The sequence below is a fragment of the Dendrobates tinctorius genome, unplaced genomic scaffold, assembly GCF_039654945.1.
Source record: "Dendrobates tinctorius isolate UK_male_01 unplaced genomic scaffold, ASM3965494v1 ptg000134l, whole genome shotgun sequence".
Taxonomy (NCBI): domain Eukaryota; kingdom Metazoa; phylum Chordata; class Amphibia; order Anura; family Dendrobatidae; genus Dendrobates; species Dendrobates tinctorius.
In genome coordinates this window covers 6,083,520-6,155,608 of record NW_027361802.1, presented here as the reverse complement: position 1 = coordinate 6,155,608, position 72,089 = coordinate 6,083,520, and the positions used below count along the sequence as shown (strand labels likewise).

Genomic DNA, 72,089 nt, shown 5'->3' with positions numbered 1-72,089 from the left:
CACCATATTCCACACCTGCCTGCCGTTAATCTATTTGTACCACAAAGAGCCCAACACTGCTTCACCTGGATTTAATGGCTGAGCGATGACAGTGACAGTAAGCTGAGCCTGAGAACTACTGCCTGTGATTGGTAGTAACCTCAATGATGCCACCATAGGACAATGAAGCTGCGCTCCCAAGCTCAGCTCAGTGTCTCCTGGATTCACAACTAAGTGGTCGCATCATGCCACCACTCAGGTATGCAATCAAGATGTAGGAGAGTTGGAGCACTTTGTGGGACATACAGTATGGATTATCATCGGACAGGTTTGAAATATGGTGTTTTTTTATTTTCAAGTTTACAGTAATAAATAGATGAAAGCGTTTGGAGAGTGTTTCTTTCAAATAAAGGAGTCTTTGTTTTTATTTTAAATAAAGGACTCTTCTCTTTGTCTGTGTTTTTATTGCATTTGATTATGGGGTTAGTAATGGGGGTGTCTTATAGACGCCTTTCCATTACTAAGCTTGATGTCATCTGATATTACAAACTAACATCAACCCCACAATATTACCCCACTTGCCACCACACCAAGGCAAATGGGAAGAGCCAGACAAAGCACCAGAAATGATGCATCTAATAGATGCACCTTTTCTGGGGCAGCTGTGGGCTGCTATTTTTAAGCTGAGGAGGGCCAATATCCATGGCCTCTTCCCAGTCGGCGAATACCAGCCTCCAGCTGTTTGCTTTAGCTTGGCTGGTTGTCAAAAACCAGATCGGAGCCCCAGGCCGATGGCATGATACGACCTCTCAGCGAGCCAGCCCCACTCAGAGGACACTGAAGCAGGAGCATGATTGCTCTCCTGCAGTATGTAGCACTGATGTGAGAAAGGTCACCGTAGTTCATGGGTGACGAACCCCGGTTACCTCACTGACATCTCCGCTTGCTGTGTGAGAACTTTCTCATTATGGTAGTCATGACGTCAGTGAGGTGAGCGGGGTTCATCCGCTGTGAACTCAGTTGACTTTTCACACATCAGCGCTACACAATACAGGAGCACAATCATGCTTCTCTCTCAGTGTGTTCTGACTGGCTTGCTAAGCAGTCACATAATGCCAGTGCTCAACAAACCACCCAGATGTACACACATGGTCAAAATTGAAAAACCCACAATGGTGACAAAATTAACTTGAATCTGACAAAAGTAATAGTAAATTAAACATCTATGAAAATGAACAAATGAAAGTCAGACATTGCTTTTCAACCATGCTTCCACAGAATTTAAAAAACATAAAACTCATGAAATAGGTCTGAGCAGGAATGATGGTACCCCTGAAAATAATATCACAAAAGGGACTTGTTAATCAAGGTGTGTCCACAAATTAGCATCACAGGTGTCTACAATCTTGGAATCAGTGAGTGGGCCTGTATAGAGGGCTACAGATACTCACTGTGCTGTTTGGTGACATGGTGTGCTTCAGATTCAAGTTATTTCTGTGACCATTGTGGGTTTTTCTGTCATTAAACCAGGGGTACCAACAATTTTGACCACGTGTGTATTATATAACTGATGTTATTGCCTTGCTCTGAACTCTGATACATGTAAATAAACCTGTGCATGCTTTGCTGGCTGTTTAATGGGAGGAAACCCATGTTGCAATAGTGATCGAATAATCTGTCAAAGGTCACCAGGGCTATCTTATAGTAATTGCCCTACTAAAGCCCCCGTTACACACTGCGATATCGCTAGCAATATCGCTGTAAAGTCACCAATTTTGTGACGTTGCAGCGATATTGTTAGCGATATCACTATGTCTGATACTTACCTCCGACCGGCTCCCCCGCTGGTTATCGCTGATCGCGCGAGAAGCTCCTGGATCATTCCTCGTCGGCCACTTCCTGCTGGGCTTCCTGTGGCGCCGACGAGCGACGCGTGGAGCCGGGCGGGAGGACGCAGGATCGCCGCGTCTGACAGGTAAGTAGCGATCCCCGACCACTGCTATGTCGCTGGTGAGATCTGCCTGTGTGGCAGCTCACTAGCGACCACCTAGCGATGCACCAGCGATCCTGACCGCATCATATCGCTGGTCGGGATCGCTGGTGAGTCGCTAGGTGTAACGGTACCCTAAGTGACTTTGCAGATTACTATGTAAATACACAATACACCATCATAAACACATATGTATGACAGTATATCACAGTTGGAAAAAAATTCAAGTGTATCCCTGAATATGACAAATGAAAGGAAAGTGAAAAAAAATATGTCACACAAAAGTTTATGGCAGGTGTTGGAAAAATGCTGCATAGTTATTCTTTCAAAAAGAGATAATCATGTATACTTTCAAAGAGATGTCTCAGTAGGTACAAGCTATTCTAGAGTGGGACACTGACCATATACAGCCAATGTAATTGACCCCTTCATGACAGGAGCATTTTTCATTTTTGCGTTTTGGTTTTTTGCTCCCCTTCTTCCCAGAGCCATAATTTATATACTTTTCAGTCTACATGGCCATGTGAGGGCTTGTTTTTTGTGGGACAAGTTCTATTTTCAACTAAATCATTTGTTTTAACATATCATGTACTGGAAGATGGGAAAAAAATTGCAAAAAAGTGCAATCCCACACTTGTTTTTTGGGTTTTTCTTTTATCATGTTCACTAAATGCTAAAACTGACCTGCCATTATGATTCTCCAGGTCATTACGAGTTCATAGACATCAAACATGTCTAGATTCTTTTTTATCTAAGTGGTGAAAAAAATTCCAAACTTTGTTAAAAAAAAGTGCCATATTCCGAGACCCATAGCATCTCCATTATTCATGACCTTGGGTTGCACGAAGGTTTATTTTTTGCGTGCCAAGCTAAAGTTTTTAATGATTCCATTTTGGTGCAGAAACAATCTTTTGATCGCTCATTATTGCATTTTAATGCAATATTGCGGCGACCAAAAAACCCCGTAATTTTGGAGCTTCTACTTTTTTCTCGCTACGCCATTTAGCGATCAGGTTAATCCTTTTTTTATTGATAGATCAGGCAATTCTGAACGTGATGATACCACATATGTGTATTTTGGATTTTTTCTTGTTTTATTTTGAATGAGGCTAAAGGGGGTGATTTGAACTTTTTTATTTTTTTAATATTTTTTATAACTTTTTTTACTTTTGGCATGGTTCAATAGTCTCAATGGGAGGCTAGAAGCTGCAATAACCCCATCAGCTCTGCTACATACAGGCAATGATCAGATCACCTGTATGTAGCAGAATTCCTGACTTGCTATGAGCGCCGACCACATTGGCGATGCTCATAGCAATCCGGCAGTGACAACCTTAGAGGTGTGCTCTGGTTGTCGTGCCAACCCATCCGTGACCAACGATCACCGATGGGAGGTTATTCGGCGTGATTGCCGGAAGCGCATGTTAAATGCAGCTGTCAGAGTTTGGCAGCAGCATTTACCGTGTTAATAGCCGCGGGTGGATCGCGATTCTACCCGCGGCTGTTCTGGGCACATGTCAGCTATTCCCAGCTGTCATGCTGGGAAAGATGAGGGCTCACCACTGGAGCCCACATCAAAGGGAGGGAGTCCCACATCGGAGTAAATTTACGCCTGATTTCGGAAAGGGGTTTAGAACTATCTTTAGAGTAAAAAGAACAAGAAGTCCTGGAAGTAATTTCAAGGTCCACATATAGGCCTAAATATAACAAAATCAAGTCTGCCTGGGATTATAAGAAAAGACAGAAGATATTTCCCCAAGCCTATATCAACAGGAGATGTGTGGTTAGTTCTTCATCATTTATAACAATTATGGAGGAATCCGATTAGCTTCAAAGATTTTCTGCAGCAGGAAAAGGACCCCCCCAAAAAAAAAAAATCAAATAAGGTTCAGGAAGTGCAAAGCCATAAAATAGATAGCCTTTATTGAAGTAACAATACCATAAAATACATTAAAAGGAGATGTGTGTCCATGTCCAATATACTAACACAGGGTACATATGCAAATATTCTTGTGTACTAATAATAGCCTTTATTTTTATATAGCGCTAACATATTCCACAGCACTTTATAGTTTACACATATTATCATCACTGTCCCCGATGGGGCTCACAATCTAAATTCCCAATCAGTATGTCTTTAGAATGTGGGAGGAAACCGGAGTACCCGGAGGAAACCCACGCAAACACGGGGAGAACATACAAACTCCTTGTAGATGTTGTCCTTGGTGGGACTCGAACCCAGGATGCCAGAGCTGCAATGCTATCCACTGAGCCACCATGCTGCCCTAAATAAGTATAGGACATAGAAAAAAGGCATATACAAAAAAGATCAAACAGTGTTTGCATTATAATACAGTATATAAACACAGTGTCCAAACCAGTGGCTAATGGCAAATGTGTATATGCCTAATGTATACTCTGCACAGACAGCACTAAATGTTGCAAATTGCATCTACACAGGAGTTACAGATTAAAATTGTGTCTAAATGAATATATATGGCTTCAACAATACCAAGAAAATGCCAAATAATGTTTAAATGTGGCATATAGTGGCCGTTAAAAATAAATGGCACATGAAATCCTGCACAGAGCTGCTGAAAAATATAGCATTCAGATGTAACAACTATAAGGAAATCAAAATACATTCCTTATGAAGCTAATATAGCATAACATATCAGGCACTATGGTGCAGTCGCAACCTGAAACATCTAGGTCACTGAGACCGCTATAGCAAAGAGAGTATAACCAACAGAGTATACAGAGAAAAAAAGCATACAACCTTGTGAAGTATGGCTCCCCGATGCGCGTTTCGCGTTAGCTTCATCTCGGGGGGTTAGAATATCGACCCCGACTGCACAGCTAATGTCATTAAGAAATAACTTCATCATAAAGAAAAACATGGAGTCCTGGAAGTGAGTGATGATATGGCCCCAGAGTCTAGTTGGGCTTAAATAGAGAGACAGAAGGATTTGTGCAAGGTTATAGCTACAGATTTTTTATTCATATCTAAAATGTTTGGTATTTCCTACCTTAAACTGAGTGCAAGTGTACCTATAAGTGAACTAATGCTATTTTGAAAGTAATGTCACTTGTTAAGCGTTGGGTTCCTGCTGCTGCACAGCGAGAATCCCGAGCCCTGCTCCCGGCGGTCTCCCATTCCCCCAGCCACAGAGGAGGTTGCTCAGAAAACTCGTCGGTCCCGGCGCTCTGCCCAGACCACCTCCATGGGTTTGCTTGCTGCTACCACCTCTGGCACAGCTATGGCAATGCAGGCTGCTCAGCAGCGAGATTCTCCAGGGACTAAGTCCTCATGTCGGGCCACTGAGCATGCCTGTGGAGTGATCTCCCATTGGAGATCGAAGGTCACATGCTCAGGTCCTGCTCCTGTTCGGATTGGCCCATCTGAGAAGCCAGGAAGGTCCCGGATGCTCGCGGCTATAAAAGGTTCGCATGGCCGCTTGGCCATGTGCTAGGATACACTGTATTTTCAGACTATGAGGAGTGAGTGATGTATGCACGCATGAATGTCTCTGGTGACTGACTCATTATGAAACCCCTACCCTTGGTATGCATGTGTTGTGCAGCCTAGCCTGCTAGCGACCAGGCTTAGGTGTAGGTAGGGCAGAGTCGGAGTCAGGCATTAGTCCCCATCAGTGACTCGGCACACCACAGTGCACGTGCTCCACACTCCGTAGCCAGCGTCTATAGCGGCATTTGCGGCAGCGACGCTGTGCGCTCAGAGAGCTTAGAGGGACTCTAACCCCGTGTCCTTGGGGTAGAGTTCTGAGGCCGCTTTCTGTGCGCCTTTTGGCCGGGCTCTGTGAGCCAAACAGACTCCGGTATTAGCGTTCAGCGGCTGTGCGGCTCTGTGAGTCAACAGAGTTCGCTCCTGTTCACACTGGGTGACGTAACCCACGTGTGACTGTTTTTACGCCGCTCTATTCTTCCGCCATTACCTAGCACCAGTGTACCACCTCTGCACGGTGGACGCCGGGCTGCGAACGCACCTACTATTATTTATAATTTGGTGCGTTCCGCCAGCCCTAACATCACTTGAGTTTGCTGAATTTATTCAACTGAAACTAAATACTACTTGAATTTAAAAAAAATATGTATTCTTCAGAACACAGATTGTTTTGTAACTCACTTTGTGTATGTTCAGCAAGATGGTGGCTGGCTGACTGCCATTTTTCTGAACTGTTGAGGACTAGCAAAAGCTTAAAAAATTAACTAAAACCTCACTGCTCACATTCCGGCAACCTTCCCTGCACTTTCTCCCCCATAGGATCTTCACTGCTTGTTCTTACTGCGAAAGCACACTCAAACCAAGGGCCTTTTCACATTAGACTGGTACTTCTGGTGACAATAAGGCCACTATATTTGTGCATTATTAGGTCAGAGTGATTTTGTGATGTCAGGATGTGTGCTGTAACCTGACTGCAGGCACTTAGGGTTAGGACTCCTGCAGCCAGATCATAATAAGTGACATTCAATTTGTGCAGAATAAAATTGCTGCAAATTGAGTTTCACTATAGCAGATATAGCAACTCAGATCTCTAGAAGTCAAACTAAATATTGAGTTGATTTATGCTACTCTTGTGTTCATTCACTTTGCATCTTTTTGAACTATAAGCATTCTTACTTTGTAGCATTTGTCCACACCTGCCTAAAACTTTTACACAGTACAGTATGTATACTCCTTTGTTTTGTTTTCAGTGTTGTTAGAAGTCCTGGAAGTGATTATATGGTCCCCACAGAGCCCTGATCTCAGTATCATTGATGCTGCCTGGGATTACAGGAAGAGGCAAAAGACTTTGCTCAAGTCTACATCTACAGAAAATCTGTGGTTACTTCTCCAACATGTTTAAAACAATCTCTCTGCAGAGTTCCATTGAAAACTGTGTGCAAAATGGTCACACAAAATATTGATTTAACTTAGATTTCTATTTTGTGTATTCACTTTGTGTTTTTTCATTGTTAAAAATTATTTATTTGCATTTCTATAAATATTTTATGAACATTATATGTACATTTAAAAAGATCATTAATGGCTTAAATTCCAAACAGCATTTATTGATAGATCTATTTGTCTTAGGTAGTACCGTATTTTTCAGATTATAAGATGCTTTGAATTATAAGACGCACTCCAAATTTTGAGGAGAAAAATAAGAAAAAAATATTTTTTAATAAAATGGTGGTGCTTCTTATGATCCATGCGTTTTATTGCTTACCCTGGGTGGTGGCTGCGGTAAAGCGGGGTCCCAGGGTTCCTGCTGGAGGAGGCAGGAGTGGGGTGATGATGCAGGCTGAAGGCAGGGATGAGGGGGGCTCTGAGAGGAGACTTAATAACCGTCTACAAATATCTAAAGGGCTGTCACATTGTAGAAGGATCAACTTTATTCTCATTTGCACAAGGAAAGACTAGAAGCAATGGGATGAAACTGAATGGGAGGAGACACAGATTAGATATTAGAAAAAACTTTTTGACAGTTAGAGTGATCAATGAGTCGAACAGGCTGCCACGAGAAGTGGTGAGTTCTCCTTCAGTGGAAGTCTTCAAACAGAGGCTGGACTGAGACATCTGACTGGGATGATTTAGCGAATCCTGCTTTGAGCAGGGGGTTGGACCAGATGGCCCAGGAAGTCCCTTCCAACTCTACGATTCTATGATTCTATGATGTGCGGCACGCTGCTGCAGGGGTTTTGTGCTGCTGTGATGTCTTGAGCTGCTGCGGGGGTCTTGTGCTGTTGCGGAGTCCATTGCTGCTGCCGTGTGTCTCCAGGTGCCCGGCAGTTGCTGGCCGGTGCTGTGGGTGTCTTCGGTGCCCAGCGGTGCTGTCTGGGTGTCCGGCACTTGCCCAGGGCTCTGCCAACTTTTTGCGACAGGCCAGAGCCAGAGCCCCGGCACTTCCACTGTTCCCTGTGCGGTGGACTGGACTCCGGGAATATGGCCACCACCAGGGGCAGTGCATGCGCAGATGGTGATCTCGGGACCAAGATCTCAAGAGATGAGATCTCATCGCTGAAATGCGATGCATTGCCATAACTGCTCATTGCCTATATGTAGCAGAGCCAATCGAGTTGTGGATGTTTATAGCCTCCCATGGAGGCTATTGAAGCATGCCAAATATTAAAAAAAGTTTTAAAAAATATGAAAAAAATAAAAAAAATAAAAATTTAAATCACCCCCTTTCACCCCATTCAAAATAAAACAATAAAAAAAACCACACATACACATATGTGTGCCTCATCTGGAATGCTGTGTCCAGTTCTGGGTCCCACATTTTAAAAAAGACATTGAAAAACTGGAGCAAGTTCAGAGAAGAGCGACCAGGATGGTTAGTGGTATGCAATGTATGTCGTACGAGGAACGTTTAATGGATCTGGGAGTGTTTAGCTTGCAAAAAAGAAGGCTAATAAGAGACTTAATAGCTGTCTACAAATATCTGAAGGGATGTCACAGTGTAGAGGGATCATCCCTATTCTTATTTGCACATGGAAACATGAGAAGCAATGGAATGAAACTGAAAGGGAGAAGATTCAGATTAGAAATGAGATTAAAACATTTTTAACAGTGAGGGTGATCAATGAGTAGAGCAGGCTAACTTGAAAGGTGATGATGAGTTCTTGTTCAATGGAAGTTTTCAAACAGAGGCTGGACAGACATCTGTCTGAAATGGTTTATTAAATTTTGTATCGAGCAGGGGGTTTGACATGATGAACTTGGAGGTCTCTTACAACTCTAATATTCTATCATTCTAAGAAATAGGGCAGTAACAAGTCCCAAACCCTCCCATACTTGGAGATAACTTTTTTTAGCATACATTTCAGGGTTTTGTTAAATCTTTCAACTAGACCATTGGTCTGTGTATGGTACACCGAAATGAGCAATTGTTTAATCCAGAGCAGCTTGCACAGTTCTTTTGTCACTTTGGACACAAAAGGAATCCCTTGATCCACAACGATCTCTTTAGGGAGCCCAAGGTGGCAGAATACAGCAAATAGCTTCCAAGCAATAAGCTTAGCCAACGTGTGATGCAGCAGAATTGCCTCTAGATAATGAGTAGCATAGTCTACTACCACTAATATGTGTTGTTGGCCACTGGAGTATTACACTATTGGCCCTGCCATATCTATGGCAATCGGCTCAAAAGTTACCTCTATAATCCGCAGGTGTACCAGTGGACTAGGGAATCTTGAGATGGGTATGGTTAGCTGACACTCTGGGCAAGACTCAGAAAACCTATACACTTCAGCCTAAATCCCAGGCCAAAATAACCACTATAGAATCTGTTGTTGCATCTTTTTAACTCCCAGGTGACCACTCATCAAGTGTTTGTGGGCCATCTTGATCTCCGCTCGTCAGTACAAATGGAGCACTACCTACTGTTCCACTACTTCATCCTGAATTTTGTCAATCTGAAATAACAACTCCTGATGAGCCACCCGATTTATCTCTATTACCCTTTCTTGTGCCCGCGTCAGTGTGGGATCCTGGAGCTGAGCTGTCCCAAACATTCCACGGGATACTTCCAACTTGTTAGGGTCTCCTCGACCTCTCTTACCATCACCTCTAGGGGAAACCTATCATGTTTACACTCTTTCCCTATGAGGGTGACCCCTACAGCAGGTATCCCTGGGATCTTCGGCTTCCAAACTTGAACAAACCTTTCTCCTGGGAGGGTTAATTTTACTCTCCCACAAGGACCAGAACAGGGGCAAGCCTCTGCAAAGCATAGTCCTGTAAAGAAGGGTCTTTACTACTTCCACCCCATGTTTAACTTCCCCGCATGGAGTAGAAAAGGTAACCTCCGATGTTTGATACTCCCAGAGTTTGCTGTGTATACAAACATCCCAGACTTCCCCCCAGTGGGTTCTAATGTGGATATCAATGACACATGGGTGAGGTCAGTGCTGACCTAACTTTGTCTCTGGCCTCAGGATGAATCAGGGTCAGCGGTGGGGGAGTCTTTCACAGGGCCGCAATCTGTTGCTGAATCAGGAGGTTAGTCTATGGCTGCTGCTACAGTTGCTACTGTTGCTGCTGCTGTTGCTACTGTTGCTGGTGCTGTTCCTGCTGAAACTTCAGCTGCTGGTGGTGTTGCTTCTGCTATTGCCACTGCAACTGCAGATGCTGCTCCTGCTTTTGTTGCTGAAACTACAGCTGCTGTTGGGTGAGGACCAACTGATATAGTATTTCCTACATCTTGTCAGCAGTCATAAGCTGTAGCATTGCAGGCTTGACTACCGACATGCAGTTTTGTTTGGGGTATGCCTTTGCTCATACTGTCTGCTTTTTCTACCATGTGTAAAGCAGTGACTTTTACAGTACAGTAATGAGGCAGTGACCCATGATAGTTTAATTCAAACATCTTTACTTTGGCAACTTATGAAAATAGAGATGGGCGAACCTGAACAGAAAGTTCGGCGTCCGTACCGAACACCTACTTTTCGGGCACGGACACCGAACACGGACTGAACCAGGAAGTCCGTGTTACTGTTTGGGTTTAGCTGCCCGAACACCGGATGTTTGTCGTGCTGTCATGTGCATGGCAGCGCGGCAAACACAGCTTCTGTTCAGCGGTGAAATCATCCCCACCAGTCAGAGAGCCGCGGTTCCCACGCTGTCAAAAGACAGAGGGATTGTTCAGCTGTGATCGGAGGTATAAACTTTACCTCCGGCCACTGGTATCAGCTGATAGGACTACTGTTCCCATTATCCAATTCCTGCTGCCACTAATAACAGCGAGAGCAGCAGTGACATATGGGGGTATTCATTAGCCACTCCTGCACTGTAAATAAATAATTTTTAAAAAATGGCATGGGTTGCCCTTATTTTTGTTAACCAGCCATACAAAACTCACAGCTGTGGGCTCTAGCCCTCAGCTGTCAGCTTCAGCAAGGCTAGTTATCAAGAATAGAGGGGTCCCCATGCTGTTTATTAAATTATTTAACCCTTTTCTGACATCAGACATACTGTTCCGTCCATGTGACCTGGCACAATTTGACCATGAACAGAATAGTATGTCTAAGCAATTGTCCATGCTCACGGGGAGCGTGACCTATTGCGGCTGGGTGTCAACTGATTCTGACAGCTGACACCCGGTACTAGGTGCCAGGAGCGGTCACAGACCAGTATTTCGGAACTTTAAGCCCCGAAATACTGCAATCTAACAAGACCGCAGCATTCAGAAGCCAACACAGGGGCTGACAGCCCCTCTGCCTTGGGATCGGAGACCCCTCAGCGTGAGGCGTGGTCCCTTTCATTGCCATGGTGAGCAGGATGTCGTCCTGACGACATCCAGGTCAACAGAGCTAAGTAAACTTCCTGATCATGCTCAGTGCATGATCAGCAAGTCTCTCTGTCAGTGCAGCGCTGACAGCTTATATGGCATTAATATCAACCAAAACATGTCATATTCAGATAGGGCACTTCAAATAGACTACACATAATGATCCCATATATGCAAAAACTCTTAAGGGCAATGAGAAGAGATCCCAAAGTATAAAAACACTATACTTTATTAGTAAATAATAAAAAATAAATAATAAAATCTATAAAAAGCAAAATACTGCCCAAGGGACACTGAACAGAACAAATAACTACAGGGTAATAGTATCCAGTAAATACAAAAATACTTATGTGCAAGACATTAGAGAAAAAACATGAAGCCATATACAAAGGGTGCTATTAAGGTAATGAACCTGTATCAAAACACATATCATGGGCATAGGGAAATAGACCAGATAGATAGCCTATGTACAAAACTTGAATAAGAAATAACCCCAGACATCACCCTTTATAATATAGACTAATGTGATGCAACAAAATTGGGGTCCAATTTCTCCTGCTACCCTTGGGAAAATAAAAAATTGGAGGCTAAAATATCATTTTTGTGGAAAAAAAATGTTTTGTTTTTTTTCACGGCCGGGCATTATAAACTTTAGTGAAACACTTGGGGGTTCAAAGTTCTCACCACACATCTAGATAAGTTCCTTAGGGGGTTTTGTTTCCAAAATGGAGTCACTTGTGGGGGTTTTCCACTGTTTAGACACATCAGGGGCTCTGCAAACAGAACATGACGCCCAGAGACAATTCCATCAAAGTCTTCATTCCAAAACGTCACTATATCCCTTCCAAGCCCCAATGTGTGCACAAATAGAAGTTTTCTCCCACATATGGGGTACCAGCATACTCAGGATAAATTGGACAACAACCTTTGGGGAAAAATTTCTCCTGTTACCCTTGGGAAAATAAAAAATTGGGGGTTAAAAAATCATTTTTGTGGAAAAAAATGTTTTTTTCCACAGCCGGGCATTATAAACTTTAGTGAAACACTTGGGGGTTCAAAGTTTACACCACACATCTAGATAAGTTCCTAGGAGGTCTAGTTTCCAAAATGGAGTCACTTGTATGGGGTTTCCACTGTTTTGGCACAACATGGCGTCAGATCTCAATTCCAGCCAATTTTGCGTTGAAAAGTCAAACGGCGATCCTTCCCTTCCAAGCTCTGCCATGTGCCCAGTGGTTTCCCCTACATATGGGGTATCAGCGTACTCAGGACAAATTTCACAATAAATTTTGGGGTCCAATTTCTCCTGTTACCATTGGGAAAATAAAAAAATTTGGATCTGAAGTAAATATTTTGCAAAAAAAAATTTAAATGTTCATTTTTTTTTAACATTCCAAAAATTCCTGTGAAGCACCAAAAGAATTAATAAACTTCCCGAATGTGGTATTGAGCACCTTGAGGGGTGCAGTATTTAGAATGGTGTCACTTTTGGGTATTTTCTATCATATAGACCCCTCAAAGTGACTTCAAATGTGATTTGGTCCCAAAAAAATTGATGTTGTAAAAATGATAAATCGCTGTTTAACTTTTAGCCCTTATAACTTCTTAACAAAAAAAAATTTTGTTCCAAAATTGTACTGATGTAAAGTAGACATGTGGCAAATGTTACTTATTAAGTAATTTGCATGAAATATCTGTGTGATTTGAGGGCATGAAAATAGAAAGTTGGAAAATTACAAAATTTTGAAAATTTTTGCCAAATTTCTGCTTTCACAAATAAACGCAAATCATATCAAAGAAATTTTACCACTTTCATGAAGTACAATATATCATGAGAAAACAATGTCAGAATCACCGGGATCCATGGAAATTTGCCACAGTTATTACCTCATAAATGGACAGTGGTCAGAATTGTAAAAATTGGCCTGATCATTAACATGCAAACCACCCTTGCGGGTAAAGGAGTTAAATAAATCATTAAAAAAATGGCGTGGGGTCCCCCCATTTTTGACAACCAGCCTTGCTAAAGCAGACAGCTGGGGGCTGGTATTCTCAGGCTGGTAAGGGGCCATGGATATTGGCACTCCCCAGGCTAAAAATAGCAGCCCGCAGCTGCCCAGGAAAAGCACATCTACTAGATGCGCCAATTCTGGTGCTTTGCCTGACTCTTCCCACTTGCCCTGTAGTGGTGGCAAGTGGGGTTCGCGTTTGTAGGGTTGATGTCACCTTTGTATTGTCAGGTGACATCAAGCCCACAGCTTAGTAATGGAGAGGTGTCTATGAGACACCTATCTGTTATGAATGGGTCACCAAGGAGGAGAGTGCAGTAGGCTATGCCACCAGAACACCAGAGAGGTTGGTCGCTCAGCAGATTGCAGACTCCTGATCTTAACAACACAACTAGCAGTAGCCGTGGAGCATTCCTACATTGCCCTAGATGCTTCGTCACAGCCGGAGGACTAACTAAGCCTAAAGACAGAAAGGTGAAATCTAAACTGCCCCGGAGCAGATCCCCAAAGGAATAGACAGCCCCCAAACATATATTTTCGGTGAGACAAGATGAAGCATAAACACAGACAGAAAATAGACTGAGCAAATGATGGGGCCCACATTGACTAGATAGGACAGAACAGAAAAGGCACTGTCTGCAATCACGCAAAAACCCTAACAATTCCAACACGACTGATGTACAAAAATACTGAGGTTTACACAAACCTCACCCCACTATATCAGCACTCAGGTGTGAACTGGCGGCTAGCAACAGGCTAATACAGCAGGGGACTGAGCAAACAAACACAAGATATAAAAATACAGGGCAGGAGCCAGCAGCCCCTGGGGGAGCAAGCTGAACCCTGACAGCAAGGCAAAATCAGATGCAAAGGGTTTAGCAAATAACACTTAGCTGAAACATGCAGGATCAGGCAGGAGACAGAAATCCTCTATAAGCAAAGAAAGGAGTATCACCGGCAGCCACTGAGAGATGTCTGCTCGCTTATGTAGTCCCAGTCACTACCCCCACTCCTCCAATTATTTTCTGCAGCTGTTGGGTTAACATCATGTTGACCAGCTCCACTACCAGCAGTATCCACCAGAGGGAGCCTTGCCTCAAAAGTCAGATTAAGAGAGTTCACATCACCTATCCATTACTAATCCTATAGTTGTATGGAAATAAGACATAGCAAGAATAAAGTCCTTTATTTGAAATAAGACTAAACACAGTTTTGCATTTTTATTTAAATGCCTAATTCCTGCTAAGCTCTCGCTCTCCCGTAAAAAAAGTAAAATAAAAACAACAATATACCAAACCTTACTCTGTGTAAAGGTCATGTGTTTATATGCATTTACATTTTGCATACACATTAATTTACTTTTTCAGCTCAGACCTAGTTTCTCATTTAGTTTCTCATTTCTAATATACCATGCTCGTCTGTTGTTCTGTCCCATGGCATAATTCATGTCTGGGGGATAAACAATTTTCAACCTGGATGGTGCCAAGATGTGTCCATCCAGGCTGAGAACCACTGGTAACAGAACTGCTGCAAGGGCAGCCTCAGAGACCGGTGGTGATGTCATAGAGGTTACGTCTGGTCACTGAGGTTCCGGTCCCAGCTGGGCTGAACTGCGGTCACTTCGGTTACATCCCCGCTAGTGCCGTGAGAAAAACCCTGGACCCGAACAGCCAGGTGTCCACCCATCTCTAAAAATAAACTCAAATGATATCCTCAGCTTCGCAGCCAGATTATCCATAACAGTCCATTGCAATCTGTTGCTGTGGGCGACTGCACCACCTTGTAACCTGTGGGTGCAGCAATGGCTTTGTTCTCTTTGTCTCTGGCCTGTGTTCTGTCGTACACAGGTCAGACTTACACAGAGCTCCTGCTCTGATGCAAACCAAAAACTGGCACACCCAAACCTTAACTGAAATTTTAAATTGGAATAGTGGACATGAGCTGCTCCCAAAACCAAAGTGGAGAGAGAGATCCGTCCCACTACTATCCTATATATTTCTCCAAAAGTAAAATTCTATATCAGGTTTTCCTAAGTCTGATCTGGTGAAATTGCTTAGCCAAGTCCACACTTTTGTTTACTTTGCATTGTAATCCCAATGGCTGCAATTACTACGCTCTCCAGTAGGTTCAGTATGTTTCTATGTGCATCCTGGGGGATACGTAATGACCCTTGTATATGATCCCCTTACTACTTCACAATATGTTTAACTTTTTTTCATTTTTTCCACTATTAAATACAAGGGCTGGTTAACGGGGGCATGGATACATTTTCTAGCTACATTTAGATGTCATTGAGAAAGTCATTTTTTTTCTACCAAGCCTATACAATTTTAAATGTATGCAGATAAAATCAGTAAGTCTATGCACTAGATCTTATGAATAGCTCTGCTCAGCAGTGTCTTCTCTTTATACAGTTTAATCTGCTATTTTTATAGCTTTCCTTACAGGCAAATGCCTATGAATAGATGTATGACATGTATTTGTGCTGCATAAACTGGAGCGTTTTACAAAGGAAGCTAGTATCCTCACAAGAAAAAAGATGACAGTTTTCGTAGCAAGAAATGAAGAATACAGAGATGTGAAAGTATCAAAGTGTAGTAGGATCTGTACATTTTTAATACAGATGATACTGCAGGATTTAGAACAGGAAACACTTTGTTATAGAAAATTACTGACAAATGCTGTGTGCTGTTAGTTATTGCATCTACCTCTAAAAATCAAAACCAAGGACCATTTTCATTGGAAACAGTTAAAATACAATCGTACATTTAGCAATGCTGAGTTTAGATTATCACTCTGTTTTTTCCAAATTAGACTATTAGTTCCATGCTTGCGGGTCTGGGGGCTTCTTGATGGTCTGGTGAAACATATAAATTACAAACATAAATATACTTTTAAACACAGAAATGTGCTTCTAGGATTGATATGCCAGTAAGGAAAAACGAGGATGTTTTATTCTCTTATTTTGTTTACTAAATACCCTTATTATTATTACTACCTTTATGCATTATTTGCAGTATATTTTTTACTTTTTAGTTCAGGATATTTGTGTTTTTTGCTTTTTGTTTTCTTGATGGTCTGTTTTCTTGATGGTCTGGTGAAACATATAAATTACAAACATAAATATACTTTTAAACACAGAAATGTGCTTCTAGGATTGATATGCCAGTAAGGAAAAACGAGGATGTTTTATTCTCTTATTAATAAGGCATATTTAGAAATAATGACTTTCAGTTGCATGATCAAATTTCATCTGCAATGCTGAATCTGGATAATTTAAAGGCTGTCCTTCTCTGTATATAAATTTATTTAATTGCTCCAATGCTTGTAAGATGAGACATGATGTAAGTTTGTAAATAATAATAATGATGATAATAAAAAATATATAATGTCCAATTGATTTTTTACAACTCCTATACAGACCTACCATAAATTAATTATATTCAGAATTGCATCAGATTCAGAATATCCCACCAACGGAATTTTGTAGCTAATGATGAATGAATGTTTTCACTATGAGCAATGTCTATATCCCAAAACATTTAAACATATGCAAAAACTGTTTCTTTCAATCATATTCATACAGCTGCATATTTACTAAGCATCATATTTGTAATGTCAGACACAGCATTAAAGTAAATTTCCATATGTACATATCGTGACCTTGAATGAAGCAGGAGTGACCTAAAAATTATCCTTGTTTTACATTTTAACATAAGAGAAATGGAATATGATCCCCTATAAAAATAAAATTTATGTTACTAAATCAATAAATCAATAAAATTGAATACCTAAATTAGGATAATTTAAGATTTTTTTATCCCATGACTTTAATTAAAGGGCATCTGTCAGCACAAGTTTACATTCCAAACTAACCACATAGCCTTGTAGGGTATGGAGAAACAATAAAAATATAAATAATTTGTTTTACTTTTTAAATCCTTTCTTCAACTGCTCCCAAAAAGAACTGTTTTTTTTCCAAAATGCAAATTAGAATGCTCAGTGTTAAATGCTTCCATGCACTGAAGCACCAACTTAAATGTTGATTGAAAGCACTGTTCAGAGCAGACACTGTCTTAACCCCTTAACAACCACCAATATGCCTTTTCACGGCGTTAGTTAAGGGTACTTAAACCACAGTGCCGTGAATTCACGGCGCTGTGGAAAAAGTGTATAGCACCGCCCAGAGTCAGAATTTCTCTGGGTTCTTGGCTGCCGGGGGTAGCCGAGACCCTAGAGAACATGATTTGTGTTGGTTTTTGCTGACCCCCGGTGTTGCGATCACTGCTATTCACCATATAATGGCTACCGTAAAAAAAGTCACACATCAGAGGAGAGGGAAATAGGGTCCTGTTCCCCCAATACCTCCCGGTGTCCCTGGGTCTCCTGGCTTCCCCCCACAGCTGCCGACGTCTTCTTTCGGTAAGAAAATGGTGGGCGAATGTGCAGTGCACCCACCGATATCTGCCGACCGGCACCCACGAACAATAGGAGCATTTTTCCTATTGGCTCATTTTGGTCACTGTGATAGACCCTATCACAGTGATCAAAATAAAAAAATAGTAAATAAACCCCCCTTTATCACCCCCTTAGGGAAAAATAGTGAAATAAAAAAATATATTTATTTCCATTTTACTATTAGTGTTAGAGTTAGGCTAAAGTGAGTTGGGCTAAAGTTAAGGTTAGGGTTAAGATTAGGATTAGGGATGGGATTAGGGTTATGGTTGGAATTAGGGTTAGGGTTGGGATTAGGGTTAGGGGCGTGTTGGGGTTAGGTTTGTGGTTAAGGTTATGGTTAGGGTTGGGATTGGGGTTAGACTTATAGTTAGGGTTGGAATTAGGGTTAGGTGTGTGTTGGGGTTAGGGTTGTGTTAGGGTTATGGTTAGGGTGGAGATTAGGGTTGAGATTAGGGTTAGTGGTGTGTTGGGGTTAGGGTTGTGATTAGGGTTATGGTTAGGGTTGGGATAAGGGTTAGGGGTGTGTTGGGGTGAGGGTTGGAGTTAGAATTTGGTTGGTTTCCATTGTTTAGGTACATCAGGGGGTGTCCAAACGCAACATTTCGCCACCTTTGATTCCAGCCAATTTTGCATTCAAAAAGTCAAACAGTGCTCCTTCCCTTCTGAGCTTTGCCGTGTGCCCAAACAGTGCTTTACCACCACATATGGGGCATCAGCACTATCAGGTCAAATTGCACAACAACATTGGGGATCTAATTTCTCATGTTACCCATGAAAAAATAAAAAATTGAGAGCTAAAAAAATAATTTTTGTAGAAAAAAATTATTTTTTATTTTCACGGCTCTGCATTATAAACTTTAGTGAAATACTTTGGGGTTAAAAGTTATCACAACACATCTAGATAAATTCCTTGTGGAGTCTGGTTTCCAAAATGGGGTCAATTGTGGGGGGTTTCTTCTGTTTAGGCACATCAGGGGCTCTTCAAACACAACATAATGCCCGCAGACCATTCCATCAAAGTGTGCATTCCAAAACGGCACTCCTTCCCTTCCGAGCTATGCCATGCACCCAAACAGTGGATCTCCCCCACATATGGGGTATCAGAGTACTTAGGACAAATAGGTCAACAACCTTTGTGGTCCAATTTCTCCTGTTACCCTTGTGAATGTAAAAAAGATCATTCTTGTGAAAAAAATATGATTTTTTATTTTTACAGCTCTACATTATAAACTTCTATGAAGCACTTGGGGTTTCAAAGTGCTCACCACACATCTAGATAAGCTCCTTGTGGGGTCTAGATTCCAAAATGGGGTCACTTGTGGGGGGGTTTCTACTGTTTAGGCACATCAGGGGCTCTCCAAACGCAACATGACGCCCGCAGACCATTCCATCAAAGTCTGCATTTCAAAACATCACTACTTCCCTTCCGAGCCCCAATGTGTGCCCAAACAGTGGTTCCCACCACATATGGGGTACCAGCGTACTCAGGACAAACTGGGCAACAACTTTTGGGGTCCACTTTCTCTTGTTACCCTTGGGAAAATAAAAAATTGAGGGCAGAAAAATCATTTTTGAGGAAAAAAATGATTTTTTATAAACTTCTGAGAAGCACTTGGGGTTTCAAAGTGCTCACCACACATCTAGGTTCCTTAAGTGGTCTAGTTTCCAAAATTGTGTCACTTGTGGTGGTTTTCCACTGTTTAGTCACATCAGGGGCTCTCCAAACATGACATGGCCTCCGATCTCAATTCCAGCCAATTCTGCATTGAAAAAGTCTAGTGGCACTACTTCCCTTCCAAGCTCTGTCATGCACCCAAATAGTGGTTTACCCCCACATATGGGATATCGGCATATTCAGGAGAAATTGCACAACAAATTTTGTGGTTCATTTTCTCTTTTTACTCTTGTGAACATAAATAAAATTGGTTCTGAAGTAAAATGTTTGTAAAAAAAGTTAAATGCTATTTTTTTCCTTCCACATTGCTTCAGTTCATGTAAAGCACGTAAAGGGTTAATAAACTTCTTGAATGTGGTTTTGAGCACCTTGGGAGGTGTACATTATAGAATGGTGTCACGTTTGGGTATTTTCTGTCATGTACACCCCTCAAAGTGACTTTGAATGTGATGTGGTCCCTAAAAAAAATTATTTTGTAAATTTTGTTGCAAAAATGAGAAATTGCTGGTCAAATTTTAATCCTTATAAGTTCCTAACAAAAAAAATTTGCTTCCAAAATTGTGCTGATGTAAAGTAGACATGTGGGAAATGTTATTTATTAAGTATTTTGTGTGACATATCGCTCTGATTTAAGGGCATAAAAATTAAAAGTTTGAAAATTGCAAAATTTTAAAAATTTTCACCATATTTCCATGTTTTCATAAATAAAGCAAGTTGTATCCAAGACATTTTACCACTAGCATGAATCTCAGAATCAGTGGGATCCTTTAAAGTGTTCCAGAGTTATAACCTCATAAAGTGACAGTGGTCAGAATAGTAAAAATTGGCCTGGTCATTAAGCTGCAAATTGGCTCTGTTACTAAGGGGTTAATGTAAAGTAAACCTTACTGTTACTGTGCAGCATTAACTGCATAGTACACCCTTTTCTCTCTGTTGACATTGAGGGATAGTTGTGCCATGAGTGATGTCAGCAGAGAGGAGAGAGTGATTTGTGCAAAAAATCCTGCAAAGGAACAGTACACAAACTGCAGTCTTATTGTCACACAAATTCAAGGGGTAGCTGTAAACTGATGTCAGCAGAGAGGAGAGAGTGATGTGCACAATTGCTCTTGCATAAGATCAGTGCATGCATGCTGGAGGCTTATCTTCATAAAATTTTGAGATGGAGTTGCATAACAAAGGTTGATCATCTTCTTGCTGTGTAGCAAGTATTATCAGCAGACAAAAGTGATGTGTGCGCTTCTGCACAAGAATGCATTCCTGTAGCTTATATTCAAGGTATAAAACAGAGAAGAAACTTATCAGTACAGCTGCATCTCAGGATCTGATGTGAAGGCGTAGGATCTTATATCTGATGGTTATTCTCTTAATTGAGGTGGGTCAAAAATCTCTCTAGACATCATATGCATGTGGAAGAAATTAAGGATTGAAGATAGTATGAAGTTGAATGCTATCTCCGCTACTTATTTTCTATTAAGAGCGCTTGCTCTAAACAAGCCAGTACTGTCGAAAAATATGGAAAGAGGCAGCAACTTACTAAATAAATGAATAGAATGGTACACAGAGATATTTTGAATTTTGTATAATTTGAAAATGGAACAATAACACTTTATTCCTTAACCCCTTCACCCACCTCTGTTTGAGGAAACTTGTGTTAAAAAGATTACATCTGGGGAACAAATTTAATCAAGATCTGGACAGTATGGCAGAGCAGGAGGCAATCCGTGTCCTTGACGAATTGGAGAGTGAGAGTTTGCGCCACCTGCAGGTAATTATCCTGCGTCTATTCTCCCCAAGTCCACCACATTTCCCCCTTTTTCACTTTGTCCACAAATTGAAATCTTTTGTAGATTGGTCACTCAGGATCTTAAAATGGTCCCTACTGGACGTATTGGGGATAATCTAACTAGATCCCAGCGACAAGCATTGTGCCAACTGAGGGCCCTGGAGGATGTTGTTTTTAAACCAGCGGATAAAGAGGGGAATGTGGTGGTTTGGCCTTTTAAAATGTATGAGCATGAGGCATTTAGACAGCTCAAGGATGCTGAGACTTAATCACCTCTGCCCAGTAACCCGTTTCTGGCTATCAAAAAACACTATTTCAGATCCTTGATAGGGCACTATAAGAGGGGATTATTACGAAAAAGATTTTTGATGGACTTCGGGTACAATATCCAGTTATACCTACCTTGTATTTTTTGCCCAAGGTGCATAAGGACCCTTTGGTCCCACCAGGTCACCCTATTGTCTCTGGCGTGGGGGGCTTATGCGACCCCATTTGTCGTTTCATTGAATATTATTTACATCCATTGGTGGAGACGCTGTCCTCCTACGTCACAGACACTAATGATATTCTGCGGCGACTTGATGGTCTTTCCTTGGAGCCGGACATGCTGCTGGTCACGGCGGATGTAGAGTCCTTGTATACGTGCATTGGACATGATCATGGACTCAGGGCCACTGAGTTCTTTTTGAATACCAGTAACTTGGATTCATCAGTTCGATCTTTGGTCTTGGAGCTTTTGGAGTTTATTCTTCGGCATAATTTCTTTACTTTTAAAGATCGTTTCTTTGTGCACAGGTGGGGCACTGCGATGGGGGCGGCCTGTGTGCCATCCTACGCCAACCTCTTTCTCGGTTTTTGAGAGAGGGAGTTGTTTGGGGATGGTGCCCCGGCCGTCCTCCTTGTGCAGTGCTGGCATCGGTACATTGATGACTTGCTGATTTTCTGGCAGGGTACGGAAAAGGATCTTGGTACTTTTATGTCACAATTGAATAATAATATGTACAACATTAAATTTACCTATAGGTCCCATAGGCAGAAGATCGACTTTTTAGATATCCAAATTGAGATCTCTAGTGGCCTTGAGATCCAGACTTATGTTTATAGAAAAAAGAAGTCGGTCAATGAACTTTTGCATGCTGCATCGGCCCATCCACAATCTACCGTGCAGGCTATACCGATTGGTCAGTTCCTGAGGATCAGACGCCTATGTTCCACCATGGAGTGCATTGAGACTCAGGCTGCTGACCTTCGATCTAGATTTCTTGCACAGGGATATAGCAGACGTTGCATAAAACGTGGATATCAACGTGCTAAAGCATCCGATCGTGGCCAGCTCTTGTCCGGCAGCAGAAGGAAAACTGATGATACTAATACTGTCAGGTTTATTTCAACCCATAATAATAGGTGGAATGCCATTAGAAGGATTTTGAATAAACATTTACAAACTGATTCTGTATTGGGTTGGGTATTGCCGGATAAACCACTTTTGACGGCCAGGAAGAGTAATAATCTTAAAGATTTACTAGTGAAGAGTCACTATGTTTCCCGTCCGTCTTTGCCTTTTTATACGGGAAGGCCACGGGTAGGATGTTTCCCCTGTGGTACATATATTTCCTGCAGAAACATTGAGAGGGCTTTTACATTTTGTTCCTCGGATGGAACACAGATTTATAAAATTCGTGAATATATTTCCTGCACAAGTGATTTTGTTGTATATTATGCAACTTGCCCATGCAGATTAATATATGTGGGTTTAACATCTCGCGAATTGCGAGTACGCGTAAGGGAACATGTAAGGGACATTATGGCAGCTCCAACTGTTGATGATATAGTCTCTCTGAAGACTGTTCCACTCCACTTCAGGTTAAAACATGCATGCAACCCTGACCTACTTAGGGTACGGGGGATTGATCGTATCCATGGAGGGATTAGGGCTGGTAATTTAAAACGTAAATTATCCCAACTTGAATGTAAGTGGATTGTGAGGTTAGGCACAATGACACCATCTGGATTAAATGAGAAACTTAGTTTCTCATCTTTTTTGCGATATAATAATTATTTTTTTATTAATTTGTTTTTTTCTTTTTGTGCGTGTGTCTTTCCTTACTTTTGTTTGACAGGTATCTATATACTATATACACATGGCTTATGTATGTGTATTTGTTACTTTAATATTCTATCTGGCCTTGCATCTTATCAGTCAATATTCGCTTATGGGAGTCTTTTCATCCTTCTTGATTTTAATTGTATATATTTTTGCGTTTTAATTTTTCAGTATCGCAGATGATGATCTGTTCGTTTGAATGGGCCTTCTATCTTCTGGATCGGAACCATCCTTATATTATGTTTATGCTTGCAATTATCTTTGCCATATATGTGCTATTATGTGTTTTTTGTATATAATGTGTTATTATTATTATTATTTTTCATTTTTTCTGAGGCTGATTATTTTAGGGTAATTTTGCATAAATATTATACAATGTATATGTGTATCCATGTAGTACATATGTAATTTCTCCTTTTCTTTTTGGCTAATATGCTCCCCTTCTGTACATTTATATGTGGCTTTATTGTTTCATTTATGCTGTCGTTTTTTGAATATGCGCGTTGGTGGGGCTGCCTATTTTACCATTGTCATGGAAAGAGAACGTGCATGGATGCTGCATAATGTGATATATATATATTTATATTTATTCAGTTTATATGTATTTGATTTCAGCTAAATATGCCCTCTTTTGTCTCTTATGTATGGCACCATATGGATTTTATTATTATTGCCTGTTCCCTTAATAATGTCACCCTGTATGTGCGCGCATTGACGGCGTTTCTTGGGGTTACCCACATTACGGAAGGTGTCGATATGACGTGCCTATGTTCCACTGACATCAGTGGAGCAATTGCTCCTGGGACATGGCACGCCCAACGCCGGAGGTGATGTAGTGGTGCCGGATTCTCTGCCTCCGTGCGCTCATTTTACACGGAGCGATTGGATCCTGCTTGCATGTGAGGATCTATTTAAATTAACAATTTCATGAGGGATTACATCGCCCCCCCGAGGAAGCAAGGTGCGAAACTCGCGTCGGGGTGTTTCTGTGTGACGTGGCGACTACTCTTTACTATGGGTAAGGGAAGTCCCGTTGTTTATATATATGACTGTTATTGTTAATGCCGCTTGAAGGATTATACTAGGATTTTTCCTTTTTACACAGTGAGTCTCTATTTGCATTTTTTTCACTTGTGCTTACTCTAATGCTTAAGAGATGGTATTTATTGGTGTTAACAATATGGCCATTTTTTTGTATATGGGAAGTTCTGGCCCCTAGTCATTTACATGAGTCTCCACGCCACAACTACGGCTGCATCACTATCTGCCTTTTATATTTGTAACTTTTTGTAATTTCATGTTTTGTCTTTTGATAAAAAAAAATTTTGTACCAATAAAGTGAACTTTTTGTATAGGTGACAAAATGTTTTATTTTTATTTTCTCTGAAAATAATTCTCTTTCTTTGGGAGGGAACAAAAACTCTCATTTTTTTCTTGATGATTTGATATTTTGAATTTTGTATAATTTAAAAATGGAACAATAACACTTTATTCCTTAACCCCTTCACTCACCAAGCCTGTTTTCACCTTCAAGAACAGGCCAAGCATGGAAATTTAGAAAGTTTTGAAAATTTCACAATTTTCAAGCCTTTAATTTTAATGCCCTCAAACCAGAGAGATATAGTGGGTACGGAAAGCATTCAGACCCCTTTCAATTTTTCACTCTTTGTTTCATTGCAGCCATTTGGTAAATTCAAAAAAGTTATTTTTTTTATCATTAATGTACACTCTGCACCCCATCTTGACTGAAAAAAAAACAGAAATGTAGACATTTTTGCAAATTTATTAAGAAAAACTGAAATATCACATGGTCATAAGTATTCAGACCCTTTGCTCGGCATTGAGTAGGAGCACACTTTTGCGCTAGTACAGCCATGGGTCTTCTTGGGAATGTTGCAACAAGTTTTCCAAATCTGGATTTGGGGATCCACTGCCATTCTTTTTTGCAGATCCTCTCCAGTTTTGTCAGGTTGGATGGTGAACGTTGGTAGACAGTCATTTTCAGGTATCTCCAGAGATGCTCAATTGATGGTATTAAAGCAACACAGTTTTTTCTACAAATTTCTTCAATCACTCCAAATATGGGCCAGTTTATTATGCAGCTTCTTGAGTTCTCATTGTCCCATAATTTTTAAGGGGTCCATCTACCTGCAGCTCCATGGAACAGCTATGGATGCAACATTTGCACCCTCCTGTGTCAACCTATTCCTGGGGTTGTGGGAGAGGGACCTCTTCCTGTCAGACAATCTGCCATTGATGGCCAAATGGGTAAAGACCGAATTAAAGCTGGAGGATGGAAGAACTTTGTGGTAAAAACTGTGTTGCTTTATTACTATCTGGGTGATGAATGCTGGAATATAGTGATTATACATCACAAGACACCAATAAAGTATTAGTTTCAATATGTAACCCATCAATTTTTTCAAGAAGTCACCGGTGTCTTTGGTAAAGAATGGTAATGTCCCCACTAATGGATGAAACTCAGAATCTACAAATTTATTGATGTGTGTTTTGTTTTTCTTCTTTTTTGCTCATTCTAATTAGTGTTTCTATTTTTGTTAACATCTGTTATATTTAGCGCATGTTTTTAATTTCTCAAGGAATGTTTCTAGATGTGTGGTGAGCACCTTGAACCCCCAGATTCTTCACAGAAGTTTATGACATTGAGCTGTGAAAAAAAAATCCCTTTTTTCCCACAAAAAAAGTCATTTTATCCCCAAGTAGTCCATTTTCATAAGGGTATCAGAAGAAATTGCACCATTCAATTTGTTGTGCTATTTTTCTTCAGTATGCCGGTACCCCATATAGTGAGGAAAACTACTGTTTGGGAGCAAGACAGTTCTCGGAAGGGAAGAAGCACCATTTTAATTTTTTAACACAATATTGTCATGAATCAGCGTACACGATGTCGGGTTTGGAGAGACCCTGATGTACCTAAAAGGTTGAAACCTCCCACAAGTGATGGCATTTTGTACCTTGACCCCTCAAGGAAATTCTGCAGAATTTTTTGGATTTGTTTTGGGTGGTCAGGAACCACCACATTTTTTCATAGCCTTAGTACTACCAGTAACATGGAAGCTCCCTATATTTCCATTAACAGGGAACAGACCAGAGCGGGGGCTCTTTTTTGTGGATTGAGTTGAAGCTTTTATTGGGAACATTTTACATAACATTTTGGATCACATTTATCCTGCGCTTTATGCTAAGCACTTACATTGCCGTTTCCATCTCAATCTCCTAATAATGTTATTTAAATGAAACCCCCGAAGGGATCCATTCACTATAATGAGGCAGCAGAGTTATTCTGGACTCCATCTGACATCTGTTCAGCGGTGTCCTTTTCAGAGGTGCACAAAACTTTGGAAGACAGCACTGTAATGAATGCTTGGATGACTATAGTATTTATTCTTAATTATGCCAGATATATTATTCAGTAGGTCAAGGAATAAGAGATATTTTTCATATGAGCCTGTATGTTGACTCTTGTATGTTTACTTGTTGTATGTTGATTTGTTGAATGCCTGCTGATTACCTATTGTATCAACCCTTGCAGTTTATTATTTTTCTAACCTTGGAGAACAAAAATGCATTTTAATTGGAGAATCTATGTTTTTTAATATGACTGCTATTTACTTATTGTATCAACCTCTAGAGTTTATTATTCTTCTAACCTTGGAGCACAAAGGCGCAGGTAAATTGTACCATCGATGTTTGTTATAATGTTGAATGCCTGCTGATTTCCTTTTGCATCAGCCCTGGCAGTTTAATTTTCTCCAAACCATGTAGGCAAAAATTTGCAGGTTAATTGAACACTCAAACAATAAAGGATTACCTTCTCCCACCTTTCCCCAATCATGTGGAAGATTGCAATGACTAAGAGCTATGGAGTATAGAAGAGGGATCTGCCTCGATTTCCAGGGAGATGCTACAGGACAGCAGTCAAGAAACCATGGCACCTTGGTACAAATCTACTCCACTGACCATCACTGAACACACAAAGACATTTAGAGAAGCCAGGTTGGGAAAATCATGTCACCTCACCACATAATTCACTGTACTCAGTCAGCTTCCTAAGCTTGCCACTACCACTTCTCTGTGGGTGCCTGACATAAGTGGGGTGCTACTGCTTGGGCTAGTTGGCCCTGGATGCCCCAAAATTGCAGATGTTGTAATCCCTGACAAGGCAGCAGAAGTATGTACTTGTTCATAGAATCATAGAATCATAGAATCGTAGAGTTGGAAGGGACCTCCTGGGCCATCTGGTCCAACCCCCTGCTCAAAGCAGGATTCGCTAAATCATCCCAGTCAGATGTCTGTCCAGCCTCTGTTTGAAGACTTCCATTGAAGGAGAACTCACCACTTCTCGTGGCAGCCTGTTCCACTCATTGATCACTCTAACTGTCAAAAAGTTTTTTCTAATATCTAATCTGTGTCTCTTCCCATTCAGTTTCATCCCATTGCTTCTAGTCTTTCCTTGTGCAAATGAGAAAAAAGTTGATCCTTCTACAATGTGACAGCCCTTTAGATATTTGTAGACAGCTATTAAGTCTCCTCTCAGTCTCCTCTTCAGCCTTTTGCAAACTAAACATTCCCAAATCCTGCAACCTTTCCTCATAAGACAGGGTTTGCAGACCGGTCACCATTCTGGTCGCTCTTTTCTGAACTTGCTCCAGTTTGTTGATGTCTTTTTTAAAATGTGGTGCCCAAAACTGGACACAATATTCCAGATGAGGTCTGACCAAAGAGGAGTAGAGGGAAATAATGACGTCACGTGATCTAGACTGTATGCTTCTGTTAATACATCCTAGAATTGCATTTGCCTTTTTTGCTGCTGCATCACACTGTTGACTCATATTCATTGTTGGGACTGTATGATAAGTTATTGACTGTTGCTGACCTAATAAAGCATTGCCACACTGTGTTACCCTCATCCTGTGTTATTTCAGTAGTATTCAGCCCACAGGGAATGAGTATGGGCATTCAGTGAGATGAGCCCTGCTCCATGCAGTCTTTCTAAATACAGCAGACGAGAGCACCCAATGACAGTCGTATCTCCACACACGCCTAAAACGACAGACACCAATAGATCATTTGCCAGATGACGTCCAAAGTGACTCCATCTGCTCCAAAGTGACTCCATCTGCCTCATTATAGGGAATCTTCCATTGGGGGTTCCATCTGAATCACGTAATTCAGAGATTTACATGGAAACCCTTATGTATGTGCTCAGCGCAAAGCACAGGATAAGTGTGAACCAAACTTTATTCTTATTTTTGGAAGGTAGAATGAACAATTCAACAGCAGGTGAAGAATTGATTTTATTTATTTTTTATGCTGATTAGATTAGACAACTTTATTCTTCGGGTCGGTGTGATTGGATTGCAGCAGTATCTACATTTTTTATGCTTGGCTGCTATCAAACACAAAACGCTTTTTTTAAAAAAACTAGTTGGTGCATTGCCTTATTTTTTATTTTTACATTCATCTTTTTTATCGCATTTTATTCCACGTTCTGTTTGCAAATATGATGAAAAAGCATTGATTTTTGCCTCTTTTTTAAATTATTTTTATGGTGTTCACTTGAAGGGGTTAACTAGCGGGGCAGATTTATAGGTCAGGTCTTTCCGGACACGGCGATACAAAATCTGTATACCAGCTAAGTCCAGAAAAACCAGAGAGGTTGGCAGCTATCGGATTGCAGACCCCTGGACCTATCCACAACAACTAGCAGTAGCCATGGGGGGTTCCTACGGTGCCCTAGACCCCTCAATCACAGCCAGAGAACTACATAGCCTAAAGACAGAAAGGGGGAAAACTAAACTGCCCCAGAGCAGGCCCCAAAGCAATAGGCAGCCCCCAACATATAATGACGGTGAAGCAAGATGAAAACACTAACACAGATAGAACAATAGGTTGAGCAAATGATGGGGCCCAAGCTAACTACATAGGACAGGATAGGAAAGCTGCTGTCTGCCATCCACAAAAACCCTATCAAAATGAGCCAACCGACTGATAGGAAAAACAGGCCCTGAAGTCGCTAGGCTTCAAAAGACTATATCAGCACTCAGGTATATTCTGAAGATAGAGCAAAAGATCAACAGATCAGAGACAAAAATAGAATTCAGCTCACCCCTGGCCGGAGATGGCAGAACTCCCAAAAACCAAGGCAAAACAAAAAACAAAACTGAAGAGTACAAAGCAGAGCAGAAAAAGTTAGCTTTGAGATGCAGGAATCAGACTGGTCTCCAAGAATCCAGCAGGAAAATCACCAGCCAGGAAGAAGGGCGTCGGCAGCCTTATATCCAGTCCTCAATTCCAGCCACCCAGTCATCATCTAGCTGCCCAGGTGTTTGGTAATCAGCCTCACTACCTTCCTTCACCAGAGGAGGGAGTTCATCAGACCTCAATGGTGAAGGGAAAAATGAACTCACAACAAACATCCTTTTCTGTGGTCTCCCTGCTAACACCCTCGCACCTCTCCAGTCCATCCTTAACTCTGCTGCCTGACTAATTCATCTCTCTCCTCGCTTATCTAGCAAGCTTGTTAGCCCTGGTAACCCTGATGTCGTTGTGATGATGTCGGCTCACCATGGACAAGATGGACCCCTTGCCATGACGTTGGATCCCCCTCCCTCTCCCTGCCTTCTAAATGCTGCAATTGATATTGATAGCAAGATTTAGGGGGTTTAATCTGCTGGGAACAGTGCCAGCACCACTTCTGGCAATGAAAGATGGGTGCCAGCTGTCAGATTCGCCAAATACCCCTGCGGCGATCGAGCGTGCGTAGAGCCTGTGCATGTAAAATCACCAGGACATATCCATACATCAAAGGTTGGGAAGTCCTTCCCAATCTGGATGTATGGATACATTTATGGAAGTGAATGGGTAAAACTTATAATTCATGTACATTTTATGTATTCTTTAATCATGTTTCACACTTTGATTTCTGTGTTTGGATTTGTGACTGATCATCCCTTTCTTGCTGGATTCACATGCTCCTGGTTCATGGAGAGGTATATGCCTCTTCATGAATCAGAAGTGCCGAAGTAGAGGCAAACACCTTGGTGTGCCTCATCACAAATCCTACTTTGGTCCCTGCTGGATTTGTTGCATAGCAAACTATGCCGCTCATCATGAATTTGAGGAGTGGACGTCCCCATGTCCCCATTCCACTGCAGCTCCACTAACTTTGTTAAAGCTGTTCGAAAATGACATGAGCAAGCAGAAAGTTTCGAAATTTCAGCACATCAACCAGTTGCACCAAAATTTTGTGACTTTTCAAAATGTTTTATGCCAGAATACAGGCATAAAAGCTTTAATGAATTTGGGCCCATAGTGAATTTCAAAGGCACAAAACTAAGCAAACAAATTCTTGGCAGCTCTATTACTAAGTATTGTTGTAAATTAGAAGAAACCCATAGTGTACACAAAATTAAAAATAGTTCCTTTTATTAACATCTGAATTATAACCAATATTGCAGGATAGTTTTATTCCAAAATATCAGAAAACCACATTCAATGTAGCTATGACATCTTTAAAATGTAATATTTGAATATAAATGAAGAGATGAAATTATTTTACCATAGGCCTACATTTATTTTCAGGACTGGAAGTATAATTTCAGTCACCCACTGTTCTTTTACTTAACTATAGATGAATCCATCAAGAAAGCCCTGCTGTTTTACTAGAAGTCTCAGCCAATAAGTTATAAATGTGGAGAACGAAAGATAAAGAAGTACCGGAGAAAGAAATATTTCTTTTTTGTTATTACATAAAAAAGAATTCACATACTTGAAATACAGAGTTCATGTGGAGCGAGAAAATAGTTTTTTTTGCACCAAATTCACATTTTCAGCCCTAACTGGATTGTTTAGAATGTAGTAGTATACTTTACTAACGAAAATCTATAGTATATATTTCAGTTGGGTACCCTAATTAACTACTTGCTCCAAATAAGCATATTACAATTATCTTGTCTTATCTTTATATTGGCTTATTTAACACTAGAACTACCAATGGAGTCATTTTGACTCCTTGCAATTTTTATTTCTCTTCTGTGACTACATTTTTCCGAATTCCGGCTTGAGACTCGGTGACTTTTACTCATTTAGGATGCGAAAAAAGATTTTGTGACAATAAATAATTTTTGAAAAAAAGAGTACCTCTCTTTCAAAATTTATCTTTAATTACCAAAGGGAGTCATTTCGACTCCCTACTATATTTTGCTAGTCTTTGTTGCTAAATGTTATTATTTCTTTTAGTTTTTATGTACTTGTACGTTTAGAATAAGTTTAGAATAAATGTTGACTTAGAATAAATAGTATTTTTGAAAATATACTTGACATATACAGGACATGTCAGTGAACCAGTGAACTCTCGAGTGGACTACAAAATTTCTATTGAACACGGCCTGCAGTTTTGCTAAGTTCTAATATGACTAGAAGCAGTGCGCTGAAGCCAGACAATATTCGTGCTACAGTCATATGTTAAAGTTTGGGCACCCCTATTAATGTTAACCTTTTTTCTTTATAACAATTTTGGTTTTTGCAACAGCTATTTCAGTTTCATATATCTAATAACTGATGGACTCAGTTATATTTCTGGATTCAAATGAGGTTTATTGTACTAACAGAAAATGTGAAATCTGCATTTAAACAAAATTTGACCGGTGCAAAAGTATGGGCACCTCAACAAAAAAGTGACATTAATATTTCGTAGATCCTCCTTTTGCAAAAATAACAGCCTCTAGTCACTTCCTGTAGGTATTAATGAGTTCCTGGATCCTAGATGAAGGTATTTGTGACCATTCCTGCTTACAAAACAATACCAGTTCAGTTAAGTTTGGTGGTTGCCGAGCATGGACAGCCCGCTTCAAATCATCCCACAGATGTTCAATGATATTCAGGTCTGGGGACTGGAATGGCCATTCCAGAACATTGTAATTGTTCCTCTGCATGAATGCCTGAGTAGATTTGGAGCGGTGTTTTGGATCATTGTCTTGCTGAAATATCCATACCCTGCGTAACTTCAACTTCATCACTGATTCTTGCACATTATTGTCAAGAATCTGCTGATACTGAGTTGAATCCATGCGACCCTCAACTTTAACAAGATTCCCGGTGCTGGCATTGGCCACACAGCCCCAAAGCATGATGGAACCTCCACCAAATTTTACTGTGGGTAGCAAGTGTTTTTCTTGGAATGCTGTGTCTTTTAGCCTCCATGCATAATGCCTTTTTGTATGACCAAACAACTCAATCTTTGTTTCATCAGTCCACAGGACTTTCTTCCAAAATGTAACTGGCTTGTCCAAATGTGCTTTTGCATACCTCAGGCGACTCTGTTTGTGGCGTGCTTGCAGAAACGGCTTCTTTCGCATCACTCTCCCATACAGCTTCTCCTTGTGCAAAGTGCGCTGTATTGTTGACCGATGCACAGTGACACCATCTGCAGCAAGATGATGCTGCAGGTTTTTGGAGGTGGTCTGTGGACTGTCCTTGACTGTTCTCACCATTCTTCTTCTCTGCCTTTCTGATATTTTTCTTGGCCTGCCACTTCTGGGCTTAACAAGAACTGTACCTGTGTTCTTCCATTTCCTTACTATGTTCCTCACAGTGGAAACTGACAGGTTAAATCTCTGAGACAACTTTTTGCATCCTTCCCCTGAAAAGCTATGTTGAATAATCTTTGTTTTCAGATCATTTGAGAGTTGTTTTGAGGAGCCCATGATGCCACTCTTCATAGGAGAATCAAATAGGAGAACTACTTGCAAGTGGCCACCTTAAATACATTTTCTCATGATTTGATACACCTGGCTATGAAGTTCAAAGCTCAATGAGGTTACAAAACCAATTTAGAGCTTCAGGAAGTCAGTAAAAAGTAGTTAGGAGTGTTCAAATCAAGAAAATGATAAGGGTGCCCATACTTTTGCACCGGTCAAATTTTGTTTAAATGCAGATTGCACATTTTCTGTTAGTACAATAAACCTCATTTGAATCCAGAAATATAACTGAGTCCATCAGTTATTAGATATATGAAACTGAAATAGCTGTTGCAAAAACCAAAATTGTTATAAAGAAAAAAGGTTAACATTAATAGGGGTGCCCAAACTTTAACATATGACTGTATTTTATAATATAGTAATAATAAACAAAATTAAAGTTAAAACAATACCAGGAGCAAGAAACTCTAAAAAATAGACGAAAACAAGCCAGGAGTCAAAATGACTCCATTCGGTAGTTCTAGGTATGTGGGTGACAAGTCCGGCAGTCCTAGTGTTAATAGGAATTATATATTTTTTTGTTAGAACTCAGTTTAAATATTACAAGTTAAAGACTGGCATGTCTTATATGCAAATTGCCAATATCAAGACATATGCATGCCCACTATTAATACCATTTTAAAATATGCTTTCATATTGTGTTGACAGTTCAAATATCAATAGTGGAGTTTAATTTGAATAATAAATTATTAGTCAATCAATTACAGTTATGTCAAAGTAATTAGGTCTAAACCACATTATTGTGTAAGAATCTAGTGCCACCATGGCCTCCACTGGTACTCTTGTGGGCATCTCCAATCCTGAGCATTGAAAAATAATACAGGAACTAAGAAATCTAGCTAGGACTACAGTATTAAAATATGAAAGTGAAGAAGACATGAGTGAATATTCTAAATTGTCAAAGCTTTATTTACATAAGAGTATGGAAGCGAGGATGTAAAAATTTCTGTACAATTTTCTGAAGAAGGGACATCGGTAGCTCCAAAACATTTCATCAAAAGACAATACATCTAAGAAGGGACACTCTGAATTTTTCAATAGCCATGTAATTATTATAGTACCTAACAAAGGTGTACAAAGAAAAGTTATAATCTTGTGGTATGGCATAAAGCTATAAAATTCTATGGAAATACTTTTATGCCCAAAGAACGCAAACAATTTTCATTTATAAAACATCCTGATGAAGGAGCCTCTGTGCTCTGGAGGCTTGCAAATATACGTTTTTTGAGAAGATGTCCATTTTTACTCCTTCATCCGTTCTGTATTCATTTCCATGAGTTATGTCTTAATGGAGTTAATGGAGATATAGTAGAATTCTAAATCGGGGAATTTGCCTTTTGTTTCAGAAATTTTTTAAGAATTAATGGAGCAAAATCCTTTAACTACTATTCAGACATGACATTCATTGTCGATAAAGAGAACTTTTCCCAAAATTTTTCATGTTGAACTGTACACAAGAGGGAATAGGTGCTGGAGAGAACAATAAAGTTTTTTTTTTAATTTACACTAGCCTCTACATTGTAGAGATGTTAGCAATCAAATTAGCTGACTAATCATGAGCGGGCAACAACACAATGGAGAAAGAAGAAACCACCCCTACAGTAGTTTAGAACACTAATGGTTGCGCTACGGGCTAAATTTACACAATAAGTGCAAAAATAAAGAATAAATATGTATATATAAATAATTAATTAAACCTGTCAAATTCAGAACATTGGTGGCACCATCATAAAATATCACACTATGTTCCGTCTTCTTACCACTGATGAAACTAGGTTTAGTAGTTTAGAATAAAAGGCAAAACTAAATCGGTTGTCTATGTAAACTCTAATCAGTGCCAGATGTAAGAAAAAAATAATGGCCTCCTTAATGATTGGTTTGTATAGAATTAGAAAAACTTCTGCTTTCTTCCAAAAAAATGCAAAGTTTTTGTAGTCCACAACCATGAAGACATATAGGTCGGCAAGCAAGCTGCAGATATGAGTAGAATTTTCTCTAACAAATCTATTTACTGTATATAGTATTTTTGCTTTAGATTAAAACAAATTCAAAAAATAATTTCAGAAGGACACAAGCCTCAAAGGGATTTTTACTGTGGAAATATATGAAAGAAAGAAAAGAAGGAAAATATTCTTTTCGAGGGTCAAGCTTTATTTGTCAGTAAATACAAATTTGGTCTTTTTTATAATATATCAGTCATATTTTTGCTCCAGAACCCAAATATTCAAATGAACAGCTTGTTTTTCCTCTTTTAAAGGAAAAAATAAGATTTGTTATAGGACTTGACAATAGCTCCTGGGATGACAAAGAGTAAGAAAGTTTTTATAACACCATAGGAAAAAAACTACATTTAATATAGTTGATGCTGCACTATATTCTTGCATATATTTTCCTATTTCAAAATTGCTGCTAAATCAGTGAAACCACTAAAGCTGCCTGTTTTAATCTTAGTAGTGTAACCTGTTACCTCTCTTGGGCCTTGACATCTGACAAAATGCATTATCACCTGTCTTTGAAAAATACATGCATGGTCTGCACTATATTGCCAGCACATTTTGACCCTACAGAAAATAGATAATAATACCAATTCTTAATTCACTGTATTTTAACCTCTTGACTTAGAGCTGTAATAGGCTGTGTTTTGCAAATCCATAAAATGACTGCAATGATTACTAAGGAATGTCACAGCTATCAATACAATATGAAATGTTAATAAACACTAAAAAATTCTGACATTACCAAACATAAGTCAATGAAAATTAAAAAAACATAAAAAGAAATTGCTGCATTACTTGACCAAGGGTTTAAAGGTATTCAATATAATATCTGCATGGAGTATCTGAACTGTATGCTGTAAAAATGTTTCAATAGATTAAAGGGAATCTGTCACCCCATTTTAGCCCTATAAGCTGCAGCCACTGCCATCAGGGGCTTATCTACAGCATTCTGTAATGCTGTAGATAAGCCCCCGATGAAACCTGAAAGATAAGAAAAACACGTTAGATTATACTCACTGGGGGGGCGGGTGCGGTAGGTGTAGCGGTCCGGTCCGGCGCCTCCCATCTTCATACAATGATGTCATCCTCCTTGCTTCTCCCTCGGCTCCTGCGCAGGCGCACTTTATCTTCCCTGTTGAGTGCAGAGTAAAGTACTGCAGTGCACAGGTGCTGGGAAAGGCAAGAGTGGTCTCGCGCCTGCGCACTGCAGTACTTTACTCTGCCCTCAACAGGGAAGATAAAGTACGCCTGCACAGTAGCCGAGGGAGAAGCAAGGAGGAGGACATCATCGTATGAAGATGGGAGGTGTCGGATGGGACGGCAACACCCATCGGACCGGACCGAACGCCAGGGTGAGTATAATCTAACTCTTTTTTCTTATCTTTCAGGTTACAGAATGATGTTGATAAGCCTCTGATGGCTGTGGCCACAGCTTTTAGGCCAAAAATGGGGTGACAGACTCCCTTTAATTCTTAATTGGCTTTGTATGCTACTGACCTTTATGTGATTCTTTCGGTAGAATTATTCATTATTATTGTTCTTCCATTGGTTATACAGGAAATAATAGTGATAACATATTCTACATTTCTGTACATAGATAACCACCATTCTCATCAATCCCTGCTTCCAGCAAGAATCATAATTAAATTTTACTAAAATGGATTTGTCAGTGACTAACGACAAGTTTAGTCAGCACAAAGAAATAACAAAGAAAATGCTAAATAAATTAATGTTTTTCAGTTGCCATGATAAAATCATGTGTACTCTGATTACACCTATGTTAAAACAGGCATCCTTCATGTATATATGCATATTAATATATATACATAAATTTATATATATCTACTATATAATCGTCTTATTCTGTCTGTAACGGAAATCCCGCGGTCGGCCGTGACCAATCAGCGGCAGGCGCAGTCCGGAATTCGAAGGACGCACGCCACCGCTACTGTCGGGAGATCAGCGGCGCTAGCTGCTGATCTCCCGACAGTTGCCTCGGGTCATCTCCGGCCGCAGAGATGTCATCGGCGATGCAGCCGGGAGATTTTATTCTTTTTAACATTTTATATTTTACTATTGATGCTGCATAGGCAGCATCAATAGTAAAACTTTCACCATCATTGGAAAACACTTCCCCCTTGTTGCTCATTGATCGCGGCCAGAGGGCCACGGCGGTGATTTGTCTCTTCGCCCGCATTGGTGATTGGTCGCAGCCAGAGGGCCGCATCGCTGATTGGTCGCGGCTACATGGCTGTGGCGCTGATTGGTCGCGGCGCTGATTGGTTGCTTATTCGGCGCGTCAGCACAGCTGCATTGCTTAGCACACAGCCACAGGCCAGCCACTCAAGGCATCACTGCTGCATCACTCATTAGACAGGTGCACACGGCTGCATCACTTAGTGCCCAAGCACAGACTAGCCGCCAGCCGCTCAAGGCATCACTGCTGCATCACTCATTAGACAGACACAGTCCAACTGCCAGCAGATAGCCGCATCACTGATTGGTCACAACTCTAATTGGTCGCTTATTCATCGCGTCAACACGGCCGCATCGCCTATTGTACAGGCACATTCCAGCCGTTAAAGGCATCACTGCTGCGTCACTCATTACACAGGCACAGTCCAACTGCCAGCAGATAGCCGCATCACTGATTGGTCACAACTCTAATTGGTCGCTTATTCATCGCGTCAACACGGCCGCATCGCCTATTGTACAGGCACATTCCAGCCGTTAAAGGCATCACTGCTGCGTCACTCATTACACAGGCACAGTCCAGCCACCAGCAGACAGCCACATCACTGATTGGTCGCAGCGCTGATTGGCCACCTCAACACGGCTTACTCGCTTATTGAACAGGCACATTCCAGCCGCCAGCCGCTCAAGGCATCACAGCTGCATCGCTCATGACACAGGCACAGTCCAGCTGCCAGCAGACAGCCGCATCGCTGAATGGTCGCAACGCTGATTGGTCACTTATTTGTCGCCTCAAGATGGCCACATCGCTTATTGTACAGGCACATTCCAGCCACCAGCCGCTCAAGGCATCATGGCTGCGTCGCTCATTGTACAGGCACAGCACACCCACCAGCAGACGGTTGCATTGCTGATTGGTCGCGACGCTGATTGGTTGCTTATTCGTTGCGTCAACACGGCTGCATCGCACATTGCACAGTGAACATTCTATCAGTCACAGCACGCTAAAGAAATACTTCTTTACTGAACACTATCACGATTTACGCTTACTGTCTTCCAAAGGGTCGTAAGTGAAAATACGCCAATGACAATGACAGAAAAGCAGCAGCAGGAAGGCAATGACAACATCAAGAACAAGCGACACTTCAACAAACTCGCTAGACAAAACTAGGATGCGGAATCTCACAGACAACGTCGGTAACAGGAGACAACACAACAAACTGCCGCCAGACAAGGCCAGGATGTGGAAAATCACACACAATGTCGGAAACAGGAGACACCACAACAAACTGCCACCAAACAAAAACAGGATGCGGAATCTCACACACATTGTCGGAAACAGGAGACCCCACAACAAACTGCCGCCAGACAATAACAGGATGCGGAATCTCACACACAATGTCAGAAACAGGAGACAGCACTCCAAACTGCCTTCAGACAAGCCCAGGATGCGGAATCTCACAGACAACGTCGGAAACAAGAGACACCACAACAAACTGCCGCCAGACAAGCCCAGGATGTGGAAAATCACACACAATGTCGGAAACAGGAGACACCACAACAAACTGCCACCAAACAAAAACAGGATGCGGAATCTCACACACATTGTCGGAAACAGGAGACCCCACAACAAACTGCCGCCAGACAATAACAGGATGCGGAATCTCACACACAATGTCGGAAACAGGAGACACCACAACAAACTGCCACCAGACAAGCCCAGGATGCAAAATCTCACACACACCATTGGAAACAGGAGACACCACAACAAACTGCCGCCAGACAAGCCAAGGATTCAAACTCTCAAATACAACATCAGAAACACGAAACACCACTAAAAACTGCTGCCAGACAAGCCCAGGATGCAGAATCTCACACTCAACGTCGAGTGAATGAATCTTCACAATCCAAAGCAAACAGACAACAACACGACTGACAAATTCATAAAAACGAATACTCTACCAACTAAGGCAAGCTCAGCAGAATATTCAACAACTTGCACGTTACGTAACAGACAGCAAAACTACAATTATTCAACACTACTGTGGGTATATGACTGCAGTTTGCTCTAAATGCAACTCTCTAAATTTCATTAATGAAAAACCATCTGACAATCAGTTTACTCAATGCTGCCAAAATGGAAAAGTTATACTACTGAGACCTCAGTACTCAGATCTCTTTGAGCCATTGATGAAAGGAACGCATCAACACAGTACAAATTTTATGGAAAATATTGGAAGCTTCAACAGTTCTCATGCTTTTGCTTCTTTTGGTGTTAACATTGCACCGCCCGCTGGATTTGGACCGTATTGTTTTAAAATTCACGACCAGATCTACCACCGCACTGGAACACTTCACCCAAAAATAGGACAACCACCAAAATTTGCACAATTATACATCCTTGATACTAATGAGGCTACAGAACAAAGGTTAAATCTGAAAGAAAATGAAAAGTGTAATGCTGAACTCATAAACCAAATTGCCGTACATTTACAAAAAATAAGCCCATTTGCTGCCACATATCGCATGCTAAAAGATGTCGAAGCTGAGGAGGAACAGAGAGCTATCAAAATGGAACTAAAATGCCTTCTATTGTCATGGCCATTAAACAAGAATGTAAACAGGATCCCTGACTTTACAACAAACCATGTGTAAGTGAGGTCGCAATTTTTTTTTCAAAACGATGACGGAGAGCCTCCTTTTCAAAGAGATATATTAGTCCATCTTAAGCCACACAAAAACAACCCTTTGGTTCCTAAGACACAACGAATTAGCATTTTGCACAGCAACCTTGATGCCCTTCTTTATCCGTTATTTTTTCCAAGAGGTGATCAAGGGTGGCATGAAAACCTACACCAGCAAGGAACTTCAAGAAGAATTACACAACTGCAGTACTACAGTTTTCTTTTGTCTGTCCGAAATTACTTCAATCATATTTTAAACGGTGGGAAACTAACACAACAGTACTTAGTCGACTCATACCTTAAAATTGAAGCAAATCGTCTAAATTTCATACGAATAAACCAAAAACAACTTAAAGTTGAAGACTACTGTTCAAGAACATTTGCATAAACAATCAATTCAAAAAGGAATTCCAATTGGAAAAACAGTAATTCTCCCGTCGTCCTTTGAAGGTAGCCCCCGCAACATGCAACAGCGTTATCAAGATGCAATGGAAATAGTAACAAAGTATGGAAGACCTGACATTTTTGTGACAATGACCTGTAATCCTAAATGGCTGGAAATTATTGAAAATCTAGAACCCTGGCAACAAGTTCAACACAGGCCGGACTTAGTTGCACATGTATTTCGACTAAAACTCAGCAGCCTTTTCAAAGACATCAAAAATGGGCTTTTTGGAAGTGTCATAGCAATGGTACACGTCATAGAGTTTCAGAAAAGAGGCCTCCCACATGCGCATATACTAATTATTTTAGATGTGCATTCCAAGTTTCGCACGGAAGAAGAAAACGACAACATAGTGTGGGCTGAAATTCCTAACCAATAACAGAATCCAGAACTGTATAATATTGTAGTCTCTCATATGGTTCATGGCCCATGTAGTGCATCAAATCCTAAAAGTCCATGCATGGAAAATGGAAAGTATACAAAAGGGTTTCCAAAGGAGTTGAAACAGCTCACTGTTAAAGACTTAGATGGCTACCCATCCTACCGGCGACAACACATTGAGAACATTGTTCACAACTAGAGTTGAGCGAAACAGGTCGGTCAATTTAAAAAATCGCCGACTTTTGCCAAAGTCGGGTTTCATGAAGCGAAACCCGACCATAGCATGAGGTCGGCCATGATTTCGGCGACCCGAGCGCCAAAGTCGCATTTCAAATGATGCTTCCAGCGCCTTTTTTCAGCCAATGATGGAGGACGCACACTGTGGGCATAGGCAGCGGCCAGCACCATCTTAGAGAAGGGCATTGAAGTGATTGGCTGGCTTTGTGCGGTGTCACAGGGGGTATAAAAGGCTGTGAACGCCGACCGCTATCTTACTTCTGCCGATCTTACAATAGGGAGAGGTGCTGCTGCTGATTCTGAACAGGGAGAGTGTTAGGCAGGGAAGAAGAAAAAAAAACTGCTTCTGCTGATAGCGCTTTTCACTGTACAATTAGTGTGCAGTGAAAGGTGAGGATTTTTGTTGTGTGCAGCAGCGCTGGTGGTGATTAGTCTGCCTTTTAAGGCTACCTGATAGCTGCATTGCTGTGTGCACACTGCTGTTCAAACTGCTTTTTTCAAAGCACTCCAAATTTTATTATTTTGTCCTGGTGAGTTACTGAGCGTTCATTTTTTCACACATCGTCTAGCGGTGTATGCTCCTCACACACTACCGTATATTCCGGCTGGTATCACGGACAAATAGAAGCTATCTGGGTGTGACTCTGGAAGAAAAAGCCGAGGAGTTTGTCCATTTTTCCAGACCTACACCTTAGAGTTGTGTCCGTTTTTCAAACAGTTTCGTATATCTGCTGTTTGATTACAGTCAAAACTAGACAGAGACAGCGTGTGTCAGTCCGTATACAAATACACGGAGCTTGACAATTTTACATACACACACCATACAGTGGTGTACGCTCCTCACACACTATCGTGTATTCCGGCTGGTATCACGGACAAATAGAAGCTACCTGTGTGTGACTCTGGAAAAAAAAACGAGGAGTTTTTCCATTTTTCCAGACCTACACCGTAGAGTCGTGTCCATTTTTCAAACAGTTTCGTATATCTGCTGTTTGATTACGGTCAAAAATATACAGAGATAGCGTGTGTCAGTCTGTATACAAATGCACGGAGCTTGACAATTTTACATACACACACCGTACAGCAGTGTATGCTCCTCACACACTATCGTGTAACGCCTTCTAGCAAGGACAAATAGAAGCTGCCTGTGTGTGACTCTGGAAAAAAAAACGAGGAGTTTTTCCATTTTTCCAGACCCACACCTTAGAGTCGTGTCCATTTTTCAAACAGTTCCGTATATCTGCTTGTTGGATTACGGTCCAATACATACTATGAGAGCGTCTGTCACTAACATAATATATACGTTGATTTAATTTGTTTAATACACCTTACACAGCTGGATGCTCCTCATACAGTACCATCTCTCTGCTGGTATTTTGGTTACATTTTCCCAAACATGAGGAAGTATGGTGGAACAGGCCGCAGACGTGGGCAGGGGGGCGCGGCTGGTACTGATGGTGGTGGTGCATCGGCTGGTTCTGGCAAAAGCACAATAACAGCTAAGGCAGGAGGTGTTGAGCCTGTGTCATCCTCTGGCCCAAGAAGGCCTGTAAAGTTGCCTTTTCTTGGAGTAGTAAAACCACTTTTAAAGCCGGAGCATCAGGAGCAGGTTTTGGCGTACATTGCCGAAACAGCCACCAGCTCTATTGCCTCCTCTTCTGAACGGTCGAAACCTGCAAGCACGGAGTCGTCAGTGCAGGGTTCTGGTCATAAAAAACCCCTATCCTTGTGTCCTTCACCCCCACCAAAAGTTAAGGATGCGGCAGCCCACACTGCAGATTACTCTATGGAGCTCTTTTCACATACCATGCTTGGGTTATCCAGTCAAATCCTGAATTCCCCAGTCCAAGTTGAATCTTACATGGACTGCACTGATGCACAGCCACTGCTAGATGATTCTGCTGGTACATTGACCCACAGCACTACATTGCCCTCGCAGTCTATTGAGCCAGATTCTGAGCCTGATGAAACCCAGGTGCCCCTTCCCGCATACCATACCACCTTACACAGTGACATATCCATTGGGGGAGGAGGGTGACGCTGGCAATAGTTCAGATAAGGAGAAGGATCCGCAGCAGTCATTGACATCGCAGCAGCGGTTATCTAGCAGGCCCGTAGCTGTCCTAAAACGTGGAACAAAAACTAAAAGAGTTGCAGGACAGCTTGACCAGACGGTCAACTTAGCACAGCGTGCAAGGCCAGAAACTGTTTACCATAGTAGGAAGAGTGCGGTGTGGCACTTCTTTGTCCAAAATCCTTCTGATGAGGCAAAGGTTACCTGTAAGAAGTGCGGAAGGACCTTTAGCTGAGGTAAACAACTCAGAAATTTGAATACCAGTTGCATGCTTAGACATTTAATCAACATGCACTTGCAAGCGTGGACACACTACAAAACCTCAGGTAGCACATGTGCACCTGCTCCGACTGAAGGTAGCCAACAATGCTCCATCGCCTACCCCCACTGTAAGACCACCGCCACCATTAAGAACACATCCTCTTCCTCCTCTTGCTCGGACTTGCCCAATTACACCCTTTGCAGCAGCTGAATGTCCAGCCAACACATCTTCATATGCCAATTTTTAAACCTCCCTAACTGGGCTGCCCACCTCTCCCCCAATGGCTGGGGTCAAGACCTGGTGCACCCTGGCAAGTGCCGTTGCTCTGAACAGGTGGATGGGCCCACTGATGGCCGCCGGCAATGGCACAGGGCCCCTCATAGTACAATACTGTGTCTCAGATGGTGGGAGGGCCCACTCGCCATCAGACACACCAGCGTACTATGAGGGGCCCTGTGCGATGATTGTGCCCCCCCCGCTTGGTCATGGCCACAGCACTTGCAAGTTGCAATACTTAGCTCTCCCTGCTCCACTGCTGTGTAGTCTGGGCAGTTAAATCCTTCACAGGGCCGGCCACTTGAAATTTGGTGTATTGATCAATGATGGTTAAGATGTAGCTATGGCCTGTCCTGCTGGCCTCTATCTTCAGATGATCAATGGCTACCATTTCAAATGGATGTCAACTTACAAGCGGATGCAGTGGTGGTTTATGATCACAGTTGTGATAGTCACAGACGCGTGATATTCCTGCCACCATTTTTCAATGTCTCCTCTCATGCCAACCCAATAGAATCGCCTACGGCCTGTGGCTTCTGTCTTTAGAACTCCAAAATGACCAGACACATCATGATAGGCAGTGAGGACCATGGGTACATCTCTCCCTGTGATCACAATTTGATGGAGACGAGTAACGGCGATGTGATCCACGCTACTGCGATAAAGCAATCATTTCTTCACAAAGAACCTTTTTCGCTTTCTCCAGAGACACAGTAATTGAGGGTCTGCATCGGCTCTGCAACATATATCGGGAGGTTTCCCTACGATGAGTAATTCCAAGATTTCTGCTAACACTCAACTTTGCGTCTATACTTTTATCCATGTAGTTTCCAGTAGCGGTGATTCTTGACTGGCTTACTGAGATTGAAATGTATACAAAGATTTAAAAGTACTACAGCACTGTATACTGATGTACGCTATGAATACCTTTCCCTTTTTCTACTTTTTTAATTCTGGTGTAATACATAGTGAGCCTGTGAGTGTCTGTGTCTGACTCCAGAAGTATAGATGGAAATTTAACCCTAGACTGGACACGCCTGGTATGTGCTGATAAAGTACCTTGTTTCAAAAATTTGTATTAAGGTATCATCTGTAGGATACCCAACTGTAGGGGGGGACCCTCTTCTTACCGCAGACAAACATGAGACTGAGACAGAGTTTATATTGAACAGGTCCGTTTTTAGAGTCCATCCTTCTGTCAACAACAGCAATTCACCACAGCCGTTTCACATTTCTCTGTACACAGGCCCCGGTACCTTCATTTCCTTTGTAACTATAATCGTGGCGTCCTCTGTGGTTCTTCCACTGAGGCTGGCTTAGGCCCAACCACCACAGCGCTGCACCAGTCTGAGCACACCGTCCGTATGATAGCCCTAGGCCGTCTTCGTCTGCGGCTACCATCCTCTGGCCCACCCCCCATTGAGCGCCTCAACTGTCAATCCTCTCTGGAGCCTTTCCACTGTCTTTATTTCCTCAGCAGAACTTCCTCTTTACTGTTCTCCCTTCGCTGACTGACTCTTCCAGCACCTTCTCTCAGCCTTTTATACTTCCAGTTCTGGTAACTCTGCCCACCATCACCTAACAGTTTCTCTGACCAATGGCAGTTATTCAGTCCCACTCCTACACTCTCCACTGCTCTCCAATGGCAAGCTAAAACACTGCACCCTTTCTCTTTATCTTAGCGGTTTCACACCTACACTGCACTACACCTCTGCTTCTCACTACAGGCTGGTTTGTCTGTCAGTCCACCTTCCCTACATCATCCATAGTGAGTGAGCGTGTGTGGGTTATGCCTTCTATATATACAGTGAATCGGAGAAGCAAATTTTTACACTATACTCGATACAGCTTGTATCTTGTTATACTGTACCTTTGTTCGACATTTAGCATTACGGTCAAATCCATACTGTGTAAGCGTCTGAGAGTGACTATGGGACTATTTATACGGAGATTTCAATTGTCCCCTAAAAAATATATACTTGGTATCTTGTTATCCAGGAACTTTTTTACAACATTTTTTATTATGGTCAAAGCCAAACTGAGTGAGCGTCTGAGGGTAACTACGGAAATATATACCGATATTTTCAATTTGGCCAACACTCTATACAGCAGAACGCTTCTGATACAGTAACCTTTTTAGCTATTTAGATTCTGGTGTAATCCATAATGAGCCTGTAAACGTCTGTCTGTTACTCCTGCAATATATTTGGAACTTTAAGATTACCCCCACACTGTATACAGCTGTACGCTTGTGTTATATAACCCATTTACAGCTTTTCATATTCTTGTGTAATCCATACTGGGCCTGAGAGAGTTTGTGTCTGCCTCCTGAAATGTATACAGAGAATCAGAATGTTTACACTATACTATATATACCTTTTATCTGGTGATACTGTACCCTTTTTCAACTTGTTATTTTATTGGGTAATCCATACTGAGCCTGTGAGCATCTGTGTATGCCTCATAAAATATATACGGAGATTTACTGTTATCCATAGACTGTATAGAGCTGTACGATTCTGATACAGTACCATATATCTGCTGGTATTTTGGGTCCATTTTCAAAAACATGAGGAAGTATGGTGGAAGAGGACGCGGATGGGGCATGGAGGGCCACATGGTACTGATGGTGGTGGTGGTGCATCTGCTGGTGGTGTCAAAAACACAATAGCAGCTAAGGCAGGAGGTGTTGGGCCAGCAACATGGTGTAGCTCTGGAAGGCCTGGAAGGCTCCCTTTTCTGGGAGTAGGTAGACTGCTTTTAAAGCTGCAGTATCAGGAACTGTTTGTGGCTTACATTGCTGAAACAGCCTCCAGCTCTATCACCTCCTATTCTGAAGTTGTGAAAAATGCAACCACTGAGTCGTAACTGCAGGCTTCTGGTCAGGAGCAACCACTTTCCTTGTGTCCTTCACCCACACCAAAAGTGAAGGCTGTGGAAGCACACACCTCAGATTACTCCATGGAGCTCTTTTCACATACCATGCCTAGGTTATTTAAAAATAGGGCCCATCATGTACTGGAGCAATGTAAATGGGGCAGATCACACACTGGAGCAGCATCTAAGGGAAACATTATACACTGGAGCATAACAAATGTGGCCCATTATATAAGGAGCATTATTAGAGCCCATCATACACTGGAGCATCACCCATGAGGCCCATGATGTACTGGAGCAATGTAAATGGGGCAGATCACACACTGGAGCAGCATCTAAGGGGCACATTATACACTGGAGCATTACAAATGGGGCCCATTATATATGGAGCATTATTAGGGCCCATGATACACTGGAGCATCATCCATGAGGCCCATCATGTACTGGAGCATTGTAAATGGGGCAGATCAGACACTAGAGCAGCATCTAAGGGGCACATTATACACTGGAGCATTACAAATGGGGCCCATTATATTATGTGGAGCTCATCAGATACTGTATGGAACATTACATGTGACCAAATCAGCAGCAGCTTTATTTCTTTGAAGATGCTCAAGTTGAAGATATGTCCAAATTTGGTATGGAGAAATATATGGGGCTCATTATGCTGTATGGCGCACAATGTGGTGGCCATAACACTGTATGGAGTAATATACTGTCCTGTTTTTGAGCTATTGTACAATTTAAAATAGATCAGTCATTTCATGTAAGCAGTGAAGTGTGTGTCATTGTACTATACCTATATTTCTGTGGTGTATCGGAGCATCATGAGTTGTGGCATGTGTTAAAGGGGCGCACTGACACTCTTTGGCCCAGGGCACACGAAAACCTGGAGCCAGCCCAACCCCCCCACAACTTTAGCCAAATAACCCCCAGTTTTCAATGCGTATCTATTATTAGGAAGTAAATTAAGGTTGACAAGCTTCAGTTATAAGAATTGACGTTTTTGGCATTGAAATGAGCACTGTAGGTGTGTTTAATGTTCTCCACTCCCTGCCGACTTTGCTTCCCCATTGACTTGCATTGGGTATCGTGTTTCAGTCGGCCTCCGACTTTTCCCTATAGTCGGCCGATTTCGTTCGACCCGACTTTTGCGAAAGTCGGGTTTCATGAAACCCGACTCGACCCGAAAAAAGGCAAAGTCGCTCATCTCTATTCACAACAAAAAAAATAAAAATAACTCATAGATAGTCCCATACAACCGGTACTTATTAAAATGCTACAACTGTCATATCAGCGTAGAAATATGTGCTTTAATAAAAAGCGTAAAATATCTTTTTAAGTACATCTACAAGGGGCATGACAAAGCTAACGTTGAAATACAACAGACAACAGTCAATCACGATGAATCATCAACTTTTGTGGACTCAAGATATGTAAGTGCTCCAGAAGCTGTTTGGAGGATATTTGCTTTTCAAATGCATTCACAGTCCCCTGCCATTATACATTTAGCTATTCATTTACCAAATCAGCAGCAGCTTTATTTCTTTGAAGATGCTCAAGTTGAAGATATGTCCAAAACTTTAAGCACAACATCAACATTAATAGAATGGTTTTTCCTAAACCAACGTGATGAAAACGCAAGGCAGTATTTGTATCGAGGGATTCCAGAGCATTACGTTTGGAATAAAACTTGGATTCCAAGACAACGAGGACTTAGCAGTATAACTGGATGCATGTATACTGTTGGTGTCAAATCAAGAAAGATATTGTCTTCGGCTGTTATTACTGCATGTCAAAGGAGCGACAAGTTATGACGATTTAAAAACAGTTAACGGAGTGTTGCATGATACATTTAAAGCTGCAGCTTTAGCTTTAGGACTTTTATTGGATGATACTGTGTGGACACTAACTTTAGAAGATGCAGTTACCCTACATATGCCTAAGCAACTTCACAAATTGTTTGCCTACATCTGCGTATTTGGCCCGCCTACAAATCCGGCTCAACTTTGGACAAATTTCAAAGAACATATAATCAAAGATTACTGCTTACGTCTTCACAACAGAAGTGGAAATTATCAAAATTGCGAATCTTATGCCATGCAAGATGTCCAAAATGTCTTACTACTACATGGTAAAACATTTTCAAAATGTATTTTGCCCCAGCCTGCAATTCAAGTTACACAAGTTCCAGAGTATGACAAATCTTCAAAATTATTGTTGGCAACAGAGACAAGAAACTCATTAAATGCACAACAATGCATTGCATATGACATTATTGTGAGTGCTATAGAAAACAAAGCAGATCCAAGGCCAAAATGTTTCTTTATTGATGGTCCAGGAGGGAGCGGTAAAACGTACGTCTATGAAGTTTTAATGCATTACGTTAGACGTTTGGGAAAAGTGGTATTGCCATCGGTTACAACAGGTATTGCAGCAAATCTTTTACAAGGAGGTCGCACTATGCATTCAATCTTTAGGATACCAGTTCCAGTCAATGAAATCTCTGTTTCCCGAATAAAACAAGACACATCTGCAGAAAAACAGTTAAACAATGCTAATCTTTCGATACTTGACGAGTGCACCATGGCTCCAAAATGCGCTTTGACCTTAATTGACAGACTTCTGCGTGAAGTAATGACTACAAATGTTGCGGAAAAAAATAAAATTCCGTTTGGAGGTAAAGTTTTTGTCATTGGTGGAGATTTTAGACAATGCCTTCCAGTCATCACAAATGGAAGAAGAACAGATGAGTGCAGCTTAAAAATGGCCGCTCTTTGGAAACAGTTTACTAAACTCCAACTAATTACCAACATGCGATCTTCTGACCCAGAGTACAGCAACTGGCTTATTAAACTTGGTAATGGTGAACTTAGTAATCAATACAACCTTGGCGAAGACATTATTGAAATACCAGAAGACATGTTGCGCACTGACTACATCGTAAGTGATGTTTTTGGACAACATGTTGAAATTGATGTGGATGATCAAAGCAGTGTTGACAGGGCCTCTTCCTATGCAATTCTCTGTACCATGAACAATGTCGTGTGTTGTGAGTTCATTTTCCCCTTCGTCACTGAGGTCTGGTGAACTCCCTATTCTGGTAAAGGAAGGTAATGAGCCTGATTATCAGGCACCTGAGCCTAATGATGATGACTGGCTGAGTGGAGTCATGGACTGGATATAAGGCTGCCGACGCCCTTCTGCCCTGCGGGTGATTTCTCTGTGGACTTCTAGGAGACCAGTCTGATTCCTGCTCCTCTAAAGCTAAGTTTTCTGCTTTGCCTTTTTGCATTTGTGTTTTGTTTTTGTTTGCCTTGCTTTTCTGGATTCTGCCATTCCCTGCTGGGGTGAGCTGACTCTCCTTTTGCCGGCTGCTCTGTCTTCAGAATATTCCTGAGTACTGACATAGTCTTTTTGAAGCCTAGCGCCTTCAGGGCCTTTTTCACTGTCAGTCTGTTGGCTCTTATTTTCATAGGGTTTTTCACGGATTGCAGACAGCAGCCTTCCTGTACTTTCCTATTTAGTTAGCTTGGGACCCGTCTTTGCTCAGTCTATCTTTCTGTCTGTGTTAGTGTTCTTTCTTCTTGCTTCACTGTCATTATATGCTGGGGGCTGCCTTTTGCTTTGGGGTCTGCTCTGGGGCAGTTTAGATTTCCCTTTCTGTCTTTAGGCTATATAGTCCTCCGGCTGTGATCGAGGGGTCTAGGGCATCGTAGGAACCCCACACGGCTACTGCTAGTTGTGTTGATAGGTTCAGGGGTCTGCAATCTGATAGCTGCCAACTTCTCTGGTTTTCTGGACTTAGCTAGCATTTCTGTTTTTGCCTCCTACGGTGACTCATTCATAACAGAATCACCCGCCATACCGCAGATCCTAGGGTACTCAATAGCAGGAAAGAATTGTGTTTAAAAAAATAAAAAAAAAGTGTGTATATTCTTTCCTCTATATCTCTGAGGCCGTAGGGGGAAATTTTTTTTTTCTCTCAATGGAAATAAAGCAATTGTCTGATCGTGTGGAGCAGCTCGCTGCGGAAGTGCGGGGAATTTCCGCCTACCTTGCTCGTTCGCATGCTGTTGAACCAAAGAGCCCTACACCTGATGTATTTTTTGGGGATCGATCTAAATTTTTGAGTTTCAAAAATAATTGTAAATTATTTTTTGCCTTGAAGCCTAACTCGTCAGGGAGCTCCGCGCAGCAGGTTAAAATTGTCATCTCTTTGCTGCGTGGCGATCCCCAGGATTGGGCGATTTCTTTGAAACCAGATGATCCTATTCTGACTAATGTGAACGCATTCTTTCAAGCCTTGGGGTTGTTGTATGACGAACCTAATGCTATTGATCAGGCTGAAAAGACCCTGTTGGCATTGAACCAGGGTCGAGACTATGCAGAGTTGTACTGTCAAAAGTTCCGAAAGTGGGCGGTCCTTACTACCTGGAATGATAATGCCTTGGTTGCTCTCTTTCGGAAGGGTTTGTCAGAAGCCGTAAAAGATACTATGGTGGGATTGCCTGTTCCCTCTGGTCTGGACGATTCTATGTCATTAGCCATTCAGGTTGATCGGCGTTTACGTGAACACAGGATTGCACGAGAGGTGTTGCCACCGGTTGAACAGACGTCTGAACCTATGCAATGTGATAGAGTTTTGTCTAGGGCGCAACGTCAGGAGTTCAGAAGGCGTAATAAGTAGTGTTGAGCATTCCGATACCGCAAGTATCGGGTATCGGCCGATACTTGCTGTATCGGAATTCCGATACCGACTTCCGATATTTTTTCAATATCGGAAGTCGGCATCGGAATCGGAAGTTCAAAGTTGATTGACAGCCTGACGTCATCATGATGCGCGGTGTGTGCGCATCATGATGCGCCGTCATTTCAGGCCTTCCGGGGGTCTCTGCCGGCCTGCCGGGGGGCTGTGTGGACTGCCCGGGGTCTGTACCGGCCTGCCGGGGGGCTGTGCCGGCCTGCCGGTGGTCTGTGCACCCTGTGGGGGTCTGTACCGGCCTGCCGGGGGGCTGTGCCGGCCTGCCGGTGGTCTGTGCACCCTGTGGGGGTCTGTACCGGCCTGCCGGGGGGCTGTGCCGGCCTGCCGGGGGGCTGTGCTGATGTCCGGGGGTCTGTGCAAGCATCGTCCGATGGGACTACAAGTCCCATCTGGCGATGCCTGCTACCATGACAGTGATTGACACATTAGCCAATGATGGGACAGTAGTAGTCCCATCATCCGGCTAATGTGTTAAATGTTAAAAAAAAAAAAAAAAAAATACTACATACATACTACATGCATGCTACATACATACTACATGCTACATACATACTACATACATACCACATACATACTACATACATACTACATACATACTACATACATACCACATACATACCACATATATACCACATACATACTACATACATACTACATACATACTACATACATAACACATATATACTACATGCATGCTACATACATACAACATGCTACATATATACTACATACATACTACATACATACATACTACATATATACTACATGCATGCTACATACATACTACATGCTACATACATACTACATATATACTACATACATACTACATACATACTACATGCATGCTACATACATACTACATGCTACATACATACTACATGCTACATACATACCACATACATACTACATACATACTACATACATACTACATGCATGCTACATACATACTACATGCTACATACATACTACATATATACTACATGCATGCTACATACATACTACATGCTACATACATACTACATATATACTACATGCATGCTACATACATACTACATTCTACATACATACTACATACATACTACATGCTACATACATACTACATATATACTACATGCATGCTACATACATACTACATGCTACATACATACTACATATATACTACATGCATGCTACATACATACTACATGCTACATACATACTACATATATACTACATACATACTACATACATACTACATGCTACATACATACCACATGCATACTACATACATACTACATGCTACATACATACTACATATATACTACATGCATGCTACATACATACTGCATGCTACATGCATGCTACATACATACTACATACATACTACATGCTACATACATACCACATATATACTACATACATACTACATACAATACATTCATACAATACATACATAGACATACAGTACATATAACATAGAGTAACATACTTACCAATACTTGTCACATTGTTCCCCGAAGCCATTGTCTTTTACGGAATAAATATTAACATAACAAACCACAAAAATACTCACCCACGATCCGAAGCAGTCCACGAGTGTGTCCCACGACGATCTTGGGTAGAGAACTGCAGCATCAGCTGTTGCTGCCGTTCTCTACGGGCTGCAGAAATCCAATGACGGAAGGTAGGTATCCTTCCGCACTGTATTCCTCCGCCACTTAAAAAAAAAAAGTCCCTAGTCTCACTTTATGCAGCAATGGCATAAAGTGAGACTAGGGACTTTTTTTTTTTACGTGGCGGAGGAATACAGTGCAGAAGGATACCTACCTTCTGTCATTGGATTCCTGCAGCCCGTAGAGGACGGCAGCAACAGCTGATGCTGCAGTTCTCTACCCAAGATCGTCGTGGGACACACTCGTGGACTGCTTCGGATCGTGGGTGAGTATTTTTGTGGTTTGTTATGTTAATATTTATTCCGTAAAAGACAATGGCTTCGGGGAACAATGTGACAAGTATTGGTAAGTATGTTACTCTATGTTATATGTACTGTATGTCTATGTATGTATTGTATGAATGTATTGTATGTAGTATGTATGTAGTATATGTGTGGTATGTATGTAGCATGTAGTATGTATGTAGTATGTATGTAGCATGCATGTAGCATGCAGTATGTATGTAGCATGCATGTAGTATATATGTAGTATATATGTAGCATGTAGTATGTATGTAGTATGTATGTGGTATGTATGTAGCATGTAGTATGTATGTAGCATGCAGTATGTATGTAGTATATATGTAGTATGTATGTAGCATGCATGTAGTATGTATGTAGTATGTATGTAGTATATATGTAGTATGTATGTAGCATGTAGTATGTATGTAGTATGTATGTAGCATATATGTAGTATGTATGTAGCATGTAGTATATATGTAGTATATATGTAGCATGTAGTATGTATGTAGTATGTATGTGGTATGTATGTAGCATGTAGTATGTATTTCGTATGCAGTATGTATGTAGTATATATGTAGTATGTATGTAGCATGTAGTATATATGTAGTATGTATGTTGCATGTAGTATATATGTAGTATGCATGCATGTAGCATATATGTAGTATGTATGTTGCATGTAGTATATATGTAGTATGAATGTAGCATGCATGTAGTATATATGTAGTATGTATGTTGCATGTAGTATATATGTAGTATGAATGTAGCATGTATGTAGTATGTAGCATGTATGTAGTATGCATGTTGTATGTATGTAGCATGTATGTAGCATGTAATTTTTTTTTTTTTTTTTTTTTTTTTTACATTCAACACATTAGCCGGATGATGGGACTACTACTGTCCCATCATTGGCTAATGTGTCAATCACTGTCATTGTAGCAGGCATCGCCCGATGGGACTTGTAGTCCCATCGGACGATGCCTGCACAGACCCCCGAAGCCTGCACAGCCCCCCGGCAGGCCGGCACAGCCCCCCGGCAGGCCGGCACAGCCCCCCGGAGCCTGCACAGCCCCCCGGCAGGCCGGCACAGCCCCCCGGCAGGCCGGCACAGCCCACCGGAGCCTGCACAGCCCCCCGGCAGGCCGGCACAGACCACCGGAGCCTGCACAGACCCCCTGGCAGGCCGGCACAGCCCCCCGAAAGGCCCGTACAGACCCCAGAGAGGCTGTACAAGGGAAAAACAGGATTTTTCTTATTCCGATACCGGAAGTCCCATAGACTTGAATGGGACTTCCGGTATCGGAATCGGCGATACCGATACTTTTTTTTAAGATCGGCCGATCCATTCCGATCCGATACTTTGAAGTATCGGACGGTATCGCTCAACTCTAGTAATAAGCTGTGTTTTTTCTGTGGAGATGCCTCGCATATTATTTCTGTTTGTCCTAAACGAGAGAAACGCTTTGCACACACGTTTTCTGTTGGTGGTGTTCAACCTAAGCTTCTTCTGGCAATTACTCTGATCTGCTCCCTGTCCACATTTTCCGCCAAGGCTTTTGTGGATTCGGTAGCAGCGCTAAACCTAATGGACTTGGATTTTGCTAAACGTTGTGGATTTCCGATGACACCTCTGCAGACGCCTATCCCTTTGAGGGGGATTGATGCTACTCCTTTGGCTAAAAATAAACCTCAGTTTTGGACCCAGGTGGTCATGCGGGTCGCCCCAGACCATCAAGAAAATTGCAGATTTTTGGTGTTGCATGGTCTGCATGATGCCGTTGTTCTGGGGTTTCCCTGGTTGCAAATTCATAATCCAGTTTTGGATTGGAAATCTGTGTCTGTGGTGAGTTGGGATTGTCGGTGTGCCTTTAGTGAGGCTCCGGTTTTTTCCACCTCTCCTCAGTCGCATGATGTTCCTGACTATTTGGCGGACTTTTATGATGTATTTAGTGAGAATGAGTCTGCATCTTTGCCTCCTCATAGGAGTTACGACTGTGCAATTGAACTGAGCCCAGGGTGTAAATTTCCCAAGGGTCGGCTCTTCAATTTATCTGTACCCGAGCACGAGGCTATGCGATCCTATATTAAGGAGGCGTTGGAGAAGGGTCATATTAGACCATCCTCTTAACCCTTAGGTGCCGTTTTTTTTTGTGGCCAAAAAGGATGGTTCTTTAAGGCCTTGTATTGATTATCGTGCCCTCAACAAAATTACTATTAAATATCAGTATCCGTTACCCCTGATTTCGGATCTATTCTCTAGAGTTAGAGGTGCTTGCTGGTTTACCAAGCTTGACCTCAGGGGGGCGTATAATCTTATCCGCATTAAGCATGGGGATGAATGGAAGACGGCGTTTAATACTCCGGAGGGACATTTTGAGTACCTGGTGATGCCTTTTGGGCTCACTAATGCCCCTTCTGTCTTCCAGTGCTTCATGAACGATATTTTCCGAGACTTTGTCGATAAATTTTTGATTATCTATCTGGATGATATTTTGATCTTCTCCAAGGATTGGGATTCTCATGTGGAACATATTCGGACTGTGTTCCGGATCTTGAGGGAGAATTCCCTGTATGTCAAAGGATCGAAATGCCTTTTTGGAGTACAGAGGATTTCATTTTTGGGATTTATTTTGTCTCCGTCAACTATTGAAATGGACCCGGCCAAGGTACAGGCCATTTATGATTGGGTTCATCCCACTTCTTTGAAGGCCCTCCAGAAGTTTTTGGGTTTTGCTAATTTTTATCAGAAATTTATAGCAAAATTTTCTAGTATTGCCAAGCCATTGACTGATCTGACTAAGAAGGGTGCTGATGTGTTGAATTGGTCTCCGGAGGCTGTTGCTTCCTTTCAGGAGCTGAAGCGAAGATTTACCTCCGCCCCGGTTTTGCGGCAACCTGATGTCTCACTCCCGTTCCAGGTAGAGGTGGATGCTTCTGAGATTGGTGCAGGAGCTGTTTTGTCCCAAAAGGATCCTGTAACATCTAAAATGAATCCCTGTGCTTTCTTTTCCCGAAAGTTCTCTCTATCTGAACGTAACTATGATGTGGGGAATCGGGAACTGTTGGCCATGAAATGGGCATTTGAGGAGTGGAGACATTGGTTGGAGGGAGCTAAACATCAAGTTGTGGTCCTCACTGACCACAAGAATTTGATTTACCTAGAGTCGGCTAAACGCTTGAACCCTAGACAGGCTAGGTAGGCCTTGTTTTTTACACGTTTTGATTTTGTGGTTTCTTTTCTTCCTGGAACTAAGAATGTCAAGGCAGACGCCCTCTCTAGGAGCTTCTTTGCTGATTCTCCTGTGATGACCAAGCCTGCTACCATCTTAGGCGAAGGGGTAGTTCTTTCTGCCATCGCGCCCGATTTGAGACTTGCTCTGCAAGAGTTCCAGGAGGACAAACCTGAGCGTTGTCCCAGTGGAAAGTTGTATGTTCCTGACCAGTGGAAGAAGAGAGTGATGTCTGAAGTTCATTGCTCTGCATTGGCTGGTCATCCAGGTATTTTTGGTACTAGAGATCTGGTGAGTCGCTCTTTTTGGTGGCCCACCTTGTCTCATGATGTCAGGAATTTTGTGCAGTCCTGTGTGATTTGCTCCCGGTCTAAATCTTGTTCTCGCTCTAGTGGGTTGTTGATGCCTTTGCCGGTCCCCAGGAGGCCATGGACCCATATTTCAATGGATTTCATCTCTGATATGCCGGTCTCTCAAAGAATGACTGTTATTTGGGTGATTTGTGATAGGTTCTCTAAGATGGTTCATCTTGTACCACTCCCTAAGTTGCCGTCTTCCTCTGAGTTGGTGCCCCTGTTTTTGCAACAGGTGGTTCGCTTGCACGGGATTCCTGAGAACATTGTATCTGACAGAGGAGTTCAGTTTGTGTCTAGATTTTGGAGGACTTTCTGTTCCAAGGAATTCAGTTGTCCTTCTCCTCTGCTTTTCACCCTCAGACCAATGGGCAGACAGAGAGAACAAACCAGACCTTGGAGTCGTATTTGAGATGTTTTATTTCCGCTGATCAGGATGATTGGGTTTCATTTTTGCCCTTGGCCGAATTTGCTTTAAATAATAGAGCTAGTTCTGCCACTTTGATGTCACTTTTTTTTTGTAACTTTGGGTTTCATCCTCGATTTTCTTCAGGGCAGGTGGAGCCTTCTGCCTGCCCAGGTGTTGACACTGTGGTGGAGAGAATGCTCCAGATCTGGGACCAAGTGGTGGATAAGTTATCTCTCTCCCAGGAAAAGGCCCAGCGGTTTTCCAATCGACATAGGACCATTGGTCCCCAGTTTAAGATTGGTGATATGGTGTGGTTATCATCAAAAAATATTGCTATGAAGGTGGCTTCTCCTAAGTTTAAGCCTAGATTTATGGGACCTTACAAGATTTTGGAGATTATTAATCCGGTCTCTTTTCGTTTGTCTCTTCCTGTCACATTTAAAATCCATATTGTGTTCCATAAGTCCTTGTTGAAGAGGTTTGTTGAACCAGTTGTTCCTGGGGTGGCACCTCCGGACCCTGTATTGGTTGAAGGTAACATGGAATATGAGGTAGAGAAAATACTGGATTCCCGTCTGGCTAGACGGAGACTCCAGTATTTGGTTAAGTGGAATGGTTATGGTCAGGAAGATAATTCCTGGGTCTCTGCCTCTGATATTCATGCCAAAAGATTGGTGCATGCCTTTCATCGGGCTCACCCTGATCGCCCTGGTGGCGTGGTTGAGGGTTCGGTGACCCCTCCTCAAGGGGGAGGTACTGATGTGAGTTCATTTTCCCCTTCGTCACTGAGGTCTGGTGAACTCCCTATTCTGGTAAAGGAAGGTAATGAGCCTGATTATCAGGCACCTGAGCCTAATGATGATGACTGGCTCGGAGGAGTCACGGACTGGATATAAGGCTGCCGACGCCCTTCTGCCCTGCGGGTGATTTCTCTGTGGACTTCTAGGAGACCAGTCTGATTCCTGCTCCTCTAAAGCTAAGTTTTCTGCTTTGCCTTTTTGCATTTGTGTTTTGTTTTTGTTTGCCTTGCTTTTCTGGATTCTGCCATTCCCTGCTGGGGTGAGCTGAATCTCCTTTTGCCGGTTGCTCTGTCTTCAGAATATTCCTGAGTACTGACATAGTCTTTTTGAAGCCTAGCGTCTTCAGGGCCTTTTTCACTGTCAGTCTATTGGCTCTTATTTTCATAGGGTTTTTCACGGATTGCAGACAGCAGCCTTCCTGTCCTTTCCTATTTAGTTAGCTTGGGCCCCGTCTTTGCTCATTCTATCTTTCTGTCTGTGTTAGTGTTCTTTCTTCTTGCTTCACCGTCATTATATGATGGGGGCTGCCTTTTGCTTTGGGGTCTGCTCTGGGGCAGTTTAGATTTCCCTTTCTGTCTTTAGGCTATATAGTCCTCCGGCTGTGATCGAGGGGTCTAGGGCATCGTAGGAACCCCCCACGGCTACTGCTAGTTGTGTTGATAGGTTCAGGGGTCTGCAATCCGATAGCTGCCAACTTCTCTGGTTTTCTGGACTTAGCTAGCATTTCTGTTTTTGCCTCCTACGGTGACTCATTCATAACAGTCGTGGCTGTGCTAAATGACCGTGTAATGGATAGAATGCCTGGAGAGTATAAGTTGTACAAAAGTGATGATTCGGTGGATGTAGACAATGAAGATGAATGAGAGCATTATCCAGTTGAATTGTTAAATAGTCTTATGCCATCAGGAATGCCATCCCACAGACTACAACTTAAAGTTGGAACAATCGTAATGTTGCTATGGAATCTAAATACAAAAAATGGTCTATGTAATGGAACTCGCCTTATTGTTACTGAACTTCATTCCCACGTAATTCAAGCAAAAGTTATCACTGGATCTGCAAAAGGAGATGAAGTGTTCATTCCACGCATTGATTTATGTCCTTCGGACACCGGTCTTCCATTTAGGCTTCGGCGTCGACAGTTTCCAATCAAACCAGCATTTGCCATGACAATAAACAAGTCACAAGGTCAAACTCTACACCGTGTTGGCATATATCTACCAGAGCCCGTTTTTCGCCATGGACAACTCTACGTTGCATTTTCAAGAGTTAAAATGAGATCCAACGTCAAGGTACAGGTTCTTGATACCCCTTTACAAGGAAAGCTACTTATACATAGTCAAAAAGTATTCACAAGAAATGTATTCTACAAAAATATTTTAGGTTGCTATTGTGAACAAATCTATTATAGTGTCCATGTACTTCCTTCGTCGGATAATTTGTTTAAATACAGTTACATATTCATGTAATAGTTTATCTATTTTGATAATCTGTTTAATAATTTTGTTCAGTTGTATTAAGTTCTATGAGCAATATCATTTAATGATAATAGATATATTTTTCACCGAAAAGGCTATGTCTTCATTGCCTTATTCTTACATCTTCATACATAAACTAACTAACATACATATTCCAGAATACCTGGTGCGTTAGAATTGGGCCACCATCTAGTGTATACGCATACCAGAGATGAACACACCAATAATTATCCTGTATATTCAGGCCATAAAGCAAAAAATAGTATAGCACCCAGAAAAAGCTTTACAAAAATGCTATACAGTATATGTCCATGTTATTGATTCATCGTACTGTTGAGTAATATAGGTGCACAGTAGGATGTAAGATTGATTTTTTTATTTGGATATGGATTTATAAAGCCCAATGTATTATACAATTTCCCGAATGTAATCACCTATTGATGGTTGTACCTGTAGTTGTTAATTTGCTACTCTTTTATATTTTTATATACATTGTGTTCAATAAAATTGCAGTTTTTAATCAGTTTACCTGGCATTTTTCTGGGTGACATACCAGAGATGAGCAAATCAGGCAAAATTCAAATGTATGTGCTTGTGCAGATTATACTTTAATTAGTAGAGAAGTTATTGTCTTCAAAATGAATGCCCCTTTTTATGTAATGGGTTCTCTCCAGACCCTATCGCATGATAAACTTAACATGCAAAAAGCAAAATAGTTATATTTCACCCTCCAGTCCTTGTTATATCTTTTTATCACCGCCGTGAATGAAGAACCCCCAGATCTCTTCATGTTACACAGGGACTTTCAGATGTGATGATGCTCAGGACAGATCTGCAAAAGCACACTTAAAGGGTATCTGTCAGCAAATTTTTGCAACCTCATCTGAGAGCAGCATAATGTAGGTAAGAGAAGTTGAATCCATCGATGTATCATTTAGTATACTGGGTGCAGCAGTTCTGACATAACCAGAGCTTTTAGATTTAGAATGAAGAGCTTTTAGATTTAGAATGAAGCAGAGCTGAGGATGCTAACCCCACCCATACCAGGTTCTCCAGGTACAAAGTCCATAGACAGTGAGGCACTTATCACAGGAGGGAGAATTGTCAATGTCTGGCAATGTTAATCTCTCAGTGATAAGTATTTCACAGTTAGTAAACAATGGCACGCACTTTAACAAGTAACACATCCCTGAATTCTGAGTTTCAGACTCTATCTCCTGCTTTCTACAGATTACATAACAAAATTCTGCTAGCAGATTCTCTTTAAAGACAAGATATCACAACTTCACAAGGTACGCTGTGACGTTGTGTGCGCATGTGTGGAAATGTCCTGGGCCCCAGAAACCTAGGCTTATCATGAGGGCCCTGGGAAATCAGCATTCTAGGAGGTGACAAGAAGATGCAATGAAGAGCAGAAGGGCCATAGAAAAGAGTGGTAAGGTTTTTTTCTAACCCTTTGATGGCGCTTTACAGTTCAACAAAATGCCTGCCAGCGAATACCATTTTGCTGACTCCAAGCAAAAATAAATTACAAAAATCTATATTTTAGCAAATGTGGATTTTAATAATATTTGATTAGAATTTAGTTCAGTGGAACAATTGCTGTAAAATAATAATGATTTAAAAAATAAAAAGTTAATTGTTTACATTTATCAATTAACAAAATTTAAAGTCAATGTAAAAAATAGAAATTGAAATCAAATCTTTATTTCATGTGACAACCATTTGCAAATCAAATGAGCATTTATTCTAGACACACTTGCACAAAGTGAGCAATTTTGTAAGATTATAGTCAGGTGTACGTGTAAACAATTACATCACACAAGTAATAATCATCATTTTCTTATGTAGGTGGAAAAATAATCATTAACTGAGACTTAAAACAGCTGTGTTGATGTTTAAAACTGGGTGAGGGCATTAATCAGAGAGGCAGAACAGAAAACAAAGATAAACCTGAAGGAGCTGGAGAGTTCCAAAGCAGAGACTCAAGTATCTGTCCATACAACCACAATAAGCCATAAACTCCATAGAGGTTACCTTTATAGAAGAGTGGGCATAAAAAATCGTTTACTTACGCACAAACATTGTGAGTAGTGTTGAGCATTCCGATACCGCAAGTATCGGGTATCGGCCGATACTTGCTGTATCGGAATTCCGATACCGACTTCTGATATTTTTTCAATATCGGAAGTCGGCATCGGAATCGGAAGTTCAAAGTTGATTGACAGCCGAAATGACGTCATCATGATGCGCGGTGTGTGCGCATCATGATGCGCCGTCATTTCAGGCCTTCCGGGGGTCTCTGCCGGCCTGCCGGGGGGCTGTGTGGACTGCCCGGGGTCTGTACCGGCCTGCAGGGGGGCTGTGCCGGCCTGCCGGTGGTCTGTGCACCCTGTGGGGGTCTGTACCGGCCTGCCGGGGGGCTGTGCCGGCCTGCCGGTGGTCTGTGCACCCTGTGGGGGTCTGTACCGGCCTGCCGGGGGGCTGTGCCGGCCTGCCGGTGGTCTGTGCACCCTGTGGGGGTCTGTAACGGCCTGCCGGGGGGCTGTGCCGGCCTGCCGGGGGGCTGTGCTGATGTCCGGGGGTCTGTGCAAGCATCGTCCGATGGGACTATAAGTCCCATCTGGCGATGCCTGCTACCATGACAGTGATTGACACATTAGCCAATGATGGGACAGTAGTAGTCCCATCATCCGGCTAATGTGTTAAATGTTAAAAAAAAAAAAAAAAATACTACATACATACTACATACATACTACATATATACTACATGCATGCTACATACATACTACATGCTACATACATACTACATATATACTACATGTATGCTACATACATACTACATGCTACATACATACTACATATATACTACATGCATGCTACATACATACTGCATGCTACATACATACTACATACATACCACATATATACTACATACATACTACATGCATGCTACATACATACTACATACATACTACATACATACCACATACACTCACTGGCCACTTTATTAGGTACACCTGTCCAACTGTGTGTTAAGACTTAATTTCTAATCAGCCAATCACATGGCGGCAACTCAGTGCATTTAGGCATGTAGACATGGTCAAGACAATCTCCTGCAGTTCAAACCGAGCATCAGTATGGGGAAGAAAGGTGATTTGAGTGCCTTTGAACGTGGCATGATTGTTGGTGCCAGAAGGGCTGGTCTGAGTATTTCAGAAACTGCTGATCTACTGGGATTTTCACGCACAACCATCTCTAGGGTTTACAGAGAATGGTCCGAAAAAGAAAAAAAATCCAGTGAGCGGCAGTTCTGTGGCCGGAAATGCCTTGTTGATGCCAGAGGTCAGAGGAGAATGGGCATACTGGTTCGAGCTGATAGAAAGGCAACAGTGACTCAAATTGCCACCCGTTACAACCAAGGTAGGCAGAAGAGCATCTCTGAACGCACAGTGCGTCGAACTTTGAGGCAGATGGGCTACAGCAGCAGAAGACCACACTGGGTACCACTCCTCTCAGCTAAGAACAGGCATCTGATGGCTACTTTCAGCAGGATAATGCGCCATGTCATAAAGCTCGAATCATCTCAGATTGGTTTCTTGAACATGACAATGAGTTCACTGTACTCAAATGGCCTCCTCAGTCACCAGATCTCAATCCAATAGAGCATCTTTGGGATGTGGTGGAACGGGAGATTCGCATCAGGGATGTGCAGCCGACAAATCTGCGCCAACTGTGTGATGCCATCATGTCAATATGGTCCAAAATCTCTGAGGAATGCTTCCAGCACCTTGTTGAATCTCTGCCACGAAGAATTGAGGCAGTTCTGAAGGCAAAAGGGGGTCCAACCCGTTACTAGCATGGTGTACCTAATAAAGTGGCCAGTGAGTGTATATACTACATACATACTACATGCATGCTACATACATACCACATACATACTACATACATACTACATACATACTACATGCATGCTACATACATAACACATATATACTACATGCATGCTACATACATACTACATACATACTACATACATACTACATACATACCACATATATACTACATACATACTACATGCATGCTACATACATACCACATACATACTACATACATACTACATACATACTACATGCATGCTACATACATAACACATATATACTACATGCATGCTACATACATACTACATGCTACATACATACCACATACATACTACATACATACTACATACATACTACATGCATGCTACATACATACTACATGCTACATACATACTACATATATACTACATGCATGCTACATACATACTACATGCTACATACATACTACATATATACTACATACATACTACATACATACTACATGCATGCTACATACATACTACATGCTACATACATACCACATACATACCACATACATACTACATGCTACATACATACTACATATATACTACATGCATGCTACATACATACAGCATGCTACATGCATGCTACATACATACTACATACATACTACATGCTACATACATACCACATATATACTACATACATACTACATACAATACATTCATACAATACATACATAGACATACAGTACATATAACATAGAGTAACATACTTACCAATACTTGTCACATTGTTCCCCGAAGCCATTGTCTTTTACGGAATAAATATTAACATAACAAACCACAAAAATACTCACCCACGATCCGAAGCAGTCCACGAGTGTGTCCCACGACGATCTTGGGTAGAGAACTGCAGCATCAGCTGATGCTGCCGTTCTCTATGGGCTGCAGGAATCCAATGATGGAAGGTAGGTATCCTTCCGCACTGTATTCCTCCGCCACTTAAAAAAAAAAAGTCCCTAGTCTCACTTTATGCCATTGCTGCGTGGGAAATTTCCCTATTGCAAAAACCAGAATTGTTATAAAGAAAAAAGGTTAATATTAATAGGGGTGCCCAAACTTTTACATATGACTGTATGTAGTATGCATGTTGCATGCATGTAGTATATATGTAGTATGTATGTTGCATGTAGTATATATGTAGTATGCATGTTGCATGCATGTAGTATATATGTAGTATGTATGTTGCATGTAGTATATATGTAGTATGCATGTTGCATGCATGTAGTATATATGTAGTATGTATGTTGCATGTAGTATATATGTAGTATGAATGTAGCATGTATGTAGTATGTAGTATGAATGTAGCATGTATGTAGTATGCATGTTGTATGTATGTAGCATGTATGTAGCATGTAATTTTTTTTTTTTTTTACATTCAACACATTAGCCGGATGATGGGACTACTACTGTCCCATCATTGGCTAATGTGTCAATCACTGTCATGGTAGCAGGCATCGCCCGATGGGACTTGTAGTCCCATCGGACGATGCCTGCACAGACCCCCGAAGCCTGCACAGACCACCGGCAGGCCGGCACAGCCCCCCGGCAGGCCGGCACAGCCCACCGGAGCCTGCACAGACCACCGGCAGGCCAGCACAGCCCCCCGGCAGGCCGGCACAGCCCACCGGAGCCTGCACAGACCACCGGCAGGCCGGCACAGCCCCCCGGCAGGCCGGCACAGACCACCGGAGCCTGCACAGACCCCCTGGCAGGCCGGCACAGCCCCCCGAAAGGCCCGTACAGACCCCAGAGAGGCTGTACAAGGCAAAAACAGGGTTTTTCTTATTCCGATACCGGAAGTCCCATAGACTTGAATGGGACTTCCGGTATCGGAATCGGCGATACCGATACTTTTTTTTAAGATCGGCCGAACCATTCCGATCCGATACTTTGAAGTATCGGACGGTATCGCTCAACTCTAATTGTGAGGCTCATTTTGAGTTTGCTAAAAAGATATGTGGGAGACTCCCCAAATGTATGGAAGAAAGTACTGTGGTCAGATGAGGTTAAAATTTAAATTTTTGGCTAACATGGTAAACACTATATCTGGCACCAAACCAACACAGCTCATCACCCAAAGAACACCATCCCCACAGTGAAGCATGGTGGAGGCAGCAGGCACATGATGTAGGGATGTTTTTCAGCAGCAGGGACAGGAAAAATGGCCCAAGTCAGAGGGCAGACAGATGGTGCAAAACACGGGGATATTCTTGAGAAAAACCTGTATCACTCTGTTAGTGATTTCAGACTGGGACAAAGATTCAATAACTTCGAACAACACAATGATCCAAAGCATACTGCTAAAGCAACACTAAAGTAGTTTAAAGGGAAAATGTGTAAATGTTTTGGAATGGCCTAGTCAAAACTCAGACCTTAATCCAATTTAGAATCTGTGGTCAGACATTAAGATTGCTGTTTACCAGAGCAAACCATCTAACTTGAAGGAGCTGGAGCAGTTTTGCCTTCAGGAATGGACAGCAATCCCAGTGGCAAGATATGGAAAGCTCAAAGAGACTTTTCCAGAGTGACTTGCAGCTGTAATAGGTGCAAAATGAGGCTCTACAAAGTACTGACTTTAGGGGATGAACAGTTATGCATACTGAAGTTTTCAGTTATCTTGTCCTATTTTTATTTGCTTGACAATAAAAAAAGACTACAGTTGTGTTCAAAAGTTTATATATTCTGACAGAATTTTTGCTTTCTTGGCCTTTTTTCAGAGAATGTGGATGATAACACCAAAACTTTTTCTCTACTCATGGTTAGTGGTTGGGTGAAGCCTTTTACTGTCAAACTACTGTGCTTTCGCTTCATAATGACAACCTAAAACATCCAAATGACCCCGTTAAAAGTTCACATACCGTGGTGATTTTGGCCTGATAACATGCACAGAAGTTGACACAAATGGGTTTGAATGGCTACTAAAGGTAATATCCTCAACTGTGACCTGTTTGCTTGCAATCAGTGTGTGCATAAAAGCTAAGTGAGTTCCAGGGATCCAGACAGACTATGGCATCTTTCATCCAGCCACTGACATTTCTGGATTGTGAGTCATGGGGAAAGCAAAAGTATTGTCAATGAATCTGTGGAAAAAGGTAGTTGAACTGTATAAAACAGAAAAGGGATGCAAAAAGATATCCAAGGAATTGATAATGCCAGTCAGCAGCATTCAAACTGTGATTAACAAATAGAAAATCACGGGCTCTGTAAAAACAAAACCACGGTCAGGTAGACCAACAAAAATTTTGTCCATAACTAACAGGAAAATTTTGGGGGATGAAAAGAAAATCCCACAAATAACATTAGCTGAAATACTGGACTCTCTGAAAACTAGCGCTGTAGCTGTTTCAAGATACACAATAAGGAGGCCCTTGAAGAAAAATGGGCTGCATGGTCGAGTCACCAGAAGGAAGCTGTTACTGTTCAAATGCCACAAAGTATCTTGCCTACAATACACAAAAAAGGTAATTTGGAGTGATGAAGCCAAAATTGAACTGTTTGCCTGCAACAATAAACACTGCATTTGGAGAGATGTCAACAAGGCTTATTATGAAAGGAACACCATTCCTACTGTAAAGCACGGAGGTGCATCACTGATGTTTTGGGGATGTGTGAGCTACAAAGGCACTCAAAAGTTGTTCAAAGTTGAAGGAAAGATGAATGCAGCACTTTATCAGCAAATACTGGAGGCAAATTTGCAATCATCAGCCTGTAAGCAGCGCATGGTACATAACAATGATCCAAAACACAAGGCCAAGTTGACATTGGCTACAGCAGCACAAAGTGAAGGTTCTGGAGTGGCCATCTCAGTCTCTTGTCCTCAATATCATTGAGCCACTCTGAGGAGATCTCAAGTGCGCAGTTCATGCTAGAAAGCCCAGGAATTTACAGGAACTAGAGGTTAATTGCCAAGAAGAGTGTGCAGCTTTGCCATCTGAGAAATTAAAGAATTTCATCCACAACTACCACAAAAGACTTCAAGCTGTCACTGATGTTAGAGGGGGCAGTACATGGTATTAAGAAATGGGGTATGTAAATTTTTGATCAGGGTGATTTGGATGTTTTGGGTTGTCATTATGATTTAAAAAGAGAAAACACAGTAGTTTGATAATAAATGGCTTCACCCAACCAATAACCATGAGTGTAGAAAAAGTTTTGGTGTTATCACTCATATTCTCTGACAAAAAAGCCAAGAAAGCAAAAATTATGCTGGGGTATGTAAACTTTTAAGCACAATTGTAAGGCTGTGTGCCCACGTTGCGTATTTTATGCATTTCCATCGCGTTTTTGCTGCAGCAGAAATGATTAAAATATGTTTAAAAACGCATTCCCATGCAATCCTATGGGATTCCGCAGTTGCTGTGCCCATGCTGCAGATTTTATGCGGAATCACATAGCGGTAAAATCTGCAGCATGTCCATTAGTTCTGGGAATAGTGGTGATTCCACCACCATAGAATTGCTTTGAAATGCTCACTTTACGCATGTGGCTATGTTCACCATGCGTAAAGTGAGAGCTTCCTGTGCGGATGGTACCCAGGATCTGGAGGAGAGGAGACTCTTCTCTATGCCCTTGGTACCATACTCCTGTAAAAATTAAAATAAAAAATATGGATATACTTACCCTCTGTCGGCCCCCGGAGTCCTCCCGTCTCTCAGCCACGCTACCAGCATCTTCCGTTCCCAGGGATGCTTTGCGCGAATGACCTCTGATGACGTAGTAGTTTCGCGTGATGCTATGTCATCAGAGGTCATTGTTGCAAGGCAGCATCAATAGTAAAACGTTTATCACACTTGTCAAGCACTATGCTTGACAACTGTGACCAACCTGTCAATCACTTTTCCAAGCGATGCTTCAAATCGCTTGGAAAAGCGCAAGCATTCTGCAAGCTAAAAATGCTTGCAAAACGCTTGTGTTTTGCGGGAAAACACATGCGAATTCCGCATGTGTTTTACCTGTGGCAGGGAGTTGCGGAAATACTGTGGACATTTCCGCAGCATTTCTACAACATCGGCAAATAGCCTCAATGTAGATGTAATTAAATACCTGTAGACATCTCCTCCTTCTGGTCTTACGCTAGATCCCGACATGTGTTTTAGCACGAAGCCTTTGTTTCATGTTAGCAAAAATCCAACCCTTAACCCATCTCAGGCTCTTAGAGTTGGTTTTTATCCATGTCTTGGATGCATAAATTGTACTAATATGGTAAAAGGTGATTCTTTTTATCACCCGGTCACCAAGGAAGGGTTTACCATTAAATATTATTTGACTTGTTCAAGTGATTTTATAATTTACCTATTAGAAGGTCCTTGCAAACTGTGGTATGTGGGTGAAACCACATGGGGCTTCAAAACCCGTGTAAGTCACCCCAGATACAGAATAAGAAAAAAGATAATGGATTCACCGGTTTCGAAACATTTTGTGGAACAAGGTCACACAGAAAAAAATCTAAAGCTCTGTATTATAGATCATATACCCCCATTGAGATGGGGGGGTGACAGGAATAAGCTTTAAAAAACTAGGGAACTTCAGTGGTTATGGAAATTAAACACATTGAGACCCTATGGGCTAAATGCGGATTTTAAACTACAAACAGTCCTTTAATTGTTTGATTGCGTATTTTCTCCCATGTCTTCCTGTGGGTTTTGCCCCTTTCGGAGTATAATAATTATGATGATATTAATTTGTATCTCTCTCTATTTCTAGAGAAGCTATGAAATCTAGATTTATTCAAGAATCATGGTTCATGACTTACCCTATTCATGAAGATCTGCATAAATTGAATAATGTACAATTATCTCTATATATTAATATAGCATATTGCTTTGTCTCTTTTTTATTGCTTTTTCTGCACATATGTCAATAAAACTGGATTTATATGGTCATGTTGAATTGAGGTAATTTTCCCACTTTGATTTTTTTTGCGTGATTAAGGTGCATTATACTCATTTGGAATTCAATTTGAGAACTATGCTTATCACAGGGCATATGTCTCCCCTTTTTCCTCATATAGTGAGTAACCAGCCCCTGCTAATAGGGGATGTACACACTGTTATGGGTTATATCCTTAGCCACTCTAAAAAGTGGTAGAATTTTTCTTTTCCTCATTGATAGTAATATTTTTGAAGCTGTGGAAGGAACTATTCCCCTATTCTGTTAAAACTATTAAGAGCTATAATGTGCTCCTCATGAAATAAAACCATATGTAAAAGTCAAAAAACTATTAGCAAAGCCACAAAAGAAGCCTAAATGCCTCCAAAGATTCAAATTAAACAGCAGAACAAAAAGGCAGCACTGCTTACCTGCCCAGATCTTAGAACAAATGCACTACAGGGTGCAGCCAGCCCATATAGCAAGATGTTGGTGACACAGGTGCAAAATACTAGATCAACAGCCACTCTCCACCTACCCATTGCTGGAGGGAGTGGATGGCCAATGGATGACCATGGGACAAGGAGGTGGAATACGATTCTGCAGGTGAACAACTGGCTACGTTGACGGTGCCGTCAGCAAGGATTTGGATTTTTGGATCACGGTGAATTACTTATACGATGGACTACTTGCTAGAGATGGAGTGCACCTTACAAAGACTGGAAAACATGTATTTGGAAGTTGCCTTGCTACACTCACCAGGAGGCTTTAAACTAGAAAAATGTGGGAAGGGAAGCAAAAGGCCATAAAAAGCCATACATCTGTCAAATGCTATTGAGAACTCTGCTATTAGAAGTGGAAAAGAAGAACAATGATAAAAGAATCTAAATAACAAAAATATTGGAGAAAGAGAAACCAATCACAAACTAAAATGTTTCTATACTAATGCACATAGAATGGGCAACAAACAAGGAGCATTGGAACTTCTAATGCAGGAAAAGAAATATGATGTCATTGGAATCACTGAAACTTGGTGGGACAATACACATGATTGGAATACAAGGCTAGAAGGATACAACTTATTTGCTAGAAACAGACTCGATAAACGAGGAGGAGGTGTCACATTGTATGTTAGACTGGGAGTTCTGTGGAAACTGTTTGGGTAAGAATAAAAGGACAGAACAATGGAAAGGACACCATTGTGGACATTTACTACAGGCCACCTGTGCAAGCTGAAGATATGGATGAACTCTTTCTGCATCAAATGGCCAAGTTCTCCAAAAAATATGACACAGTTGTCATGGGAGATTTCAACTATCCTGACATTTGTTGGGAATCTCTCTCAGGCAAAACTAACAGGTCAAGGAAATTCTTATCCTCTCTTGCTGAAAACTTTATCTTCCAAAAGGTAGGGGAGAAAACAAGGGGAACTGCTACCTTGGATATAATCCTTATAAACAGGGAGGAAATGGTTGAGGAGGTAAAAGTGGCTGGAACCCTAGGAGGAAGCAACCATGCTATTTTAGAATTTTGGATAACTAGAGGAGGAAGACCTGTGAAGCCTCAGACGTCAAGGTTAGATTTCAGAAAGGCAGATTTTAAGGGATTCAGAAAGAGAATTGGAGGGATCCAATGGCTGGATATCCTTAAGGACAAAAATGTCCAGGAAGGATGGGAAATCTTGAAAAATGAAATTCTCAAAGCACAATGGTTAACAATTCCAAAAAGAGGGAAGAATAGTTAGCATTTAAGGAAACCAGGATGAATCAACACAGAACTTGAGCACATGCTAAAAAGGAAGAAAGAAATGTTTATAAAATGGAAAGAGGGAGGCATATTTAAAGAAGAATATAATGCTGTCTGCAGAACCTGTAGGGCACAAATCAGATTATCTAAAGCTGACAATGAATTGAGGCTTGCAAGAGACGTCAAAAGCAAAAATAAAGAATTTTGGGGATATGTCAAAAGTAAAAGAAAAGACAAAGATGCTATAGAATTTTTACAGGATGAAAATGATGAAATGGTAAGACAGGATGTTGAGAAGGCCGAACTTTTAAATTCCTATTTTGCATCTGTTTTCTACAGAAAGGAAATGTAACATCAACGGTTCTTCACTGTCCTATTAAGGGAATAGAAGAATCCAGGATATTTATAAACAGAAAGAGAGTGAGGAGACACTTAGCTAACCTAAATGAATTCAAGTATCCAGGTTTAGATGAATTACACCCCAGAGTACTGAAGGAGATAGCAGAAGAAATTTTTGAACCCCTCTCCATAATCTTTGAAAATTCTTGGAGAACAGGTGAAGTACCAGGAGAACAAATGTTGTTCCTATCTTCAAAAAGGGGAAGAAGGTGGACTCAGGCAACTATTGGCCGGAGAGTCTGACTTCTAAACCAGGAAAGATCTTTGAACAAATTATTAAACAACATGTATGTAAGTACCTGGATAAGAATGAAGTGAGTCAGCATGGGTTTGTAACTAATAAGTCATGTTAAACTAACTTAATTTAGTTCTATGACAGAATCACTGTCACAATTTACAATTTGGTGATGACACAAAGCTAGGAGGGATAGCTAATACTAGAGAAGAGAGAGAGGATTCAAAAAGATATAAATAAACTGGAGCAGTGGGCAGCAACTAACAGAATGGTTAACAAACAAAAAAGCATATACAAAATGGGAGGAATAGGGCTAATCAACAGCACATGTGAAAAATACTTGGGTATACTAATAGATAACAGACTGAATATGAGTCAACAGTGTGATGCAGCAGCAAAAAAGGCAAATACAATTTTAGCATGTATTAACAGAAGCATACAGTCTAGATCACGTGAAGTCATTATTG

At 41.5% G+C, this 72,089-nt stretch overlaps 1 pseudogene; it reads left to right on the top strand.

Moving 5' to 3' along the window:
* The first annotated feature begins 39,318 nt into the window (after window positions 1–39,318).
* On the top strand, window positions 39,319–69,095 carry LOC141048330 (uncharacterized; annotated as a pseudogene).
* Window positions 69,096–72,089: the final 2,994 nt, after the last annotated feature.